This window comes from Chlorocebus sabaeus, chromosome 8, assembly GCF_047675955.1.
Source record: "Chlorocebus sabaeus isolate Y175 chromosome 8, mChlSab1.0.hap1, whole genome shotgun sequence".
In the NCBI taxonomy this organism is placed as follows: Eukaryota; Metazoa; Chordata; class Mammalia; order Primates; family Cercopithecidae; genus Chlorocebus; species Chlorocebus sabaeus.
In genome coordinates, this window is record NC_132911.1 from 52,467,991 (window position 1) to 52,540,079 (window position 72,089).

The 72,089-nt window shown below is 42.8% G+C and overlaps 1 pseudogene; it reads left to right on the plus strand.

Annotated features, from left to right (window-relative positions):
* The first annotated feature begins 41,311 nt into the window (after nucleotides 1–41,311).
* LOC103236763 (large ribosomal subunit protein eL29 pseudogene) lies at nucleotides 41,312–44,855 on the plus strand (annotated as a pseudogene).
* Nucleotides 44,856–72,089: the final 27,234 nt, after the last annotated feature.

The following is a 72,089-nucleotide window of genomic DNA, read 5'->3' on the forward strand; positions in this document are numbered from 1 at the left end:
CTTCCACCATGATTGTAAGGCCTCCCCAGTCATGTGGAACTATAAGTCCATTGAACCTCTTTTTCTTTGTAAATTACCCAGTGTTGGGTATGTCTTTATTGCAACATGAGAATGAACTAATACAGTAATCAATAAACTATGTATTGAAAAAACATACCTCAAAAGAGTAAGAGTCACCTATGATAAACTGATAGTCAACATCATACTGAATGCACAAAAACTGGAAGCATTCCCCTTGAAAACTGGCACAAGACAAGGATGCCCTCTCTCACCACTCCTATTCAATATAACATTGTAAGTTCTGGCCAGGGCAATCAGGCAAGGGAAAGAAATAAAGGGCATCCACTAGGGGAGCTGTCAGGCCTGAACTTTGCAGGGCAATCTTGCTTCTCAGATGGTGCTCATCTCACCTGATCACCTCTTGGTCTGCTGACCTCTCTTAGGGCCCCAGCCTGGCCACACCTGCTTGCAGGTGCCCTGGGGGCCTGCACCATAGCTTCTGTGCTGGTGGACTGTGCCTGACCAGTGGAGAGGTCTAATGGGGCAGCCACTATGGCCATACAGCAGCTTGCATGCTCCCTCTCCATAGTGCAGCTTCCCCCAAGCCCATGGCAACTCCCCATGTTGCTTTGCTGTTGCCCATCTGCATGGGTGGATTTTGCTTTCCTTGCTCCAACAGTGCATGGGAGTGCATTCTGGCCCTCCTCCCTCAACTGACTGCCATTGCAGATGAAGCCTTGGTGGGCAGAGAGTCAGCCAGTCCCATCCCCCACCCTTACCAACACCCCGCCCTTGCACTAACACTGTGTAGAGAACAGTGGATTCTCCCCTGCCCTTAGCAATTATTCCTGCTTGTGGGGCACAGATAAGGCACCTAGATCTGTGTCCACCAGCACCTTACCCCTGAGCCAACACCACCTTTAGCATGACTGTGCATATAGTCCCCAGCAAGGGCCCCCCCGACACCACCCCACCAGCTGTGTTGACTCTGCCACTGTAGTAAATGCCTGCAGGGAGACCGGCACCCTGGCACCTGCAAACACTCTGCCATAGCTACTGCACATCAGGCCCCCTACCCCGTCCCCCAGCACAGTGGATTCCTAACCTTGAGGAGCCTGAGAACAAAGCTGGGACCCAATACCAGTTCAGAGCACAGAGTCCACGAGTTGGGAGCTGAGCATTGTCCACCTAAAATCTTCCAGGAACAGAACCAGTCATCTGAATTCACATTACACCACAATCGAACCCTCAATGTCATCAGATAGGATAAAAGAAGAAGAAGAAAAAAAAAACTCAATCAAAGGTCAGAAGCCTCAAAGATTGAAGAGAGATAAGCCCACAAAGATGACAAAGAATCAGCGCAAGAACCCTGAAAGCTCTAAAAGCTGGAATGCCCTCTTTTCTTCAAATGACTGCATCACTTCTGCAGCAAGTATTCTGAACTGGGCTGAGATGACTGAAATGACAGAAATAGAATTCAGAATATGGATAGGAAGGAAGATCATTGAGCTAGAGGAGTACATTGAAACCCAATTCAAAAAAGCTAAAAATCATGATAAAACAAAACAGGAGCTGACAGACAAAATAGCCAGTATAGAAAAGAATTTAACCAACCTGATAGAGCTGAAAACCACATTACAAGAATTTCATAATGCAATCACAAGTATTAACAACAGAATAGTCCAAGAAAAGGGAAGAATTTAAGTACTTGATGATTGGCTTTCTGAAATAAGGCAGTCAGACAAGAACAGAGAAAAAAGAATGAAAAGGAGTTAAAACCTCCAAGAAATGTGAGATTATTTAAAGAGAGCAAATCTATGACTCGCTGGTGTCCCTGAAAGCGATGGGGGAGAACGAAACCAAGTTGGAAAACATATTTCAGGATATCATTCATAAGAACTTCCCCAACCTAGCTAGAGAGGCCAACATTCAAATTCAACAAATGCAGGGAACCCCACTAAGATACTTCACAAGAAGATCATCCCCAAGACACATACTCAGATTCTCCAACATCAAAATAAAAGAAAAAAATGTTAAAGGCAGCTAGTGAGAAAGGTCAGGTAACCTACAAAGGGAAGCCCATCAGACTAACAGTGGACCACTCAGAAGAAACCCTGCAAGCCAGAAGATATTTGGGGCCAATATTCAACCTTCTTAAAGAAAAGAAATTCCAACCTGGAATTTCATATCCAGCCAAACTAAGCTTCATAAGTGAAGGAGAAATAAGATCCTTTTCAGACAAGGAAGTGTTGAGGGAATTTTTTACCATCAGACCTGCATTACAAGAGCTCCTGAAGGAAGCACTAAATATGGAAAGAAAAGACCATTACCAGCCACTACAAAAACACACCAAAGTACACAGACCAGTGGCACTATAAAGCAACCACAAAAACAAGTCTGCAAAATAACCAGTTAAAATCATGATGACAGGATCAAATCCACACACATCAATACTAACTTTGCATGTAAATTGGCTAAATGTCCCAATTAAAAGGCACAGAGTGGCAAGCTGGATAAAGAACCAAGACCCAACGGTATGCTGTCTTCAAGAGCTCCATCTCACATGCAATGACACACATAGGCTCAAAATAAAGGGATGGAGAAAAATCTACCAAGCAAATAGAAAATAGAAAAATGCAGAGGTTGCAATCTTAGTTTCAGGCAAAATAGACTTTAAACCACAAAGATAAAAAAGGACAAAAAGGGCATTACATAATGATAAAAAACTCAGTTCAACTAGAAGATCGAATCGCCCTAAATATATATGCATTAAACACAGAAGCACCCAGGTTCATAAAGCAAGTTCTTAGAGACACTCAAAGAGTCTTATACTCCCACACAATAATAGTGGGAGATTTTAACACTGCACTAACATTATTAGACAGGTCATTGGGACGTAAAATTAACAAAGATATTCAGAATCTGAACTCAGCACTAGATTAAAAAGACCTGATGACATCTACAGAACCTTCTACTCCAAAACAACAGAATGTACATTCTTCTTATTGCCACATGGCACATACTTGAAATTTGAGCAGATAATTGGAAGCAAAACACTCCTCAGCAAATACAAGATAACTGAAATCATAACGAACAATGTCTCAGACCGCAGCATAAGCAAATTAGAAATTTAGACTAAGAAATTCACTCAAAGCCATACAATTACATGGAAATTGAAAACCTGCTCCTGAATGGCTTTTGAGTAAATAATGAAATTAAGGCAGATGTCAAGAAGTTCTTTGAAAGTAATGAGAACAAAGATACAACATACCAGAATTTCTGGGACACAGCTAAGGCAGTGTTAAGAGGGAAGCTTATAGCACTAAATGCTCACATCAAAAAGTTAGAAAGATCCCAAATTAACAACCTAATGTTACAACTAAAAGAACTAGAGAACCAAGAACAAACAAATACCAAAGCTAGCAGAAGATAAGAAATGATCAAAACCAGTTTGAACTGAAGGAGATTAAGACACAACAAAAACCATTGAAAAGATCAACGAATCCAGGAACTGTTTTTTTTTTTTTTTTAAATCAGTAAAATAGATAAAGAAGAAAAGAGAGAAGATTCAAAGATAAACAGTTAGAAATGATAAAGGCATATTACCACTGGCCCCACAGAAATGCAAATAACAGTCAAAGAATATAATGAACACCTCTATGAATATAAACTAGAAAACACAGAAGAAATAGATAAATTCTTGGACACATATACCCTCACAAGACTGAAACAGGAAGAAATTGAATCCCTGAATAGACCAATAATGAGCTCTGAAATTGAGTCAGCAACAAATAGCCTACCAATGAAAAAAAGCCCAGGACCAGATAGATTCACAGTTGGATTCTACCAAATGTACAAAGAAAAGCTGGTACCATTCCTTCTGAAACTATTCTTAAAAATTGAGGAGGAGGGACTCCTCCCTACATCATTCTATGAGGCTAGCATCATCCTGATACAAAAACTTGGCAGAAACACAACAAAAAAGAAAACTTCAGGCCAATGTCTTTGATGAACACTGATGCAAAAATCATCAATAAAATACTGACAAACTGACTTCAGAAGCACATAAAATAGCTTATCCACCATGATCAAGTAGGCTTCATCCCCAGGATACAAGTTTGCTTCAACCTATGCAAATCAATAAATGTGATTCATCAAGTAAATGGAACTAAAGACAAAGACCACATGATCTCTCAATAGATGCAGAAAAGGCTTTCAATAAAATTCAACATCCTTCATGTTAAAATCTCTCAATAAAGTAGGTATTGAAGGAACATTCTTCAAAATAACCAGAGCCATCTATGAGTAACCCCCGGCCAACATTATACTGAATGGGCAAAAGCTGGAAGCATTCCCCTTGAAAATCAGCACAAGAGATGGATGCCCTCTGTCACCACTCCTATTGTCACCACAATGGCATTCCCATTAGAAATCATGGGGCATTCCTCTTGAAAATCAGCACAAGAGAAAGATGTCCTCTGTCACCACTCCTCTGTCCTTCAACATAGTATTGGATTCAACATAGTAATGGAAGTCCTGGCCAGGGCATTCATGCAAGAGAAAGAAATAAACAGCAACCAAATAGGAAGAGAGGAAGTCGAACTATCCCTGTTTGCAGATGACATGATCCTATATCTAGAAAATATCATATTCTCAGTTCTAAAGCTCCTTAAGCTGATAAACAACTTTAGCAAAGTTTCAGGATACAAAATCAATATGAAAAGTCACTAATATTCATATACATCAACAACAGTCAAACCAAGAGCTAAATCAGGAACACAATCCCATTCACAATTGCCATAAAAATAATAAAATACCTATGAATACAGCTATCCAGGGAGGCAAAATATATTTACAAGGAAAGCTACAAAATGTTGCTCAAAGTAATCAGAGATGACACAAATAAATGGAAAAATATTCCATCCTCATGGATAGGAAGAATCAATATCATTATGATGGCCATACTGCCCAAAGCAATTTATACATTCAGTTATTCCTATTAAACTACCAATGACATTCTTCACAGAACTAGAAAAAACTATTTAAAAATTCATATGGAACCCAAAAAGAGCCCAAGAATCACTTGAACCTGGGATGTGGAGGTTGCGGTGAGCTGAGATCATGCCACTGCACTCCAGTCTGGGCGACAGAGCAAGACCTGATCTCAAAAAGAAAGAAAGAAAGAAAAAGACAGAGCACTCTATCCAACAACAGTAGAGTACACATTTTATTCATATACCCATGAAGGATTCATCAAACACAATATTCTGGGTCATAAAACAAACCTTAAAAAACTTAAAAGAATTGAAATTGTACAGAGTACATTGTCCACAATAAAATAAATCTGGATACAGAGGAAAGATAATAGAAAAATTTAAAATACATGTAAACTAAACAACACATGCTATATAATAACACATGGGTCGAAGAGGAAGTCTCAAGGGCAAATGATATATTGAACTAAATAAAATGAAAATACAAAATATCAAAGTTGGTAGTATGCGGTGATTCTATTCAAAGATGACCGAATAGGAACAGTTCTGGTCTGCAGCTCCCAACATGATCAACGCGGAAGACAGGTGATTTCTGCATTTCCAACTGAGGTGCCTGGTTCATTTCATTCTAAAAGCCAGAGCGCCTCTTCTCCTCCAAAGGATTGCAGCTCCTCGCCGACAACAGAACAAACCTGGATGGAGAATGACTTTGACGAGCTGACAGAAGTAGGCTTCAGAAGGTCAGTAATAACAAACTTCTACGAGCTAAAGGAGGATGTTCGAACCCATCGTAGGGAAGCTAAAAACCTTGAAAAAAGATTAGACAAATGGCTAACTAGAATAAACAGGGTAGACAAGAACTTAAATGACGTGATGGAACTGAAAACCATGGCATGAGAACTACGTGACACATGCACAAGCTTCAATAGCTGATTTGACCAAGTGGAAGAAAGGGTATCAGTGATTGAAGATCAAATTAATGAAATAAAGCAAGAAGAAAAGTTTAGACAAAAAGAGTAAAAAGAAACAAACAGAGCCTCCAAGAAATGCGGGACTGTGTGAAAAGACCAAATCTACATTGGATTTGTGTACCTGAAAGTGATGGGGAGAATGGAACCAAGTTGGAAAACACTTTTCAGGATTTTATCCGGGAGAACTTTCCCAATCTAGTAAGGCAGGCCAACATTCAAATTCAGGAAATACAGAGAGCACCACAAAGATACTCTTCTAGAAGAGCAACTCCAAGACACGTAATTGTCAGATTCACCAAGGTTGAAATGAAGGAAAAAATGTTAAGGGCAGGCAGAGAGAAAGGTCGGGTTACCCACAAAGGGAAGCCCATCAGACGAACAGTGGATCTCTCAGTAGAAACTCTACAAGCCAGAAGAGAGTAGGAGGCCAATATTCAACATTCTTAAAGAAAAGAGTTTTCAACTCAGAATTTCATATCCAGCCAAACTGAACTTCATAAGTGAAGGAGAAATAAAATCCTTTACAGATAAGCAAACACTGAGAGATTTTGTCACCTCCAGGCCTGCCTTCCAAGAGCTCCTGAAGGAAGGACTAAACGTGGAGAGGAACAACCAGTACCAGCCACAGCAAAAACATGCCAAATTGTAAAAACCATCGATGCTAGGAAGAAACTGCATCAACTAATGGCAAAATAACCAGCTAACATCATAATGACAGAATCAAATTCACACATAACAATATTAACCTTAAATGTAAATGGGCTAAATGCCCCAATTAAAAGACAGACTGGCAAATTGGATAAAGAGTCAAGACCCATCAGTGTGCTATATTCAGGAGACCCATCTCATGTGCAAAGACACATATAGTCTCAAAATAAAGGCATGGAGGAAGATCTACCAAGCAAATGGAAAACAAAAAAAAAGCAAGGGTTGCAATCTTAGTCTCTGATAAAACAGACTTTAAACCAACGAAGATTGAAAGGGACAAAGAAGGCCATTACATAACAGTGAAGGGATCAATTCAACAAGAAAAGCTAACTATCCTAAATATATATGCACCCAATACAGGAGCACCCAGATTCATAAAGCAAGTCCTCAGAGACCTACAAAGAGACTTAGACTCCCACACAATAATAATGGGAGATTTTTACACCCCACTGTCAGTATTAGACAGATCAATGAGACAGAAGGTTAACAAAGATATCCAGGACTTCAACTCAGCTCTGCACCAAGCAGACCTAATAGACATCTACAGAACTCTGCACCTCAAATCAACAGAATATACATTCTTCTCAGCACCACATCACACTTATTCCAAAACTGATCACATAGTTGGAAGTAAAGCCCTCCTCAGCAGATGTAAAAGAACAGAAATCACAACAAATTGTCTCTCAGTCCACAGTATAATCAAGTTAGAACTCAGGATTAAGAAACTCACTCAAAACCACACAACTACATGGAAACTGAACAACCTGCTCCCAAATGACTATGGGGTAAATAACGAAATGAAGGCAGAAATAAAGATGTTCTTTGAAGCCAATGAGAACAAAGACACAACGTTCCAGAATCTCTGGGACACATTTAAAGCAGTGTGTAGAGGAAAATTTCTAGGACTAAATGCCCACAAGAGAAAGCAGGAAAGATCTAAAATCGACACCCTAACACCACAATTAAAAGAACTAGAGAAGCAAGAGCAAACAAATTCAAAAGCTATCAGAAGGCAAGAAATAACTAAGATCAGAGCACAACTGAAGGAGATACACAAAAAACCTTAAAAACATCAATGAATCCAGGAGCTTGCTTTTTGAAAAGATCAACAAAATTGATAGACCGCTAGCAAGACTAATAAAGAAGAAAAGAGAGAAGAATCAAATAGACGCAATAAAAAATGATAAAGGGGATATCACCACCGATACCACAGAAATATAAACTACCATCAGAGAATATTATAAACACCTCTGTGCAAATAAACTAGAAAATCTAGAAGAAATGGAGAAATTCCTGGACACATACGCCCTCCCAAGACTAAACCAGGAAGAAGTTAAATCTCTGAATAGACCAATAACAGGCTCTGAAATTGAGGCAATAATTAATTGCTTACCAACCAAAAAAAGTCCAGGACCAGACAGATTCACAGCCGAATTCTACCAGAGGTACAAAGAGCAGCTGGTACCATTCCTACTGATACTATTCCAATCAATAGGAAAAGAGGGAATCCTCCCTAACTCATTTTATGAGGACAACATCATCCTCATACCAAAGCCTGGCAGACACACAACAACAACAAAAAAGAATTTTAGACCAATATCCCTGATGAACATTGATGCGAAAATCTTCAATAAAACACTAGCAAACCAAATCCAGCAGCACATCAAAAAGCTTATCCACCATGATCAAGGGGGCTTCATCCCTGGGATGCAAGGCTGGTTCAACATATGCAAATCAATAAACATAATCCATCACATAAACAGAACCAATGACAAAAACCACATGATTACCTCAATAGATGCAGAAAAGGCCTTTGACAAAATTCAACAGCACTTCATGCTAAAAACTCTCAATAAACTAGGTATTGATGGAACTTATCTCAAAATAATAAGAGCTATTTATGACAAACCCACAGCCAATATCATACTGAATGGGCAAAAGCTGGAAGCATTCCCTTTGAAAACTGGCACTAGACAGGGATGCCCTCTCTCACCACTCCTATTTAACATCGTGTTGGAAGTTCTGGCCAGGACAATCAGGCAAGAGAAAGAAAGAAAGGGTATTCAATTAGGAAAAGAGGAATTCAAATTGTCCCTGTTTGCAGATGACATGATTATATATTTAGAAAACCCCATCATCTCAGCCCAAAATCTCCTTACACTAATAAGCAACATCAGGAAAGTCTCAGGATATAAAATCAATGTGCAAAAATCACAAGCACTCCTATACACCAATAACAGACAGAGAGTCAAATCATGAGTGAACTCCCATTCACAATTGCTACAAAGAAAATAAAATACCTAGGAATACAACTTATAAGGGATGTGAAGGACCTCTTCAAGGAGAACTACAAACCACTGCTCAACTAAATAAAAGAGGACACAAACAAATGGAAGAACATTTCATGCTCATGGATAGGAAGAATCAATATCGTGAAAATGGCCACACTGCCCAAGGTAATTTATAGATTCAATGCCATCCCTATCAAGCTACCAATGACTTTCTTCACAGAATTGGAAAAAACTACTTTAAAGTTCATATTAAAAAAAGAACCAAAAAAGAGCCTGCATAGCCAAGACAATCCTAAGCAAAAAGAACAAAGCTGGAGGCATCATGCTACCTGAATTCTAACTAAATTACAAGGCTACAGTAACGCAAACGGCACGGTAATGGTACCAAAACAGAGATGTAGACCAATGGAACAGAACAGAGGCCTCAGAAATAACACCACACATTTACAACCATCTGATCTTTGACAAACTTGACAAAACAAGAAATGGGGAAAGGATTCCCTATTTAATTAATGCTGCTGGGAAAGCTGGCTATCCATATACAGAAAGCCAAAACTGGATCCCTTCCTTATAACTTATACAAAAATTAATTCAAGATGGATTAAAGACTTAAATGTTAGACCTAAAACCATGAAAACTCTACAAGAAAACTTAGGCAATACCATTCGGGACATAGGCATGGACAAGGACTTCATGACTAAAACACAAAAAACAATGGCAACAAAAGCCAAAATAGACAAACGGAATCTAATTAAATTAAAGAGTTTCTGCACAGCAAAAGAAACTACCATCAGAGTGAACAGGAAACCTACAGAAAGGGAAAAAATTTTTGCAATCTACCCATCTGACGAAGGGCTAATATCCAGAATCTACAAAGAACTTAAATAAATTTACAATAAAAAAAAACAAGCAACCCCATCAAATGTGGGCAAAGGATATGAACAGACACTTCTCAAAAGAAGACATCTATGCAGCCAACAGACAAAAGAGAAAATGTTAATCATCACTGGTCATGAGAGAAATGCAAATCAAAACCACAATGAGATACCATCTCACAGCAGTTAGAATGGCAATGGTTAAAAAGTCAGGAAACAATATATGCTGGAGAGGATGTGGAGAAATAGGAATGTTTTTACACTGTTGGTGGGAGTGTAAACTAGTTCAACCATTTTGGAAGACAGTGTGGTGTCTAGACAAGGATCTAGAACTAGAAATACCATTTGACCCAGCGATCCCATTATTGGGTGTATACCCAAAGGATTATAAATCATGCTACTGTAAAAACACATGCATATGTATGTTTATTGCGGCACTATTCACAATAGCAAAGGCTTGGAGCCAATCCAGATGTCCGTCAATGACAGACTAGATTAAGAAAATGTGGCACATACACACCATGGAATACTATGCAGCCGTAAAAAAAGGATGAGTTCATGTCCTTTGCAGGGACATGGATGAAGCAGGAAACCATCATTCTAAGCAAACTATCACAAGGACAGAAAACCAAACACCTCATGTTCTCACTCATAGGTGGGAATTGAACAATTTCCTGCCTTGGACACAGGGCAGGAAACATCACACCCCAGGGCTGTTGTAGGGTGGGGGACAGGAGGAGGGATAGCATTAGCAGAAATATCTAATGTAAAAGGCGAGTTAATGGGTGCAGCAAACCAACATGGCACATGTGTACCTATGTAGCAAATCTGCACGTTATGCACATGTACCCTAGAACTTAAAGTATAATAATAATAAAAGAGAAAACAAAAACAAAAAACAAAGTTGGTAGTATGCAGCCAATATAGTGCCGGGAGGGAAATTTACGGCAATAAATGCTTACAACAGAAAAAGAAGAAAATCCCAAATAAGTAATCTAGGCTTCTATCTCAAAAACCTAGGAGAATAAAAGCAAAATAATCCCAAAGCAGATAGAAATAAATAATAAAGACATGGGCAGAAGTCAATAAAGTTGAAAACAGAAAGACAATAGGGAAAATCCATGAGATAAAAAGCTGGTTTTCGGAAAAGATCAATAAAATTCATCTAGCAAGGCAAAGACACAAAGAGAGAAGACACAAATTACCAATATCAGAAACAAAACAAAGTATACCCACAAAACCCACAGCTAACATCACACTTAATGGTGAAAGAGTATTTGATTTCCCCTTAAGATCAGAAATAAGGCAAGATATTTACTCTAGCCACTGTTAGTAAGCATAATCCTGGAAGTTCTAGTCAAAGCAATAAGGCAAAAAAAAAAAAAAAAAAAAAAAAAAAGGTGTAAAAGACATAAAGATATGAAAAAAGATATAAAACTGCCTGAAATAAATCTGCTGACAGCATGGTTGTTTACATAGAATATGTATGATGACTTTACAAAAAAACTCCTACAAGTAACAAGTGGTTCAGCAAAGTCACAGGACACGAGATAAATCTACACCCAAAATAAAAAATACAATTTATTGATTTTCGAAAGAAAATGAAATATTTGTGTACACATTTAAGAAAACATTATATAGAACTTGTACATTGAAAACTACAAAATGGTGATGGAAAAAAATCAAAGAAGGCCTACAGAAACGGAAAAGCATGCCATGTTTGTGGATTGGAAAACTCAACATTGCCAGTTCTCCCTAAATTCAAACACAGGTTTAATGCAATTCTTATGAAAATTTTCGCAATCTTTTTGTAGATATAGCCATTATTATTCTAAAATTTATATCCAAACAGATATAATACCATAGACTAAATAGTTATTCCTAGAATAGCTAAAACAATTTTGAAAAAGAAGGATGTAGTAAGAGGTATCAGTCTACCTGGCTTCACAACTTATTATTTAGCTCCAGAAATCAATACTGAATGGTATGGGCAGAGGGCTAGACCAGAAAAACTGAAGAGAATGGAGAACCCAGAAAAACACATACACAAGTATGGCCAACTGATTTTTGACCAAGGTGAAAAGCAAGGATAGATGGAAGAAGGGTAAATGGTACTGGATTAATGGAATACCCACAGTCCAAAAACATATACTTTGATCTAAACCTCACAGACTATACAAAAAATAACTCAAAATGGAACATAGATTTGAAACTGTAGAACTGGCTGGGTGCAGTGCCTCACACCTGTAATCCCAGCACTTTGGGAGGCTGAGATGGGTGGATGGCTTGAGGCCAAAAGTTCAAGACCAGCCTGGGCAGCATGGCAAAACCCTGTCTCTACTAAAAATACAAAAAAAAAATTTAACCGGTATGGTGGCCTGCACCTGTAGTCTCAGCTATTCGGGAGGGTGAGTTGGGAGAATCATCTGAGACCAGGAATTTGAGGCTGCAGCGAGCTGTGATTGTGCCACTGCACTCCAGCCTGGGTTACAAAAGTGAGACCCTGTCTCCAAAAATAGATAAATAAATAAATAAACCTGTAGAATTTTTAGCAGATAATATAGCAGAAAATTTTTAGGTTGTGCGCTTGGTGAAGAAATCTTAGGCATGATATCAAAATTATGAATCATAAAAGAAAAAAATTGGTATTGATAAATTGGACTTCATCAAGATTAAAACCTTTTGCTCTGCAAAAGAACTTGTTAAGAATATGAAAAGATGAGCTGCAGGTTGAGGGAAAATATTTGAAAACTACATATGTGAGAAAGGTCTTACATCTAGAATATATGAAGTATTTTCAAAACTCAACAGTAAAAAAACCAAACAATCCAATTAGAATATGGACAAAAGATATGAAGAGATATTTCACCAAAGAGAACATATAGGTGTCAAATAAACACACAAAAAGATATCCAACATTATTAGATATTAGGGATATCAAAACTAAGGCTATTTTGAGATATCACGACACATCTGTTAGAACAACTAAAATCGAAAGCAAGTACTGACAATACTGAATGCTATCATGGATGCAGAGAAACTAGGTCCTGCATGTGGTGCTGGTGGGAATGTAAAATAGCACAGACAATCTGGGAAATAGGTGGTTTCTTAGAAAAACCTAAACATACAATTACCTTGTAACCCATCAGTGGTACTCCTACGCATTTATCTGAGACACGAAAACTTATGTCAACACAAAAACCTGTACACAACTCTTCACAGCATCTTTATCTGTAATAGCCCAAAGCCGAAAGCAACCAAAATGTCCCTAATAGGTGATGGTTGAATAAATGAATATATCCACACCAGAGAATACTCAGCCATAAAAAAGGAATGAATGAATGATCCATGCAGAATCCCGGATCAATCTCCAGAGGATTTTACAGAGTGAAAAAAGCCAGTATCAAAAGTTTACATGCTCTGTAATTCCTTTTATATAACATTTTCAAATGACAAAATTATAGAGATAGAGAAGAGATGATTGGTTGCCGGGGACTGGGGGTGGTAGCGGCGGGGGAGGCATGATTATAAAGGGGGTAACACAAAGGAAGCCTTGTGGTGATGGGATAGTTGTGATTTTTGATTTAGGTGGTGGTTACACAAATCCACACATTTAATAAAATGGCTCAAACCTAGCACACATTGTACCAATGTCACTTTTCTGGTTTTAATTTTGCATTGTAACCACTGTGGATAACTGGATGAAGGGAACAGGAGACTTCTCTGCTCCTCTGCTGTCTTGGTAACTTACTGTGAATGTGTAAGTATAAAAGTTATTTTTAAAGTGTAGTCTGCCGAGTTGATGGGTGCAGCACACCAACATGGCACAAGTATACATAAGTAACAAACCTGCACATTATGCATATGTACCCTAGAACTTAAAGTATAATAATAAAAAAAAATTTACATGCACTAAAAAAAAAAGAATAAAATAATTCTCACTTAAAAAAAAAAAAAGTGTAGTCTGCAGCCTTTAAGGTAGGTCTGATGAACTCTGTCTCCTGTTTTCATGCCCTGTGATGATCCCTTCCCCTTGCATATCAGCTGGATTTAGTGACCCACTTCTAATGGACAGAAGACAAAAGAAATAATGGGATGCTGCTCCTGACACCAGGTTTTAGAAAGACTGCAGCTTCCGTTCTGGGGGCATGCTTTCATTCTGTCTTTCTCTCTCTGGGGCCAGCAAGCTGCCCTGCTGTGAACAACCCTGTGGAGAGGCCCATGTGGCCAGGGAGTGAGGTCTCCAGCCAATAGCCAGGAAGGACCTATTCTAGGAGCCAGAGGATAACGGCCAGGTAACCCATGAGATGCACCTTACAGGAGAGGCAGAGCCCTAGCCCGAGGCATTCAGCGGTGCCTTGTTTCCTAACCCACAGAAACTATCAGCTGCATGTTTGTTTTTAGCTGCCAAAACAAACCAACAAATAAAAACAAAACAACAATAAAAAAAGGTCGTGAGGTGGAAATACTTGGAAAAGTGGATAGGCCATCTGATTGCACTGATTTTATTGGACATGATGAAAGAGATCTTTTTAAAAAATCCTGGCTTAAGTCTGTAATCCAGCACTTTGGGGGACTGATATGGGGGAATCTCTTGAGGCCAGGAGTTTGAGATCAGCCTGGGAAATGTGGTGGGACCCAGTCTCAACAACAACAGCAACAACGACAATGTAGCCAGCTGAGGCTACTCAGAAGCTGAGGTGGGAGGATCACCTGAGCCCAGGAGTTGGAGGCTGCAGCCAGCTCTGAGGGCTCCATTGCACTCCAGCTTGGGCAACAGAATGAGACTCTCTGGAGAAAAAAAATAGAACATCTTAACCTGAAGGGGGCTGTCATATAATGAAGGGAGAAGCCTTGGCTCAGGTATCTCAGAGACGAGGCTTTCTTAACGGCCTGGGGATGAGGCTACAGAGCCCTTGCCCGGGTTGGTAGCTTTGGGGAAGGAGCTGCTGGGTGTGAAAAGATATTGCAGAGGAGACTCTCCAGCTCCTAGTGCTGTGCTAGATAAGGAATCTGTGTGAGGAGGTCAAAAACAGTTGAGCTTGCGACTTGGCCAATATTAATACTCTTGAAGTTATTTGTAGAGCAAGAGGCACCTCATGTCGTTTTTCAAACCAACAGGGCTGCCCATCCTGGAAAAGAAGACTTTCTAATTTACTTTCCCACTTCTTCCTGAGGATACTTTGTTGGCTGGTCTGACATCTTGTGCCAAGAGTCTAACCGACAGAGTGGGGCTCGGGAGACCCCACATTTGCCTGCCCAAGCACTTTCCCTTGCTGCGAATGGGCGGCCCTGCTCTTCTGCATGCCGAGTTGTGTTACTGATGACACAGAACAGTTAAGGGCATGCACTGTGAAGTCAGACGGACTCGTTTCTCATCCTGGCCTGGGCTCTGTGACTATAACCAAGTGACTCCTGAGGTTGGCTTTCTCAACCATCTGATCATGTAATAGCCTTTCTTAACCATCTGGTCATGTAATAGCACTGCCTCTCACGGGGTCCTGTGAGGACTGAGGGAGGTAAGGTGCATAGTGCATCGGGTGTGAGCACACCGTCAACAAATTGGAGCTGTTCTAATGAAGCTCAGGATGCTATGTGTTATTTCCTAAGAAAAAGATTGCATGGATGGCAAGTGAGGATAGTGTCAGACCCAGGTAGATCTCAAGAAGAGTCTGAAAAATGGGACAATGTTCTGTTCCTGATTAGATGTGGGCCACGGCCTCAGGTAAAGACATGTTCTCTGTCCCTTCTTGGAGAATAGTGTATGATGATTTGCCAGAATCTGATAACAGGGATACTTTGGAAGTTCTTGGAGCATTATGTTTTAGTGTATGGGGTTTCAGTATCACTCTTTAAACAATGTCAAGTTAAAGGACCAAAGCTCATTTCTGTTCTGGAAAGAGGAAAAGGAACAAGAAACCACTGATTCATCAGTTATTGAATGATAGGCCTAAGTGTGTTTATACTCTGAATCTTGAAGCAAAATGTTGAAAGAAATCTCATATCATTCATTATTTACAAACAGAAAAGTTCTTTGGCCCTGAAGGATCCCTCTTTGTAGATTTCCTCTGTCTCTAGAAACTGCAGGGGAAGCAGAGTGAAATCCACACTCGCATGGGCTGGCCTGTGTGCTCTACTCCTTGGCTCAGTTTAGGGTCAGAATGAGTACTCAGAATTTTTGAGATTCCAAACATTGATCATTTGGGCATATTCAAATTGGTCAGTTCGTTTCAGTCTACTTATCATGAATAAATAATGAGAAAATATTTAAACAAAATGTGAGATTCTTTTGTCAGATATTTACTGAGTGCTACTGAGTGAAAATTAAAGGCACTAATTAGACATTGTTTGGACTTCAAGAACTGCACAGTCACCGTAAGGGTGAGGTGCATGAGTTGAAGACATTTTAAGAAATACACACATGAAGACATTTAAGAAATGTACACAGGAAAGTGTATATTTCAATTCAGTGTAGTAGAGAAAGAACACAAACACATGCATGACATTTCAGGGGCAGAGGGATGGCATTTTCAGGATGGGAGCAAAGAACATTTCACAGAGCGCGCATTGGATTTGAGCTTGCCCTTGAGGATCTGGACAAGAGAAAAAGGTAAGTTGCATGGCAGCAACGGGGAGGGATGTGGCACAGTCTGGGAGTGAAGAGCTGCCCATTTGGCTGGAGGGCAGGCAGGAAAAGTGAGTGAGAGAGGGTTTTGCTGGCAATAGTGAGTTTGGCTTTCAGGCTAAGGAATTTAGAGTCTATTTGTCAAACCATGAGGAACAACACCAACTTTTTGCATGTGAAAGTGTTAGGCCTGGAAATATTCCAGGTAACTGTTACAGCAGTGGTGCTCCATGAATGGAAGGGACCTGTGTTGGTCTGCTCAGGCTGCCTAACAAAATACAGCAGGCTGGGTGCTTAAAGGCAGACATGTATTTTGTCACAGTTCTAGAGCCTGGATGTCCAAGAGCAAGGTGCTAGCAGGTTGGTGTCTGGTGAGAGCTCCCTTTGTGTCCTTTCTCGCTGTATGTCACCTGACCTTTCCTCCATACAGAGAGCAGAGAGGGAGTGAGCCCTCAGGCATCTTTTCCTATAGGACACTACTCCTATGAGATTAGGACCCCACTCTTATTACCTCTTTTTACCTTAACTACTTCGTGAGTGGCCCCACTCCAAATGCAGCCACACTGGGGTTAGGACCTTAGCATATGAATTCTGGGGGATACAACATGCAGTCCCTAACAGGGTCTAAGGTCTAAGGCTGAAAACAGGGAAATCACTCAGTGAGGGGCTGTGATGGTCCGAGAAGAATGAATGAGATTGGATGGGGGCATGGCAGGGAGGTGAGGGTAAGTCTGGAGGGACAACTCTGTGCAGGGCCATCTACTCCTGCACTTGCAGTGGGCATCTCTTTCTGGTCTTCTTCACACTTCTAACGTCCTGTGCCACTTCAGGTCTCTTAATCTGGGGGGCCAGCTATGTGGTGTGTGCAGGAGAGGAGAGAACTAGAAGAGTGTTCCAGTTCTCATGCTGTATTGAGAGTGGCAGAGGATGGAGACAGGGCTGAGCAGTTTATTTCTAAAGTTTTGTTTTGCTTTGCTTTGGACATAGGACCTCTCTACCTGCGGAGAGCTGTCTAGAGCTGCTACATCATCACACATGCAAGCCATCCTTACAACAGGGGCAGCAAACTGTTTCTGTAAAAGGTCAGATGGTAAATATTTCAGGCTTTGTGAGCCAAGAGGCAATATTGAAGACATAATGTAGGTAGGTACTTAGGTACAAGAGAGAAAACAAATCCCTACAAATTTTTTGTTGACAAAATTCAAAACATAATAATTGTGTACAGTGTTTTGTAATATAGGTCTCCTAATGAGAAGAATGGAATTCTTTATGGGAGAAATAATATTTCACTTAGAGTTCAAAGTTTGTGTTCTCTGTCATCAAAATCAAAGACAAATGTTCATCTGTTAATGCTGATCTGGAAGGAGATATTACATATTTCACCTTTGAAAATGCTGTTTCACACAACTAGCTGCTGCCAAATACTGACATTAACTCATGAGCATGTGATTTTAACTGAGGATATCATCACTTGGAAGGCACATCTAGAATTTGATGAGATTCTTCTCTTGATAGGTGCTTTTAGTATGTCATGATACTCCAGATTTAATAGTTCCTATTGAAGGTTAAGTGGAGGCTCTTCAACTGCACAGTTTAATTGATTTTTCAAAAAGAAAATTATTGAATGAATATTTTCAACATCATACAAAAAAATTAATAGTCTAATAATCCACATGTAGCTACATTCTAAAATTATCTAGATTTTGTCATGTTCACTTCACCTGTCATTTCTTCTTCTATTTCTTTTTCCTTTTCTCTTAAAAACATTTGGGAGGCTGAGTGTGGTGGTTCACGCCTGTAATCCCAGCACTTTGGGAGGCTGAGGTGGGAGGATCACTTGAGGTCAGGAGTTCGAGACCAGCCTGGCCAACATGGCGAAACTCTCTCTCTACTAAAAATACAAAAATTAGCTGGTCGTGGTGGCAGGTGCCTGTAATCTCAGCTATTTGGGAGGGTGAGACAGGAAAGAACTGCTTGAACCTGGGAGGTGGAGGTTGCAGTGAGCCGAGATCATGCCACAGAATTCCAGTCTGGGTGACAGAGGGAGGCTCTGTCTCAAAACAAACAAACAAACAAAACAAACAAAAAAGCGTTTTGGAGCAAATCTCAGATATTAAATCGCTTTAATTTCTACATAATTCAGTGTTCATCTCTAAAAAATATGGACTTTGTATGACTATTCTTATAAACCAGAAAAAATCTAAATACTTTATTTAGAAAATTTAATGTTTCTCTCTTGATGTCCAGCAGTGTAGGACTTGAGAGCAAGATCAAATCAGTTACAAAAAAAAAAAAAAAAAAAAAAAAAAAAAAAAAAGTGGCACTCTTTTCTTTGCACATCTGAATGTGGAAATGATCCATCCCATTACCTTTATATGTCTTTTTAAAACATAGCTTTTTATTATGAAATAATTATAGGCTCACAGGAAGTTGCATGGAAGTGTACAGGGAGGTCCAGAGTACCCTTCACCCAGCTTCCCCCCGTGTTATTATTTTGTGTAAATATGCTACAATGTCAGCCAGGAAATTGATGTTGGTTCCATCCATGGAACTTATTGAGATTTCACTAGCTATAGTATTGGTGGATATGTGTGTGTAGTTCTATGCAATTTTATCACATGTGTAACTTCATGTAACCATGACTGCAATCAAGATACCATCACTACAAGGTTCTCTCATGTTACCTGTTTATAGCCACACCTATGCTTCCATCTCTATCCATAACCAATAACCTATTCCCCATCTCTATAATTGGATTATTTCACAAACATTATATAAAGGGAATCATGCAGTATTTATACTTTTGAGATCGGCTTTCCTTGAGGTTCATAAAAATTGTTGTGAGAATCAATAGTTTTTTCAAATTGTTGAGTAGTAGTATTCCACTGTCTGGATGTCCCAGAGCTTATTGAACTATTCACCCATTGAAGGATATTTGGTAGTTGTGAGTTTTGCACTTTTATGAATAAAGCTGCTATGAATATTCATGCTCAAATTTCTGTGAGAAAATAAATTTTCATTGTTCTGAAATGCCCAAGAGTACAATTCTCAGTCATAAGGTAAGTTCACTTTTATGTTTAAAAGAAATTGCCAAAGTATTTCCCAGAGGGCTATACCATTTTACATTCCCACAAACATTCCAGTTTCTCCATATGTTTTCTTGCACATTTGATATTGCATCATTTGAATTTTAGCTATTCTGATAGATGTGTAGTGATAGCTCCTTGTGGTTTTCATGTACATTTCCATAGTGGGCAATGAAGATGACATTTTTTTCATGTGCTTCTTTGTCATCTCTATGTCCTTTTCAGAGAGATATCTCTTAGTGTCTTTTGCTCCTTTACTAATATAGATACATTTTTTTTAAGTTGAGATTTGAGAGTTCTTTAGATAGCCTAGCTACAAGTCCCTTGTGGGATATACGGTTTATAAAAATTTTATCCTATCTTGTAGCTTGTCTTTACATCCTTCTTAACATGGTCTTTTGCAGAGCAAAAAATGAAATTTTGCTATGAACACGCAAGTGCATGATTTCAGAAGTGTTTCCTTCTCTTCTATTTTCTGAAAGAGTTTGTGTAAAATTGTTGTTAAGTTTTCTTAATAATCTGGGCCCAGAGATGTCTCTTTGGGAAACTTTTAAATTATACATTCAATGTAATAATTTTGCTGAGGTCCAATTTATTATATTTTTCTTTTATGGATTTTACCGTGTGTAAGTCTAAGATATCTTTGCCTAGTGCCTGGTCCCAAAGACTTCCTCTTAGAAGTTTCATGGTTTTACAGTTTACATTTAAGTCTATGATCCATATTGAGTTGATTTTTTTGTAAAGTATTCTGTTTAGGTTGAGGTTCACATTTTGTTTGCCTGTGGATGTCAAATTCCTCCAGCACTATTTTTGAAAAGGCTTTCCCTCCTCTGTTGAACTATTTTGCTCCTTTGTCAGAAGTTAGTTGGGCATATATGTATGTAAATCTCCTTTTGGATTTTTTATTCTGTTGTACTGATCTATCTGCCTATCTATCCTCCACCAATATCATGTAGTCTTGATTACTTTAGCTATATAGTAAGCCTAGTAATTTCTCCCACTTTATCCTACTTTTTCAACATTGATTTGGCTCTTTTTGTACCTCTCTGTCCATATACATTTTTCTATGTTGACAACAAATCTTTTCAAGGTTTTGATAGGAATTTCATTAGCTCAGCCTATAAATTTAGGGAGAATTGATATGTTTGCTGTGTTGTCTTCTAATCCATGCCCATGGCATGTCTATCCAAAAAATTTATGACTTTGATTTCCTTCATTAGCATTTTGTAATTTTTATCATATGGCTTATACATGTTTTGTTAGAGTTATAGCCAAGAATTTAATTTTCTTTAAAGAGATTAAATTTTGTTTTCCATTTGTTTTCAGTAGATAGAAGTGCAGTTGATTTTTGTGTGTTGATTTTGTATCCTGCAATCTTTTTTGTTTCTTTTCCTTAATTGTACTTTAAGTTCTAGGGTACCTGTGCACAACGTGCAGGTTTGTTACATATGTATACACGTGCCATGTTGGTGTGCTGCACCATTAACTCATCATTTACGTTAGGTATATCTCCTAATGTTATCCCTCCCCCCTTCCCCTCCCCACAATAGGACCCGGTGTGTGATGTTCCCCTTCCTGTGTCCAAGTGATGTCATTGTTCAGTTCCCACCTATGAGTGAGAACATGCGGTATTTGGTTTTCTGTTCTTGCAATAGTTTGCTGAAAATGATGGTTTCCAGCTGCATCCATGTCCCTACAAAGGACACGAACTCATCCTTTTTTATGGCTGCATAGTATTCCATGGTGTATATGTGCCACATTTTCTTAATCCAGTGTATCACTGATGGACATTTGCGTTGATTCCAAGTCTTTGCTATTGTGAATAGTGTCGCAATAAACATACGTGTGCATGTGTCTTTATAGCAGCATGACTTACAATCCTTTGGGTATATCCCCAGTAATGGGATGGCTGGGTCAGATGGTATTTCTAGTTCTAGATCCTTGAGGAATCGCCACACTGTCTTCCACAATGGTTGAACTAGTTTACAGTCCCACCAACAGTGTAAAAGTGTTCCTATTTCTCCACATCCTCTCCAGCATCTGTTGTTTCCTGATTTTTTAATGATTGCCATTCTAACTGGCGTCAGATGGTATCTCATTGTGGTTTTGATTTGCATTTCTCTGATGGCGAGTGATGATGAGCATTTTTTCATGTGTCTGTTGGCTGTATGAATGTCTTCTTTTGAGAAGTGTCTGTTCATATCCTTTGCCCACTTTTTGATGGGGTTGTTTGTTTTTTTTTTCTTGTAAATTTGATTGAGTTCTTTATAAGTTCTGGATATTAGCCCTTTGTCAGATGAGCAGATTGCAAAAATTTTCTCCCATTCTGTAGGTTGCCTGTTCACTCTGATGGTAGTTTCTTTTGCTGTGCAGAAGCTCTTTAGTTTAATTAGATCCCATTTGTTAATTATGACTTTTGTTGCCGTTGCTTTTGGTGTTTTAGACATGAAGTCCTTGCCCATGCCTATGTCCTGAATGGTATTACCTAGGTTTTCTTCTAGGGTTTTTATGGTTTTAGGTCTAACATTTAAGTCTCTAATCCATCTTGAATTACTTTTCGTATAAGGAGTAAGGAAAGGATCCAATTTCAGCTTTCTACTTATGGCTAGCCAGTTTTCCCAGCACCATTTATTAAATAGGGAATCCTTTCCCCATTTCTTGTTTCTCTCAGGTTGGTCAAAGATCAGATGGCTGTAGATGTGTGGTATTATTTCTGAGGGCTCTGTTCTGTTCCATTGGTCTATATCTCTGTTTTGGTACCAGTACCATGCTGTTTTGGTTACTGTAGCCTTGCAGTATAGTTTGAAGTCAAGTAGCGTGATGCCTCTAGCTTTGTTCTTTTGGTTTAGGATTGTCTTGGCAATGCGGGCTCTTTTTTGGTTCCATACGAACTTTAAAGTAGTTTTTTCCAATTCTGTGAAGAAAGTCATTGGCAGCTTAATGGCGATGGCATTGAATCTATAAATTACCTTGGACAGTATGGCCATTTTCACAATATTGATTCTTCCTATCTATGAGCATGGTATGTTCTTCCATTTGTTTGTGTCCTCTTTTATTTCACTGAGCAGTGGTTTGTAGTTCTCCTTGAAGAGGTCCTTCACATCCCTTGTAAGTTGGATTCCTAGGTATTTTATTCTCTTTGACGCTATTGTGAATGGGAGTTCATTCATGATTTGGCTCTCTGTTTGTCTGTTACTGGTGTATAAGAATGCTTGTGATTTTTGTGCGTTGATTTTGTATCCTGAGACTTTGCTGAAGTTGTTTATCAGCTTAAGGAGATTATGGACTGAGACAATGGGGTTTTCTAAATATACAATCATGTCATCTGCAAAGAGGGACAATTTGACTTCTTCTTTTCCTAACTGAATACCCTTTCTTTCTTTCTCTTGCCTGATTGTCCTGGCCAGAACTTCCAACACTATGTTGAATAGGAGTGGTGAGAGAGGGCATCCCTGTCTTGTGCCAGGTTTTAAAGAGAATGCTTCCAGTTTTTGCCCATTCAGTATGATATTGGCTGTGGGTTTGTCATAAATTGCTCTTATTATTTTGAGATACATTCCATCAATACCGAATTTATTGAGAGTTTTTAGCATGAAGTGCTGTTGAATTTTGTCAAAGGCCTTTTCTGCATCTATTGAGATAATCATGTGGTTTTTGTCTTTGGTTCTGTTTATAAGCTGGATTACATTTATTGATTTGCATATGTTGAACCAGCCTTGCATCCCAGGGATGAAGCCCACTTGATCATGGTGGATAAGCTTTTTGATGTGCTGCTGGATTCGATTTGCCAGTATTTTATTGAGGATTTTTGCATCGATGTTCATCAGGGATATTGGTCTTTTTTTGTTGTATCTCTGTCAGGCTTTGGTATCAGGCTTTGGTATCATGATGTTGATCTCATAAAATGAGTTAGGGAGGATTCCCTCTTTTTCTATTGATTGGAATAGTTTCAGAAGGATTGATACCAAGTCCTCCTTGTACCTCTGGTAGAATTTGGCTGTGAATCTGTCTGGTCCTGGACTTTTTTTGGTTGGTAGGCTATTAATTATTGCCTCAATTTCAGAGCCTGCTATTGGTCTATTCAGGGATTCAACTTCTTCCTGGTTTAGTCTTGGGAGAGTGTAAGTGTCCAGGAAGTTATGCATTTCTTCTAGGTTTTCTAGTTTATTTGCGTAGAGGTCTTCATAGTATTCTCTGATGGTAGTTTGTATTTCTGTGGAGTCGGTGGTGATATCCCCTTTATCATTTTTTATTGTGTCTATTTAATTCTTCTCTCTTTTCTTCTTTATTAGTCTTGCTAGTGGTCTATCAGTTTTGTTGATCTTTTCAAAAAACCAGCTCCTGGATTCATTGATATTTGGAGGGCTTTTTGTGTCTCTATCTCCTTCAGTTCTGCTCTGATCTTAGTTATTTCTTACCTTCTGCTAGCTTTTGAATGTGTTTGCTCTTGCTTCTCTAGTTCTTTTAATTGTGATGTTAGGGTGTCAATTTTAGATCTTTCCTGCTTTCTCTTGTGGGCATATCCTGCAATCTTAATGAACTCATTTTTTGGTTCTATGAGTTTTTAAAAACACATCTTAAGATATCTACATAGACAATCATGTCATCTGCAAGTAGAGACAGTTTTATTTCTTTCTAGTCTGTGCATCTTTTTTTTTTTTTCCCCCTTTTGGCTCACCTTATTGCACCTGCTTAGTACTTCTAGAACTATGTTAAACAAGAATGCTGAGACATCCTTGCATTGCTCCCAATCTTAGAGGAAAAACATTCAGTTTCCACTATTAAAAATAATGTTAGCCATAGTATTTTTGTAGATGCTCTTTAAGAGATTGAGGAATTTCCCTTCTTTTCCTAATGTACTAAAAGTTTTAAAAATTATGAATTGGTGTTGAGTTTTGTCGTTCTGCATCAACTGATATGAGCATATAATTTTTTTCATGTTAATATGGTAGATTACATTGATTGGTTTTTGAATAATGAACCAGTCTTGCATTCCTGGGATAAACCTCACTTAGTCGTTGTGCACGTATTTTGTATTTATTATTGAATTTTATTTACTAATATTTGATTAAGAATGCTTCCATCTATATTCATGAGTGATATTGGTCAATGTTTTCTTTTTTGTACTGTGTCTGGTTTTAGTATCAGCACAATATTATTGTTATAAGTGAGTTGGGAAGTACTCCTTCTTATTTTCTGGAGGGGATTATGCATACTGGTGTTCTTTGAACATTTGATAGAACTGTTGAGGGAAACTATCTACTGAGAAATGCCTATTTCTGGAGAGTTTTAAAAATTACAAATTCAAGTTCCTAAATATAGAGGTAATAAAATTATCTGTTTCTTACTGGGTGAACTGCAGTTAGTTTGTACTGTTTAAGAAAATTGTACATTGCATCTCTGTTGTTAAATTTATATGTGTAGAGTTGTTCATAGTCTGATTTCAGAAGTGTTTCCTTCTCTTCTATTCTCTGGAAGAGTTTGCATAAAATTGTTGTTAAATTTTCTTAATAATCTGGTCCCAGAGATGTCTGTCTGGGAAACTTTTAAATTACACATTCAATTTAATAATTTTAGGACTATTTAAGCTATCTGTTTCATCTTGGCTGAGTTTTGGTAGTTAGAGTTTCCCAGGAATTGGTGATTTCTTCTAAGCTGTTTAATTTATAAGTATAAAGTTGTTAGCAGTATTTCCTTGTTATACTGGAATAATTTTGTATAACAATATACTCGTTATACAGAATCATTTGTAATTTCGTTTGTTTTATTCCTGATATTAGTGATTTGTGTCTTCTCTTTTTATCTTTGTCAAATTGCTTAGAGGTTTGTCATTTTCACTAATTTTTCCCTGAAGAATCATTCTTCTCCATTAATTTCCTCTATTGTTTTTCTGCTTTCAATTTCATTGACTTCTGTTTTATCTTTATTTTTTATTTACTTTTGCTTGCTTTTGATATATTTTGCCTTGCTTTTTCCTATTTCATGAGATTTCAATTTAAGTTCAACTTAGATTTTTGATTTGAGATCTTTCCATTTCATTACAAGGACTTGGGGCTATAAGTTTCCCTCTCAATACTACTTAAGCTCAATCTCCAACATTTTGATACGTTGTCTTTTAATTTTCATTCAGTTGTAATTGCTTTTAAAAATTTCTTATGGCCCCCTTCTTTGATTCATGGATTATATAAAAATGTGTTATTTAATTTCCAAGTGTTTGGGAATTTTCCTTTTATCTTTCCATTATTTGTTTCTAGTCTTATTTTATCATGGTAACAGAATGCACTCTGTATGACTCAATTATTTTACATTTGGTAAGATTTGTTTTATGACCCAACATTCTTAATAACATTATATGGGCACTTTAAAAGAATGTGCATTTTGGCTGGGAATGGTGGTTTACACCTGTAGTCCCAGCACTTTGAGAGGCCGAGGCAGATCTTTTGAGGTCAGGAGTTCAAGACCAGCCTGGCCAACATGGTGAAACCCATTTCTATTAAAAATACAAAAATTAGCCGGGTGTGGTGCACTGCACGAGATCGCACCACTGCATTCCAGCCTGGGTGATGGAGTGAGAGACTGTCTCAAAAACAAACAAACAAAACCAAAATAAACAAACAAAAAGAACGTGCATTTTGCTGTTCCTAGATGATGTCCTATAAATGTCAATTAAATCCTTTCAGTTGATGGTGATGTTGAGTTCCTGAGAGGGAGGTGTTTAGGCTCTCAACTACAATTCGTTTATTTCTCCTTTCAGCTCTATTAGTTGAAGCTCTGGCATTTGATGCATGTAGATTTAGAATTGCTATATATTCTTGGTAGATTGATGTAATGTCCATCTTTTTAACGTTCTTTTCTCTGACATCTACTTTAATGTAGCCACTTTTGCTTTCAAAAAATGTATGTCTGTATGATATATCTTTTTCATCTTTTTCACTATGAACCGACCTATGGTGTTTGCATTAAGGGAGTTTATATGTAGACAGCATATATTTGGGTTATGTCTTTTTAAAGTCTGTGTGCCAACTTGTTTGCTTTTCTTGGTGTATTTAGGGCATTCGAATTTAAAGTAATTATTGATATGGTAGGGCTTAGGTCTGACTTTTTATTATTTCTCTTCTGTTTGTTCTCTTTTTTTTTTTCATTTTCTCTTTTTTATTTCTTGCTTTTCTGTGTGGTACTTGAACCTTTTGTTAGAATTCCATTTTAATTTCTTCATAATGTTTTTGAGTATATTACTTTGTATAGCTTTTTGCTTGTTCTATATTACCATGTACATATATAACTTATCGCAGCTTACTGGTGTTGATGTTTGATCACTTTGAATAATGTGTAGATCTTACTTCCACACAGGTCCTTTACCCTCCCTAGTTTTAAAATATAAATTGTCGCTGGGCACAGTGGCTCACGCCTGTAATCCCAGCACTTTGGGAGGCTGAGGTGGGTGGATCATGAGGTCAAGAGATTGAGACCATCCTGGCCAACATGGTGAAACCCTGTCTCTACTAAAAATACAAAAATTAACTGGGTGTGGTGCCATGTGCCTGTAATCCCAGCTACTTGGGAGGCTGAGGCAGGAGAATTGCTTAAACTTGGGAGGCAGAGGTTGCACTGAGCGGAGATGGTGCCAGTGCCCACCAGCCTGGTAACAGAGTGAGACTTTGTCTCAAAAATAATAATAAATAAATAAATATTTAAAAAATAAATATAATTGTCTTAAGTATTCCCTGCACATATAATGAACACCACATCAGATGGTGTTATAAGTTTCGCTTCAGCCATAAAATATTACTAAAGTAACTCACTAAATGATAGTCTACTATATTTCTATTTTTTACCCTTTCCTTTGTTCTTTTTCTTTCTAAAATTTTCAGCCCTCTTTTGTTATCATTTTCTTTCTGTTTGGGGAGTTTCATTTAATCAGTAACAAATTTTCTTAGTTTTTCTCTGTGTGAGAGTTTCCTGTTCATTCATCAAGGATAGTTTGTCCACATATAGAATTGACAGTTGAGAGGTTTTTTCTTTCAGCATGTGAAGACTGTTGTATTACTTCTTTCTGGCCTCCGTAGTTTCAGATGAGAAATCTGATATCATATGAATTGCTGTTCTAAGTTATGTATTATTTCTCTTTGATTGTTTTTAACTCTTTGGTTTTTAGAAATTGATTATGATGTGTCTTTGTATAGTTTTGGTTTATCATATTTAGGTTTTTCTCAGCTTTTAAAATCTTTAGGCTTCTGTATTTTATTAAACTTGGGAAGTTTTTTGTCTCATACTCCTTGGTCCTATCCTTGGGGAGTTCAATAATATGGATGGTAGACCTTGGTTTTTTTTCGTTTGTTTGTTTGTTTGTTTGTTTTTTTGAGATGGAGACTCACTCTGTCGCCCGGGCTGGAGTGCAGTGGCTGGATCTCAGCTCACTGCAAGCTCTGCCTCCCGGGTTTACGCTGCCTCAGCCTCCTGAGTAGCTGGGACTACAGGCGCCCGCCTAGTTTTTTGTATTTTTTTTAGTAGAGACGGAGTTTCACCGTAAACCGTGTTAGCCAGGATGGTCTCGATCTCCTGACCTGTGATCCGCCCGTCTTGGCCTCCCAAAGTGCTGGGATTACAGGCTTGAGCCATCGCGCCCGGCCGACCTTGGTTTTAAAGTCTGTTTTCTCTCTGCTGTTCATACTGAATAAATTCTATTGGTTTGTCTTCAAGTTCACTGAGTGTGTCATCCATCATCACTACTCTACTAATAAATTCTAGTACTTTAAAAACATTTTGGTTTTTATATTTTTCAGTTTGTAATTTTTATTTGGTTCTTTTTTATAACTTCTTTGCTGAAATTTCATATTTGTTTTGAGATAATTTATAACTGATTGTTAAAACATTTTTATGATGGCTGGTTTAAAATCCTTGTCCGGTAATTCCAACTTCTAATTCATCTCTGTGTTTGTATCAGTTAATTGTCTTTTCTCATTGAAGTTGTGTTCTATTGGTTTTTGGTATGATATGTGATTTTTGATTGCATCCTGGACATTTTGTTTATTATGTTAGGAGACCGTCATCTGATTGAAATCTTCTGTTTTAGCAGGCAGTCACCCTGTTTAAGTTTGGTATGTACATTGTGACCTGCTATTGGCTCTAGTTTCATATCAGTTTAGTTTTCAAAATGCTTGCAATGCTTTTCTGGTCTGACTCATTCTTCTGGCACTTCTGGGGGCCCCTTTCAATCTCTGTTGGTGCTGCCCTGGAGAGATGGAAGGTGCCTCTCTGGGTTGCCTTGTATTGCTGGCTCACCTTCTGTTACTGGGGTACAGAAGCTCAGGAGCTGCTGGTCCTTGGCCTCCTTATGCAACTGGGCAGAGGGCAGGGCAATGTAGGGTGCTACTGATGCTGGCCTTGCAGGTGAAGTGGCCTACTGGTTCCCTGGTTTCGAGCAGAAGTTGGGGGTTCCCATCAGGACTCTCTTAGGCTTCCCCTTTCCCAGGTGTTTTGTTTTGTTTTGTTTTTGCTAGTAAGAGCAGGCTATAAATGCTTTTTAATCTATGCCTGTTGGGGGTCAGAATTGCAGGCCTGTCATGGCTGACCCCTTAGGACACCTAGGGAACCTTGACTCTTAAAATCCCTAGTTAGTTCACTTTCTCCTTTTCAGGCTTTAGAGTTCTTCTTCTTCCTTTTAATATCATTGTCTGTTTTATAATTTGCGGGGTTATTTAGTTGCATTTAGAGAAGATAGGAGAGAAAAGTATCTTGTTCCAGATCCCAAAAGCTTAAATGGATTTTGAAATTAGATCAGTTTTTCACACTTGGTGATGAAGTGCAAATATTGCTGCAACAACTACACTTTGAGCTAAATATATATATATATGTGTGTGTGTATATATATATATATATTTTTCCACTGTGTATTTGTGTGGAAATGGAGAGCTAATTTCTTATGTTAAATTATAACAATACAGGAAGTATGTAAAATATATTGACATTACTTGTGATTCAACAACATTAGTTGTTGACAAAATGAGTTTATCACACTGTAAGTGTTAAGTGCTGTTTTATCTTTTAAGTTGAATTTATTAAGAAACATGATCAAATCTGTAGCAAAAGCTAATTTCCAAAACCATTCAGTGTTTGATGATAGTGGTCAAGGGTGTTTCTACCAATGACTGAAAACACAAAAACCATTCCTAGCTTGGGCCATACTCCAACAGGCAGAGGCCTTCGTCTGCCTATTTCTGCTCTGCAACAACTTTTTCCAGTGCTATGCTGGTAAATGTTTAACAGTGAGGTCTCTGGGGAAGAGAAGCCCTGGTTGGTAGGGCTTACTGGTTTCTGTGGTGGAAATACTCCCCAGGGCTGATCTCAAGCTGCCGACACAACGTCACTGACTGAGGGGTTGTGAGAGGTTGTGCACCATTGGCTCTCTCAAGCAGCTGCAGGCAGGCTTCAGCACACCATGGCCTGTGAAGACCTTAGGAGACTCTGTAAGGAAACTTCACCTTCTATGCCACACACATTGAATTGCTGCAGTGGGCATCATATTTGGATAATTGTTCATCTGGAGCTCCCCCACCTTTTAAAAACATGCATACATACGGAAACGTTGCTTTCTGCACGATTTCATTCTAATGGAACAGAACAGGGGAAAAAATAAAACAGATTTTTACTTTTCTGCACTGGCCCGAAAAACTGGTTCAATCAATCTCACTCTTTTCTTTATAAGCAAATGTTTACTTTTGGAATGACAAGCCCTGCACCCTGTGTAGTAGTTAATACCATTCATTAAATGATGTTTTTTTACATTATTTGCAAAGGCATTAGCCTGGCTTGGGTTTCTGATTCCTGTTTTAAATATCTTTGTGGTGGCATTTGTTAATATATCAGTGATAAAGCAATCCGCTCCTTTCCAAGTTAAAGCTGTGGAGTCAGCTGTTTGCTTCCTTGCCTGTGAATAGACACTGTACCACCACATGGCCAGCTGGGGCATTCTCTCGTGGAAGATGTTTTTATAACTGGCTCTCTGCAAATACTTCCCCATTCCTGAACTTTCCTGCCTCTGCCCTGTGGCCCATCACCTGCACCCCTCTCTGGTACTGGCCACTGTATCCAATACCCCAGAGGATAGGCCAAGTGGGGTATTGGACGCTTCCTGTGCCTTCCTGCCCAAATCAAACTTACCTTTCTGGTGTCTCAGACCACTGAGGCCTCCATGGCAGAGAAAGTATCCAGGACCAAGGGCCAAGGACAAAGGGCTCTCTGCCTCCAAAGTAACTGTATGATTTAAAAGAGAACCTCTGATCTTGGTGGTTTATCTTGGAGTGGCAGAATGTCTGGGACTTGACAGGTTAGTGACACAGCTCCTTCCATCAGAGTTCTCAAAGCAACTGGGACTTCAGTTGCCCACGAGGCTGATCTGAAGCTTGGCACAAACAATTCAATAAAGTGAAGGTGTCTTCCTTCGCCTCGCTGAAAACTGCCTGCCTCATGGGACCAAAACAGAGCTTGGTCCTAGAAACAAGGAGGTTGCCTCTTACCCCCAGGCTGCCGCTCACCCAGGATGCTGCCAGCTGTTCCATGTCATCTTTTTATTTTGGGGAATGGAGCAGAGCCCCACCTATGGGACAAGGATTTACAAGCTGTCTACTCAACCCCTTTGTTATCCTCTCCAAAATGCTGAGAGGCTCTCTTTGGTGTAGGTGGGGAGAGGGTGGTGGGCATGGCAGGGAGGCCTGGGAGTCCTCACATGGGTGGCTGCCAGTGATGCACCATCCCACCCTTAGCTATGGCTACCTCCCTGGGGGGCTGGTGATTGACATGTATAATTGAACGGTCCTTTATTGTTCTTGAAGGTGTATCGCCCAGAGGGAATCTTCCAGAGAGAAGTGCCACACTCCTTGGGAAGGATCAGTGATTTAGTTCCTAATGATGTTAGTTCATCCTGTTCTTTTCAGAAGAACATGGGCCAGAGGGAAGGGGAAGAGGGGCACACAGGGGATGGGATGCCTCAGTCAAGTGCTGCTCAGAGCTGGCAGAGGACAGACAGAAAAGCTCTGGTTGGCTCATCGCATGGCTTCTGGCAAGCCTCTGGAGGAGCAAAAAGCCATTTCAGCAGTAACTTCACTAGAGGACTACTGGATGGAGAGCACATTCACTAGGAGGATGGTAGCTGGACCTCCACTCAGCGGACCCTTGTTTCAAAGGATACAGCTTTCGTTTAATTGAAACAGATCCTTGACTCAATAGAATCACAGTTTCTTTCTCTAGCATTTACTACACTGAAGCTTCAAATAGCAGAAAGGTAGAATGAGATTTAATGGAAAAAGAGAGAAATTTGCTTTCTGAGAGGCGTGCAATCACCAGTATTTTCAGCACCTTCTATGGTTTCTTTCATATAGCTGTGTGTGGAGATTTCTTATTCAGAACAATGATTCTGAGGCATTGCAGGATCCTAATTTATCAAGGGAAAGCTGAATCATACTCAGAGTACTGTGCTTAGGAAAGAGAGCTGACTTTTATGAGAGCCTCCTTTGAGGTGGGAGCTTTGCCTGAAGTTCTCATTTAATCTTCACTATCTCAGTCAGCTCAGGCTGCCATAGCAAAATACCATGAACTGCGTGACTTACACAACAGACATTTATTTCTCAGAGTTTTCGAGTCTCAGAAGTCCAACCAAGATCAAGATGCCGACAGATGTGGTGTCTGGCAGGGGGCCCTTCCTGCCTCGTGGCCACCTTCTTGCTGGGTCCTCCTATGGCAGAAAGCAAGCGAGCTCTGGTCTCTCTTGGTATGAGGCCACCAGCCTCTCCCTATCAGGACTCCACCCCGATGACCTCATTTAACTTTCATGACTTCCTAAAAGCCCTGTCTCCAAATATAGTTGCAGAGAGGGGGGCAAGGCTTCAATATTCGAATTTTGGGGATACAATTCAGTCCTTAGCACTCACCTTGGAGGTAAACTGTATTTTTAAAAAAAAAGTTGCAGAAGAGGAAACCAGGGCCGAGAGAGATGAAGCAGTGTGCTCAGCCTCCCATCACAAAGCGGCGGCTGGGTTGGCTCTGGCCAGAGCGCATTCTCTCAGGGCACCCTGCTCTACCCCGAGATGGGGCCGCTTCCTGAGGATGGGCAGAGTGAGGGCTGCTTTCAGGATGTCACTCACTTTGCTCTAACAAAAGCTGGAACTAGCCTGAAAGCATGAATGCCCCTACGCTTAATAGAGGGCAGGCACAATTTTCTTCTCCTCAATGGAGTTTGGTGAGTTGAAAGGCAAAATTCTGAAAACACTAGTGGTTCTCTTTGAAAAAGCAATGCTCAATTGTGGGTTCCATCCATTACTAAGGTAGGTCCTTAGAAGGAGAGGTGCTAAGATGCTCACCACATATCCCATGTCTTAGTCCCTTTGTGCGGCTATTATAGAGTACCCGAGACTGGGTAACATATAAAGAAGAGAAATTTATTTCACACCCTAGTTCTAGAGGCTGGGAAGTCCATGAGCAAAGTATGAGCTTTGGTGTTTGGCGAGAGCAGCTCTCTGCTTCCAGGATGGCCCCTTGCTGCTGTGTCCTCACAGCATGGAAAGGGTGGAAGAGCAGGAGGCGACTTCTCTTTGAAGCCTCTTTTATAAGGATACTAGTCCCGTTCATGACAATGCAGCCCTTATAACTGAATTACCTCCCCAAAGCCCCTACCTCCTAATACTACCATCGTGGGGGATAAGTTTCAACATGAATTTCTGAGGGGACACACATTCAAACCCTAGCACTGCGCAATAAGAAATTTCCACTTAAATGGATGTAAATGGTCTGAAAGGAAAGCATGCAGTTTCTTTGGCATTAGCATTTATGGAGTTGTTTTATCTATAGTTTTAATTTTTGAGACGGGGTTTTGCTCTGTAGCCCAGGTTTAACTGCAGTGGTATATCACTGCTCACGGCAGCCACAAACTCCTGGGCTCAAGTGATCCTTCCAAGTATCTGGGACCACAAGTTGTACCACTACACTCGGCTAATTAAAAAATTTTTTTTATAGAGGTATAGTCTTACCATGTTGCCCAGGCTTATCTAGAACTCCTGGCCTCAAGTGATCCTCCTGCCTCGGCCTCCCAAAGTGCTGAGATTAACAGGTGTGAGCCACCACACCCAGCCTGGAGTTATTTTCTAAAAACATATAATCCTCTCATGAATTCTGAGAGGTGATTAATATCTCCATTTTCCTGAGAGAAAGCAGAGGCTCCCCCAGGTGAATGACGTGACCAGTTGTAGGAACTAGGGATGGAGCCAGGGTGTCAACTCAGGTCGCCAACTGGAAGGTGCTTACCTGTGCTGTGTTATTCTCCAGCCTCTCGGGGTGTCAGGGGTGTCAGAGTGCAGCTGTCAAAACATCACCCATGCTGATGCTGCCTTTACTTTTAGTCATTTGTTTACTTCCCTCATTAAGCGTGTATGAAGCACCTCTGGTGTGTAGTGCTGTTCTGGGCGCCGGAGATAAGGGAGTGAATAGAATGGCACTGTTGCTTGATCTCAGGTGTGATTTCCTTCCAGGAGGCAGGCATGGCAGGGGCCTGGTCACGTGAGCCTTCGGAGCAGGCCCAGTGTGGCTATTTTCCCTATTTTATTTAATTTTATCTTATTCATTTCATACATTTTAGGACAAATGCCCAAAACCAGGCTGCTTGAGTAGATAGTGCCGCAGAAGGAAATTATAAAGACTGAGTGGCCATACATTTGCAGGATTTGCTGCTGTAATCAAAAAAATCTAGGTAATCGGACACACATTTCAGGATGTACCTAGTCATTACTGGGCGGCATGGTAATCAGGCCTGAGTGATCAGCAGTTAACCAGAATCACTATAATCAGTGGCTTTTACAATCATCTTCCAAATGTTTTTCCTTATCTCATTAGGTCTCTAGCACTCAGATCTGGTGTCACCCTAGCTTTGCTGGTACCATGTGTGGCTCACACATGGACATGCGGTATAAAAAGGCCCAGCCCTTCATCTCTGCTCTTTCAGCTGGGTCTTCCTGGGCCCGGTGAACCTGCTCTGGCCCCTGCTCCACCTCCCCCTGTACCCCATGATTCCCCACGTTCTTCCCCCCGACCATCAAGACCGCCTTCAAGGCCTCATCCCAAGGTCGATGCTGCAGGAAGGAGAGGCATCCGGGACTGTGGACCTAGTACCACCCTCTCCATCTTTGGGAGAGTCCTGGGCAGGGACTGGGGTGAGAGGAGTGCCACTCCAGCTTCCTTGGCTCTCACATTCAGGCACACAGAAATCTTGAAGTGATTTTAGGTGTAAGGAGGATTTTCCAAAAATCCTCCCCTCAAACCAGACATTCCTTTAACAAGACACAAAGCTTCCATTTAATGATTAGAGATAAAAATCTGAAGACGCAAATGCCTGGAGAATTACCACACTGGCTGGAAAGGGGTCGAGTTCCAGGATAAATATATTGCTTTGATTTAGAGAGGAGGAGGAGTTAGGAAGCAGAAGGCCCCGGGAGACAGGAGAGGGCAGGGGACGTGCCTCTGAGGAGGGCAGGAGGAGGATGCAACTTGGAGGCCCTGAGATGAATGTCCCGGCTCTGCCTCAGGTGCCTGCCTTTCTGGATCTGTTCTAGGATGATGAGAGTTTTTGGGGAAATGTCTGTTCTTTGGGTCCTGTGATGGCGGTCACCTCCATCCTGAGACCACTGTGACAAGGGATTCTTCAGGGAAAAAGATGACGTGCATCATTAAAGTGAGGCTAGCTTGGTCAGGCATTGCATTTCAGGGCAATTCTTGGATGCTGGGGGTGGAGTCAGAGGCATAAGGCTAAAGGTTGAATCACTTTAAACCACCCACATAGAACAATCCTTGCCAGAGGTAGACCCGTCCAGCCCTCCAACCTGCTGGATGGGTGTGGCTTGGGGCAGCTTCTCTGGTGGTGGCTCTGCAAGCCCAGGACACCAGGGCACCAGCCTGGGCCATCCACATCCCTGTGGAGCCTGAGGGAAGCCGGCACCCAGACCACAGCCACCCTGGGCAACCCTCCCTTGGATTTGCTAGGAATGTGGGAGTGATGAGAACCAAACTGTAAGTTTCTAAGGAACCTGGAGAAGCAAACCCAGAGGACCCCGGTTCGCTTTCCTCTAATCAGGGCCCTATCTGTGTAACAGAGTTACTGACTTCAGGATTAGGCTGATTACTGCGGGTGGCTACACACCCAAAAAGAAACGAAAGACAGATGGCTCACTGGGAGTCAGAGTTCTTTCTCACACAATATTTAATGTCAAAGAAAGTAAAGACAAAAAAAAAAAAAAAAGTAGGATCCACATTCATCTGGCATTGCACATTCTCTTGTCATGATTGTTTTGGTTTCCTGGATTTCACTGGGAGGCTGTTCTTATTTGGGACAGGACGCTAAATGCTGTCATTGAAGACACATTTCACTACAAAGTGCTGTTCCTGAGCACAAAGAAAAACACTGGTCTCTCTAACAAGCTGAAGTTCTCAGAGCCGTTGAACCCAGCTTCTCCCACCGTGTAGAACAGCATGTGCTTCTTATAAAATTGTGCCCATTATCAAGTTTATAAATTAACAAATAAATATCACATTCATTTATGTATCATGTGAATACATACATCAAATATTTTATATCTGAGAAGGAGCTTTTCTCCATTAGAAAAAGGGTGGAGGCTGGTCTACATGCCAGGGCTTTCAGTCTGTAGTCGAGAATTCCATTCGTGGCCCAGATCCTGACTGCAGGCTACTGGCTGGCCTCTTCCAGGCCTCTTTCTCCATCGGTGGAGGGAGCAGCAGTCACTTGTGCAGTGGTAGGGGCCTGCCAATCATCTTGTGCATGTTCCTTCATGCTGCTCTTGAGTTAGGGCATATGTAGATTTAGGATCTGTAGGGGGAGTGGGCCTGTGTGGTCTGAGAAAGCCCCATCTCATCTCAACTGTACACACTCAGTTACTTACCGGTTCTCAGAGTCAGGCCTATTGGTAAGGATAACAACTTTGCTTGACGTGAATTTGATTAGCAGGGCCTGTGGACGATTCATAAATGAACATGTCTCTACACTTTCCATCAGCTTGCACATCTCCCCATCAGTCCCACCTGCAAACCGTTGCCATGGTGTTTCTTCCCAGCCTTGTCACCACAAGTGGGACCCTCTCTCCCATTGCTGCAGGCTTCCTCAGCCCTCCACCAGTCTACACCATCAACTCACATCTCAAGGGAAATGGCAACGCTTCTATTTAGCACTCACAACTTAAACCACTTACTGTTCCAAACGCTTCTCAAATATTCACACATTCCATGTGCACACAAACTCTGCAATGAAGATGCCATTATCGTCCTCTTTTTGCAGATAAGAGGAACCCTGAGAGCTCCACCGTTTTCCGCAGGTCCCACTACTCATCAGAGTCACAGAGCAAAGCTGCATACCTGAGTGCCAGATGCCAGCCCCTCTCCACCGGCACTGCATTGAGGGTGAGCTTCTTAACAGGTGGTGCAAACATGAATGCTGTCCGCCTGCGGGTCCCAGCTATACCTCAGAGCAATCTGGGAGCCTTTATAAATAAGAATGTCTCAAGTCCACACTCGATTTGGTAGATCAGGGAGTCTCTTCAAAATGCCTTCAGTGCTTTGAAGGTGAAGCCAAGTTTGGGGACCCTATCTCATGCAGCATAATCCTGCCTGCACCCAAGGCAAGTGGTGAATGTTCACTGAGAGAAATGCACAGTGTGTGTGTACATGTGCGTGTGTACACAGGTGGTTTGTGTGCATGTGTGCCCTCTGTGTATGCATGTGCTGTGCGTATACACGTGTGCTATGTATATGTGTGCCGTGTGTGTATGTGTGTGGTGTGTGTATGCATGCCATTTGTGTATGCATGTGCTGTGTATACACACGGGTGCTGTATGCGTGCAGTGTGTGTACAGGTGCAGTGTGTGTATACATACATGCCTGTGGGCCTGTGACTCACTCAGCAGAGGAAGCCTGACCACCAGTGGCCTCAGATGGATATGAGTTTGTGGGTATGGAAGACAAGCCACAGAGGTGTGACAGCTGTCACTGGCTGGTCTTAACAGATATGGAAAAGTTGACATGTAACTCCTGAATTTTAGAAAAACTTAATTTAAATCAAAACTAACTAATCAAAACATCTAAGTGGAAGACAAATTTCTTCCAAAGCTCATGCTTCCAATCTTGTGGCTTTCTTAGTTAGGGCACTCCACCTGCAGGTGAGAATGTGACAGGCTGAGGGGGACTCCTACCCCCACGACCACGGTGACATCCACAACCCAGAGGCACCAGGCCGGCGGAGCCCCAGAGGGAGGCCTCAGAACCAGCAGGTCAGCTGCGTCACTGCTGTGTCAAATCAGGATTCAAACACTTTTAATCCGTGCACTGCTTTGCTGGTGGCCCCGGTACGTGCTCTGTCTGGCCTCTTAGCAGGACTGGCCCTCCCCAGGGAGAGAGGGACTCCACTGCTCGCCCACATCCACACCCCCTGCCAGAACCGAGGAAGGGCATTTTAATATAAATTCCTGCTCCCTGAAAGCTTCCAAAGCTCACATCGTTTTCTCTCACATCAGAGCAAAAAAACTGCAAGTAAAAAATCCCAGGGTAGCAACTGTAAGGGATTAATTTCCCCTCTCTTTTGGCCTTCCCACCTCCTCTAAGGGTTAAGAATGTGGAGGAAGAATCTCTAGACTTGGTGTCTGTGCTTGGTGGGAACTATTAAATTACGGCGGGATGTTTCTGATTAGAGCGAAAGCCGTGCCTGTGCGCGGCCCCGAGAGCCACATGTGCCCGGCCGGCTGCCCCAGCCCCACACTTGCTCGTGGGGCCCCTCCGTGGCACCGACGCCGTGTGGGTTTTTTATGTTGAGCGCAAGGATGGGAACTCGTGCTGGCAAGGGAGAAGGAAACAGGCAATAAAACGGAGAGCTGAGCGGCTTACTGGAGCCAGGACGCTGGGGTCGGCTTAATTGCTCTGAAATGAAAAAGATTCGGGGGTTTTTGTGAAATCCCATAGGCACACTTGCCAAGCCTCAAATATTAGGTTGAATTACAGTTTCTAATCCCTCCCCTCCCCTAGTCCTGTGCCTTATTTCTCCTGGAGGTTTTGTCCCCAGCTTCTGGGCCTGAGAGGGGAAAGGTTGACAGGAGCGGGTCTGGGCTCCACTGTGAGCACAGAAACACCGGCGCCAAGGCACTCTCGGGACCCCCCGGGGCTGCGGGGCCCTGCGGGGACAGCCCCAGGCCCGGAGCTGCAGAAACACCTAGACCCCGTACCTCCTGGAACCACGCGTCCATGTGCACAGACATTCCTGGGGGCAGGCTCCTGTCCTTAACAGAGTCTCAAAGGAGTCTTCAAAAACAAAAAGTTTACAAGCACTGATAGGGAAAACAGAAGGATGATAACACAGAGAGGGACTTTCCCGGGAGAGGACGGCTTCCAGGGACACAGAAAGTATGGGCAGGTGGGCGGGGCGGGGCGCAGTCCCGGCAGGGCTGGCGCGGGGAGTCCCCAGACCCCCCAGCCGTGGGAAGCACCTCCCCCATTCACGCCGGGCAGGACACCGGTCAGGCTGGGGAGGCAGCTCAAGGGCCGGCCGGGGAGTACGGGACTCGACTCGGGGGCCTGCGGCAGGAGCCAAGCATCGCCGCAGGGCAACCAGCAGAACTGAGGGGGAGGCGCGGGGGCGAAGGCTGGAGGGAGCCGCGTTGAGGGCAGGAGCCCAGAGCCCCCTAGGGCAGCGCCGATCTGCCCGCCGCGTCCAGACGAGCTGGGGCTCCCTCCGTGGCCTGCGCAGTCAGGGTCGCCAAGCCGCCCGGAATGGCTCAGGCTTCCAAAAGGAGCAGGCGCCAAAAAGAACTTTGCCCGCCGGGTGATGCAGATGATGAAACTTTCCAAAATGACGCTGAGAGCTGAGTATGTTCCTTTCTACTTAGGATGGGAAAAATTCAGTAAGTTACAGTTTTCAATAAATCTCTCAGAAGAGTGATAGGAAGATGGTGAGAATATGGACGACATGGTGTGAAGTCAAGGAAATTTTGGAGGCCGTCCATTTTAATATGTAACCAAAATGAAGCAGGTCCGTGTTTAAGCTGTCACGTTATCCTCAGCACCAATGAAGAGGTGCTGGGTGGGTCTTTTCTTTCTCTTTCTTCCTTCCTTCCCTTCCTTCCTTCCTTCCTTCCTTCCTTCCTTCCTTCCTTCCTTCCTTCCTTCCTTCCTTCCTTCCTTCCTTCCTTCCTTTTTCTTTCTTTCTTTCTTTTTGCTTTCTTTCTTTCTTTCTTTCTTTCTTTCTTTCTTTCTTTCTTTCTTTCTTTCTTTCTTTCTTTCTTTCTTTCTTTCTTTTCTTTCTTTTTCTCTCTTTCTTTCTTTCTTTCTTTCTTTTTTGTCTTTCTTTCTTTCTTTCTTTCTCTCTCTTTCTTTCTTTCTTTCTTTCTTTCTTTCTTTCTTTCTTTCTTTCTTTCTTTCTTTCTTTCTTTCTTTCTTTCTTCTTTCTCATCTTTCTTCCTTTCCTTCTTTCTCCCTCCTCCTCCTCCTCCTCCTCCTCCTCCTCCTCCTCCTTCCTGAGCTAGGCTCTCACTCTGTGGTTCAGACTGGAGTGCAGTGGCATGAACAGGGCTCTCACTGGGCCCTTGAACTCCCAGGATCAAGTGATCCTCTGTCCTCCCCTTCCCCAGTAGCTGGGCCTACAGGCACATGCCACCAAGCCCTGCTAATTTGTAAATTTTTGTTGCCATGTTGCCCAGGCTGGTCTCAAACACCTGAACTCAAGTGGCCCTCCCACGCTGGCCTCTGAAAGTGCTGGGATTAGAGGTGTGAAGCACCTCTCCTTGGCCAGTGCTGGATTTTCTGGTTCTTGGTTTACAGAGCAGGTGACTGAGGGTGAGCTGAATTCGGAGACTTGCTCATCCCTCATACTCACACCTGTGACGGAGCTCACGGTGTCTTCCCTGACAGGACATTTATTTGCATTGCTTTTAGGTGGTGCTCTGTGACCCTGTCTCAGGCACACCTGCCTGAGCCAGGGTCGTGATTCCAGTCTCCTCACCTCCTGATTCTTCTTGCCTTCCTGACGGCCTGCCTGGCTTCCTGTCTGTCTGTGTGCAATTGTATGTACAGGTCCTCTCTAATGACCCTGTGTGGGCTTTCTGTGGCTCAGGTGGTGGGTGTAGGGTGTGCTGTTGTGAGAGTAGGCTGCTTTAGAAGTAACAGTGCCAGGCATTCAGGATGCCCTGTCCCCCGAGGAATAGCAAGGGCCCACCTACCCCATCGGGAAGCACCTCTGTGGCTGACAGACGGAAGCTGGGATCTTGAGGCACACGGTCTTCATGGTTGTGTAGGGGCCATCAGTTTCCAAGTACCCGGTGGTCTACCATGAGAACAGCAGTGGGTCCTCAGGGCAAGAAGAAGCCAATGGGACATAGAGAAGCAGGGAAGGCAAGTGGGACGGTGGGCTGCAGAAGGAATTCGGTTTCCTGAGCCCTTGGAGGAGTGAACCATCTACCCCAATGGCCTCTGCCCAGACCATTGTGTGGCATGAGGAAGCAACTTTCCACACAGCTTCCTCTGGGAGAAGCAGGTTTGTAGGCTGCTCTTCAGAAGAACAGCATCCATTGGGGGGCTCTGTGGGCCTCAACCTCATCACTGTCCACCTGGTGACAAGGGCTTACTGCTCCTCCCTCTGCAGCTGGGTGGAGGGAAGAAACAGAGAAATCAAACCCACTCTTGCAGACACACCTGGGCTGATCCACAAGTGTCATTTGATTGCAGCCTCATAAAAACGTTCCCAGATGCTAATTATTACTCTCATGTTTTTTTTTTTTTTTTTGAGACAGAGTTTCACTTTTGTTGCCCAAGGTGGAATGCAATGGCGCCATCTCAGCTCACTGCAACCTCTGCCTCCCAGGTTCAAGCAATTCTCTTGCCTCAGCCTCCTGAGTAGCTGGGATTACAGGCACACGCCACCACGCCCGGCTAACTTTTTGTATTTGTAGTACAAACGGGGTTTCACCATGTTAGCCAGGCTGGTCTTGAACTCCTGACCTCAGGTGATCCGCCTTCGTCAGCCTCCTAAAGTGCTGGGATTACACGCGTGAGCCACCGCGTCCGGCCTCTCATTCTTTTAAATGAGGAAATGGAAGTCCAGTAATACATTAGTTAACAGTAGCTGTTGTAAAAAATAAACCACCAAATGTATAAAGATTTAAAAATGACAGGCAGGGCACAGTGGCTCATGCCTGTAATCCCAGCACTTTGGGAGGCTGAGGCAGGTGGATCACGAGGTCAAGAGATTGGAGACCATCCTGGCCAACATGGTGAAACTCCGTCTCTACTAAAAATACAAAAAATAGCTGGGCATGGTGGTGCATGCCTATAGTCCCAGCTACTCTGGAAGCTGAGAATTGCTTGAACCCGGGAGATGGAGGTTGCAGCGAGCTGAGATCGCGCCACTGCACTCCAGCCTGGTGACAGAGAGAGACTGTCTCAAAAAAAAAAAAAATACATATATATATATGTATATATGTGTATACATACACACACACACACACACACATATAAAACAAATGTTTATTTCTCATTCATTTAAATTTCAATGGAAATCTCAATGAGTGTTCATTCTCAACTCTCTTCCAGGGCACAGCTCAGGGATATGGTTCTATGCTCAGGACTTGTCATTTTCCATAAATTTGCCGTGCTTTGTCCCCCTGGTGAAGTTGATTTAAATTTGGTGAGAATGGCATTTTAGAATTAGAGCGAACCATAGCAACAAATGGTCCAAGTCACGTATTTTATTGAATAAGAAACTGAGACTTAAAGAGATTGGGAGGTTAACCAAAATCTCAAAATTAGGTAATATAAAAAGTAGGTCATGCATTTGGTTTTACAGACACATACAGATAAGGCTTTTTTCCTCCTCAATAAATTTAAAAACAAAGTACAGATTAAACTCAGCTCCCAAGTGCAGACATAAAGTGTGGGGTTCAAAGTTCTTCTACAAACCTTGGTTTGAATATTTTGGCAAGGAAAAAAGAAATGCATGTGGTTCTGGTAGCAATGTCTTTTGAGGAGTAACATTAGGCTTCTTTTGCAGCCCCCCACTTAAATTTCCATCTTTCTTTCAAAATATTTGTTCCTCTTTATTGGCTTACAGTGTGTTCCCAATAGGTGGCAAGTGAGGTTTCCTGATTAACCATCAAAGGGGTGAGCTTGATTATATCTTATTTTTGGTATTTCCCATATTCCCAATAAACATGTAGTGTGAGGTTAGGACAGGAAGCAAGGACACAGACGGTCTGCAGACCCTCATAGGCTCTTGAGTGTGGCAGGTGGGACCCTGCTTGTAGGATTAGGATGCAAAGGGCTGGTTATAAGAGAAGAGGAAAGGAGAACAATGGAGAAAGGTGAGTCGAGATAGTTGTAATGCAGATAGCACATGTAGGGAGGGGAGGAAGGCGTGATGGCTATATTTCATCTTTTGATTCACTTCTCTCTGAAGCTGAAGAATGATATCAACTCTCTCCTTAGGAGATGAAAATCCAGCTTCACCATCTCCATTGCAGAATGTCTGCTTGTCTCACTAAGTGGACTTCCATATGTGGTGTGGATGACATGAACTGCACAGGGCTAGGGGCTGACCAGAACAAAGGTCAGATTCTAATCTTCAAGCATCATATTTATCTTTTCACCACACCCTTATCTTCCACTTCCTTCCACCAAGTAAAGGGTAAAAGAAAGAACAACAACAAGAAAAACTGTCAACAGCAATGGGGTGTGATCTGCAATAAAGCCCTGAAAACCTTCATTTGCTGATATCAATGCATTCAGGACAAAAACCATCACTGCTCCTTCCTGATTGGCCTTGAGATCAGGCAGGCAGCCCTGACGAAACCCGAACTAGTGGGGTCAGGAGACACACACAACATGTTGAGAAGATTGTTATCAAAATGCAACGTATGGGTGGCCCCTTTCTCTTTTGGTTCTAGGCACTTCAGGAGCCGTGGCTTAAGGTGCAGACATGGCCAAGTCCAAGACCCACACCACACACAACCAGTTCTAAAAATGGCACAGAAGTGATATCTAGAAACCCTGATCACAAAGATACAAATCTCTTAAGGGGGTTGACCCCAAGTTCCTGAGGAACATACGCTTTGCCAAGCACAAGAAGGGCCTAAAGAAGATGCAGGCCAACAGTGCCAATGCCGCGAGTGTAGGTGCCGAGGCTATCAAGGCCCTTGTAAAGCCCAAGGAGGTTAAGCCTGAGATCCCAATGGGTGTCAGTCGCAAGCTCGATCAACTTGCCTACATTGCCCACTCCAAGCTTGGGAAGCGTGGTTATGCCCGCATGGCCAAGGGGCTCAGGCTGTGCTGGCCAAAGACCAAGACCAAGGATCAAACCAAGGCCCAGGCTGCAGCTCCAGCTTCAGTTCCAGCTCAGGCTCTCAAAGGTGCCCAGGCCCCTACAAAGGCTTCAGAGTAGATATCTCTGTCTGCCAACGTGAGGACAGGACTGGTGCTACCCCCGCCCACACCCGGGCTGCCATCTGCATGGGGCTGGGGTCCTCTTGTGCTATTTGTGCAAATAAACCTGAGCCAGGAAAAAAAAAAGACAACATGTGTTGTATGCTTATTTTATTTGTACATAGAATAAGTCGAGGTTTGCATAATGATTGTTTAAAGTGAGATAAATAATGTAAAAAAAAATAAGTCATTGGTTTTGGACAATATGTTTCATTCCTGTTTAGTTGTTTGTAGTTGCCAAATCTACAAAAGTGCAAAACTTTAAAAAACCCTGGTTAAAATCTCCTGGAAAACATACAATCTTCCAGAAATTCCTCTGAGTTTTCCTTTAAGTTCGACAACAAATGGAAAGAAGTTGATCTGTTGTCCTTCAACCCACGGTAACAAAGGTGGAGGTGTAAGTTTGTAGTTTGAAGAATTTCATTCTTATCAATTGTGTCAAGCAAAGTTGAAATAAATTACATTAATTTTATGTAAATTAGTTTCCTGAGCTCTTTTAAAGTCTTGAGTGATTTTTTTTTTTTTTTGTATTTTGTACTTTTTTTCCTTTTGTTTCTCTCATTTTCTCAGTTTTCTTTTCTTTTTTTTTTAAATTATACTTTAAGTTCTGGGATACAGGCTGGGCGTGGTGGCTCACGCCTGTAATCCCAGCACTTTGGGAGGCCAAGGCGGGTGGATCACGAGGTCAGGAGATCGAGAGCATCCTGGCTAACACGGTGAAACTCTGTCTCTACTAAAAATACAAAAAATTAGCCGGGCATGGTGGCGGGCGCCTGTAGTCCCAGCTACTCGGGAGGCTGAGGCAGGAGAATGGTGTGAACCTGGGAGGTGGAGCTTGCAGTGAGCTGAGATCGTGCCACTGCACTCCAGTCTGGGAGACACAGTGAGACTCCGTCTCAAAAAAAAAAAAAAAAGTCTGGGATACATTTACAGAACATGCATGTTTGTTACATAGGTATACATGTGCCATGGTGGTTTCCTACACCCATCAACCCATCATCTACATTGGGTATTTCCCCAGTGCTATCCCTACTTTAGCCCTCCACCTGCTGACAGGCCCCAGTGTGTGATGTTCCCCTCCTTTTGTCCATGTGTTCTCATTGTTCAACTCCCACTTATGAATGATAACATGCAGTGTTTGGTTTTCTGTTCCTGTGTTAGTTTGCTGAGAATGATGGTTTCCAGCTTCATCTATGTCCCTGAAAAGGTTATGATCTCATTCCTTTTTATGGCTGCTTAGTATTCCATCATGTATATGTGCCACATTTTCTTTATCCAGTCTATCACTGATGGGCATTTGGGTTGGTTCTAAATCCTTGCTATTGTGAATAGTGCCGCAATAAATATATGTGTGCATGTGTCTTTATAGTAGAATGATTTATACCCCTTTAGACATATACCCAGTAATGGTACTGCTGGGTCAAATGGTATTTTGGTTCTAGATCTTTAAGTAATTGTCACACTGTCTTTCACAATGGTTGAACTAATTTACACTCCCACCAGCAGTGTAAAAGCTTTCCTATTTCACCACATCCTCTCCAGCATCTGTTGTTTCCTGATGTTGTTTCCTGTTGTTTTTAATGATCACCATTCTAACTGGCATGAGATGGTATCTCACTGTGGTTTTGATTTACATTTCTCTAGTGACTAGTGATGATGAGCTTTTTTTCATATGTTTATTGGCTGCATAAATGTCTTCTTTTGAGAAGCGTCTGTTCATATCCTTCGCTCACTTTTTGATGGGATTGTTCATTTTTCTTTTGGAAATGTGTTTAAGTTCCTTGTACTTTCTGGATTTTAGCTCTTTGTCAGATGGATAGATTGCAGAAATTTTCTCCCATTCTGTAGGTTGTAGATGTGTGGTGTTATTTCTGAGGCCTCTGTTCTGTTCGATTGGTTTATATATCTGTTTTGGTACCAGTACCATGCTGTTTTGGTTACTGTAGCCTTGTAGTATAGTTTGAAGTCAGGTAGCATGATGCCTCCGGCTTTGTTCTTTTTGCTTAGGATTATCTTGGCTATATGGGCTCTTTTTAGGTTCCATATGAAATTTAAAATAGTTTTTTCTAATTCTGCAAAGAAAGTCAATGGTAGCTTGATAGGAATAGCATTGAATCTATAAATTATTTTGGGCAGTATGGCCATTTTCACAATATTGATTCTTCTTATCCATGAGCATGGAATGTTTTTTCCATTTGTTTGTGACCTCTCTTATTTCCTTCAGCAGTGGTTTGTAGTTCTCTTTGAAAAGGTCCTTCAGATCCCTTGTAAGTTGTATTCCTAGGTATTTTATTCTCTTTGTAGCAATTGCAAATGAGAGTTCACTTATGACGTGGCTCTCTATTATTGGCATATAGAAATGTTTGTGATTTTTGCATATTGATTTTGTATCCTGAGACTTTGCTGAAGTTGCTTATCAGCTTAAGGAGATTTTGGGCTGAGATGATGGGGTTTTCTAAATATACAATCATGTCATCTGCAAACAGAGACAATTTGACTTCCTCTCTTCCTATTTTAATACTCTTTATTTTTTTCTCTTCCCTGATTGCCCTGGCCAGAACTTCCCATACTATGTTGAATAGGAGTGGTGAGAGAGGGCATCCTTGTCTTGTGCCGTTTTTCAAAGGAAATGCTTCCAGTTTTTGCCCATTCAGTATGATATTGGCTGTGGATTTGTCATAAATGGCCCTTATTATTTTGAGATTCGTTCCATCAATACCTAGTTTATTGAGAGTTTTTAGTACGAAGGGGTGTTGAATTTTATCGAAGGCCTTTTCTGCATCTATTGAGATAATCATGGTTTTTGTCATTGGTTCTGTTTATGTGATGGATTATGTTTATTGATTTGCATACGTTGAACTAGCCTTGCATCCCAGGGATGAAGCCGACTTGATCGTGGTGGATAAGATTTTTAATGTGCTGCTGGATTCAGTTTGCCAGTATTTTATTGAGGATTTTCACATCGATGTTCATCAGGGATATTGACCTGAAATTTTCTTTTTTTGTTGTGTCTCTGCCAGGTTTTGGTATCAGGATCATGTTGGCCTCATAAAATAAGTTAGGGAGGAGTCCCTCTTTTTCTACTGTTTGGAATAGTTTCAGAAGGAATGGTACCAGCTCCTTTTTGAACCTCTGGTAAAATTTGGCTGTGAATCCTTCTGGTCCTTGACATTTTTTGGTTGGTAGGCTATTAATTACTGCTTCAATTTCAGAACTTGTTATTGGTTTATTCAGGGATTTGACTTCTTTCTGGTTTAGTCTTGGGAGGGTGTATGTGTCCTGGAATTTATCCATTTCTTCTAGATTTTCTAGTTTCTTTGTGTAGGGGTGTGTATTGTATTCTTTGATGGTAGTTTGTGTTTCTGTGGGATCAGTGGTGATATCCCCTTTATCATTTTTAATTGTGTCTATTTAATTATTCTTTCTTTTCTTCTTCATTAGTCTGGCTAGTGTTCTGTCTATTTTATTAATCTTTTCAAAAATCCAGTTCCTGGATTCATTGATTTTTTTGAAGGGTTTTTATGTCTCTATCTCCTTCAGTTCTGCTCTGATCTTAGTTGTTTCTTATCTTCTGCTAGTTTTTTAGTTGTTTGTTCTTGCTTCTCTAGTTCTTTTTTTTTTTTTTTTTTTTTTTTTTGAGATGGAGTCTCACCCTGTCACCCGGGCTGGAGTGCTGTGGTGTGATCTGGGCTCACTGCAACCTCCACCTCCTGGGTTCAAGCGATTCTCCTGCCTCAGCCTCCCGAATAGCTGGGACTACAGGCACATGCCACCACGCCCAGCTAATTTTTTGTATTTTTAGTAGACATGGGGTTTCACTATGTTAGCCAGAAAGGTCTTGATCTCCTGACCTCAGGATCCACCCTCCCAAACTTCAGCCTCCCAAAGTTCTGGGATTACAGGCCTGAACCACCGTGCCCAGCCTCTTCTCTAGTTCTTTAATTGTGATGTTAGGGTGTTGACTTTAGATCTTTCCCGCTTTCTGATGTAAGCATTTAGTGCTATAAATTTCCCTCTAAACACTGCTTCAGCTGTGTCCCAGAGATTCTGGTACATTGTGTCTTTGTTTTCACTGGTTTCAAAGAACTTATTTATTTTTGCCTGAATTTCATTATTTACCCAGTAGTCATTCAGGAGCAGATTGTTCAGTTTCCATGTAGTTGTGTGGTTTTGAGTGATTTTCTGAATTTTGAGTTCTAATTTGATTGCACTGTGGTCTGAGAGACTGTTACGATTTCCATTCTTTTGCATTTGCTAAGGAGTGTTTTACTTCTAATTATGTGGTCAATTTTAGAATAAGTGCTATACAGTGCTGAGAAGAATGTATATTCTGTTCATTTGGGTTGGAGAGTTCTGTAGATGTCTATTAGGTCTGCTTGGTCCAGAGCTGAGTTCAAGTGCTGAATATCCTTGTTAACTTTCTGTCTCATTGATCTGTCTAATATTGACAGTGGGGTGCTAAAGTCTCCCAGTATTATTGTGTGGGATTCTAAATCTCTTTGTATGTCTCTAAGAATTTGCTTTATGGATCTGGGTGCTCCTGTATTGGGTGCATATATATTTAAGATAGTTAGCTCTTCTTGTTGCATTGATCCTTTTACCATCATGTAGTGCCCTTCCTTTTTTTTTTTTTTCTTTTTAATCTTTTTTGGTTTAAAAAGTTTGTTTTATCAGAGACTAGGATTCATCATTTTATCAGAGACTAGGATTTATCAGAGACTAGGATATCAGAGACGTGAGATGTGTCTCCTGAATACAGCACACCAATGGATCCTGACTCTTTATCCAATTTGCCAGTCTGTGTCTTTTAATTGGGGCATTTAGCCTGTTTACATTTAAGGTTAATATTGTTATGCGTGAATTTGATCCTGTCATTATGATGCTAGCTGGTTATTTTGCCTGTTAGTTGATGCAGTTTCTTCTTAGAGTTGATGGTCTTTACAATTTGGTATGTTTTTGCAGTGGCTGGTACCAGTTCTTCCTTTCCATATTTAGTGTTTCCTTCAGGAGTTCTTGTAAGGCAGGTCTGGGTTGAGTGATTTTAGTAGTGGAATTCTGGCAAAAAATGCGCAAAGTGTGGCTAATTTGGAGCAATCTCAAGTACAATGGAATTTTTAGACATCTCTTTTTAAAACAGTACTGGCCTGGAATATCTGAGGGGTTTCATTATAATGTTCAGAACAGCTTCCTGGTAAAGGCAATGGCTCTGCTGCCCATGAAGTTGGAGAGAAAAATATTAGAGCAGATAAGGTAAAAGGCATCTTTCTTCTCAATTGCAAAAGTTTAGTGACCAACTGCCTTATTTTACTTTTTAAAATTTCATTTTATTTTCCAATTTTATTTGGTTTATAATACCATTTTCCTTGGGCTTGTTATGGTAAATGTGCAATACTTCTGGTTTTTGGAAAATAAAATAGAAAACCCTCAGTTTCTAGACAGGAAAGAAGGACCAGCAGCATAACACTGCAGTGCTGTTGGCTCGTAGTCGTGACTACAGCCTGCGGGAACCCTGGCCGCAGGTTGCAGCAGGGTACATCCTCTTGCTTCACACTCTTCCCTTCTCCATCACCTTCTCCTGTCTCCCCACACTTCCCCAAACTGCACAAGCTTCAAAGGAATCTCCTTGTAGCTGAGTGATTAAGTCTTGGAAGCTTGACACTGGGATTAAATTTGAATATTCTGGAGAAGACTTTTGGATACATTTAGAAAAGAGCAGGCAGCAAACCCCAACTGCATCTAGAACAGCTGCGTTGGGTGAGGGTTCCTGGGATGTTCTCTAATTGGTCTGTTCTACATGTTGTCACAGACTTGGAATCAGTAAAACATCCCCTTCAAAACAGATAGTCTTCTAGCTGCTATGCTGGTTCTTATATTAAAACTTTTTTGTATTGAAAAACTCCTCTCTTTAAACAAGTAAAAGACTATTTTCTCAAGTGCTGCAAGCAAATAGCTAGGGTGTTGGGAATATAAAGCACAAAGAAATCTTGTTTATTATAAGAACTTTAAAAATAGCATGAGATGCTCTGAGGGCTGGTGTTTTACCTTCCACTTCCCACCACTTCTCTCTTTCTCTTATAAAAAGGCTGCTATGGCGACCGACCTCCTGAGTATGGTTAAAAAAAAAAAAAAAAACAAAGCAAAACATCCTTTTGCCTTATGTTCCAGTAGTTTTTGAACCTTTGGAATCTCACAAGAAGTGTCAAATTTAGCTGACTCAAACTCTTCATCTGAATAGAAATAGAAGCCTTCGGGAGGCTGAGGCAGGAGGATCACTTGAGCCCAGGAGTTAGAATCCAGCCTGGCCAACATAGCAAGGCTCCATCTATACAAAAGAGAAATAAAAAAAAACTAGCTAGATACAATGGTGTGTACCTGTAGTCCCAGCTAGTTAAAAGGCTGAAGTGGGATAATCGCTTGAGCCTGGAAAGTTGAGGCTGCAGGGAGCCATGATGGCACCACTGCACTCCAGCCTGGGCGACAGAGAGATCACCTTATCTCAAAAACCCCCCAAAACCAAAACCCTAGAAATAGAAGCCTAGAGGGGAACCAAGGTGCCGTATGCTGGGGGTCCTCTGCCACAGGAAGGACCACAGCAGGACAGCTTCAAGGATCTGCTGCAAAGCCCTGTGCTCCTCAGAGTCACGCTTTGCCTCTTAAGAGTGGAGTAGAAAGAGCTTTGTGTAGATGTGCTTGTCTCATTTCGCAATAATAATACAACCTGAAATGAACTTTTTATTTATTGACTGAATGCTTTAACCTGTATTATCTTTTCCTTTTCCTCATCCCCTCTGTTATCAGCTGTCATTCATCCATTCGGTTCTTAATGTGTTCCTATCATGTGACTACTGGGATTAAGAAGGTCAATAAGACACAATTCCTCTCTTCAAGGAATTTATCCTTAATTTAGTCACTTGAAAGTTCAGGTGTTATGTTTCTGAGTTCTAATTCCAATGAGGTGATGAGACATTATTTATATGCTATCTCTGGACCCATTCTGCACATGCAGATTGCTATTGTGTGGTAAATATAAACTGCTTTTGGCAGGGGCTTTCGCTATGTACAGTTTTGTTCACTGCACTCTTGCTGGTCTTAAGAGTTTGCTCAGGAAGGCCCTTTGCTATTTCCACTACTGGGCCTGGCATTTCTTGGTGTCACCAGAGCCATAGAAGGCATGCTGCTTTTCCTCAGAGTCTACCTTGTGGGCTGGGAGCCTGCACGTAAATGCAGGAAACCATTGTCCACGCCACAAAAGTTCTGACACACTGGAGGAGCTGGTGCACAAACCTACCAGAGGCTATGCATTCACGAGGAAGCCACCTGACCTCAGAGGCAGTTAGTGAGGCTCTGGGTCCTAGGTGGGCTGGGGAAGCGCAGTGCCAGAGACAGTGCAGAACACATGGCTGTTCCATGCCAGCAGGTCTTCGCAGAGGCCCAGAGGAGAGGAGTGCGAGTTCGTGCAGGACCCAGGAGGGAAGCGCTTTGTGATGGGTGGGTGCAGCCAGGAAAGCAGCAGCTTTCTGGGGCTCTGGGCTAGGGTTCCATCCTCTGTGCCAGAGCTGCCTCTGGAGCCGCCCTAAAGTCAGTCTTAAAGAATGGCTGTGGCCGTGAGATGGTCTAAGTGAGTCTAATAGTGGGAAGACAGCCATTCCCTTCTGAGACACTAGGAAAACTGCCCTTGGAATCTGACACATGCCCCTGTGCTCAGGAAGAAGAAACAACTCTTGCTTTTGTGTTTAAGAGCATCTCCCTGCTGACTTGAGCATACTTCACTGCATCTGCACAAAGGCCAAGAAAGCCGCTGTAGCTGTGCTAGCCTGGGGAGTCAGGCACTGGGTTGGGCTCAGCCTTGCCTGCTGTAGGCAGCTTATCAGCTCGCAGCCAGAACTTGGGACTCTTCATCCATTGCCCTACCCAGGTCTGATTTTAGTAGAAATTTGCTCTTTAAGACAGGGGCATTCTTTTGATTATGCAGAATATAAAACTGCCTTTCGGGCAGCAGATAGGACCTTTTGCTTCTCCTGGCATCGGAAATCCCATCTCTAGAGATTTTTTTCTCTTATGAATAGAGTGAACACAGAAAACTCTCTGCAAGTCTTGTCAGAAGACAGAGAGTCAGAGGCTGATGTCAGAGAATGGCTGTGACTGGGAAGAGCTGTGAGGGTGGGGAGGAGAGGCACTGGGTGCCCAGGACTCACTGTGCCCATCACATGCTCCTATGGGTGACACACATCAACCACTGCTCAGAACGATCCAAGAGTTGCTGGAACTCACATCGTCAGCATGGCAGCACCAATGAGTGAGGGCTTCCTGATCTCCTCACTGTGGCCTGGGCCTCAGGCTGTGAGTATTTCGGATGATTTCAGTGGGCTCCTCCTTATCGCCCAGCATGAGAACTGGCTGTGAACTGGAAGGCACCCTGAGTAAGACAGGCGCACCCTTCCTGCACAAGCGGGCCAGCTCTCGAATCCTGTAACATGGCTCAGGGTGCCCTGAGAAGTGGGCACGGTGGGGGTACTGAGGAGCCTGGCCCTGTTTCTGCTGCCCCTGCGAGTCTCTGGGCAGCCGTAGAGGGGTTGTGTTGGGCTTCCCGTGTGCCCAGAGCCAGCCTGCACAATGACCAGGGCACAGTTCCAGATAATTCTGCCCCTTTCCAACCAATTTGGATGTTCCATTATGAGTCTTTAGATTTGGACCAGGCTACACCAAGTATCATTTTGTTTTCCTGAGCTAGCTTAATGGTTTTTTTTTTCTTTTCTTTTAATTAGGAACTGAATTTGTAGCTCTTTTCACTCTGAAATGATTGCACATTCAGTTGAGCTGGAAGAGAGACTTCTGGTTTTTTTTTTTGAGGCAGGGTCTCACTCTGTTGCCCAGGTTGGAGTGCAGCAGTGCGATTAGAGTGGCTCACTGCAGCCCTGATCACCCTGGACTCAAATGATCCTCCTACCTCAGCCTCCCGAGTAGCTGGAACAATGGGTGTGCACCATTACACCTAGCTAATTTTTCTTATTTTTTGTAGAGGTGGGGTTTTGCTATGTTACCAGGCTGGTCTTAAACTCCTGGGCTCAAGCTGTCCTCCTGCCTCGGCCTCCCAACATGCTGGGATTATGGGGGGAGCCACTGTGCCTGACCACTTCTAGTTCTTACTTGTTTCATTTTGCAGAAGAGCTCTGTGCTGCCATGGCCAAAGCACAGGCTTTGGAGGCCTGGAGTCCTGGGGTTCTAATTCTCAGCTCTTAACTGTGCAAGGGATGCAAGCTTTCAAAGTCTGAGTTTCTTCCTTTCTAGAAAGGGAAGCACCGCCCTTACTCCACGTTGCTGGAAGGATGCTGTGAAGTGGCAGTGTGGGGGCATGGTGCTGTTCTCTATCATCTGTTGCCTGCCTCAGCTAACGCCTGTCTATTCGGGGAGTGATAGGAGTGAGCCCAGGTTGAGCGTGGGCCTGCCACACCCTGCACCGGGTGAGCAGCCAGCCCTCCAACTCTGGGCTGTGTGCCCTGGGCTGTGTGCTGCACTCACGCATCACACCACTGTGGTCATGCTCCCAGCTACCAACGCCACAGTCACAAAATCAACCAAGGACGCATCCTCTCCTCTTTTCAATATACAGAAGAAGAAAACAAGCTTTGAAAAACTACAAAACCTGACATGGTTTGAAGCTTGGCTGTGCCATTCCTGTGAGACCTGGGGAATGCCCTCAATCCCTCTCAGTTTTGTTTGCCTCACCTGTGGAATGGGGATGACCATAGAGGCTGGCCCATGAGATGCCCGGTGGGAGGAAACCAATGCCCAGCCGGCACTCCCAACCAGCAGGCCCTGAGGATTCTGGCCGGGTCCTTGTCACAAGAGGGATGGTGCAGTGAGAATTCGAGGTCACTGTCTTTTTCTATCTGAGTGCTGGGACTCCACAAACAGGCATGGCCTATAATAGACGGTCACTTTGGAGGTGCCTTGCTCCATGTCCCTCTCCCTGCTCCTCAGGGAGGGCTACGGGGCTCTGTGAGGCAGGAATCTCATTTGCTTACTCTTCTGTCTTGGTTCCTGGTTCTTGATGCAGGTACATCGCAGGAGCTAAATACTTGTTGAAAAAATCAATACAGAGGCATAATGCATTCTTGTGACCTTTCTGGATCATCTCCTCCTGGGAGGGTTGAAAGAGCATCAGCTCCAGATGTGCCCTTGGGTTTAAATCACATGGGCTCCCTGGCCATCCTTGATGGCTCAGAACTGGCCACTGACCCCTTGGGCCTGGTGTCCTCAGGTGTGAGTGTAGGATTCATGACCACACCTGTCTCACAAGGTGGTTTTGACCATCCAGGGAAGAAGTGGAGGATGCATTTCAGCAAACTTCCTTTCTTATAAAGACACCCATTGGGAATCTAGCATTTTGCACTTTTCTTATTCATTTTATTATGATTTTAATACCTTTGGAATTCCAAAGAGAGGAATTCTTGTTTTTCATTGGCCGCATCTGTGTAAACATATGTGTTTAACATAAATGCACTAAAATTAAAGTTAAATCCAGTTTCTAAAAACTTACAAAAACTAAATTATGCCAGTTCCCAATCTGCCTTTCTATTTCAGTCTTCAGAAACTGATACTTTGGCTCAGTAAAGCCAAGATTGTGTGTTCACTAAGGTGTCTTTAGGGCGGCTATCTCACAGAGCCCGAGGTTCCCCTGCACTGCTGCTGGCTGGCTTCTCTCTCTTCATTTTTTTTCTTTGCCACTTATTTGCTAGACTAATTCTAATTGCACCTTGCTTTGAATCTTAGAGACAAAGAATGGGGCCAGGCTCAGTGTCTCACACCTGCAATCCCAGCACTTTGGGAAGCCGAGGGAGTCGGATCACCTGAGGCCAGAAGTTCCAGACCAGCCTGGCCAACATGGTGAAACTCCGTCTCTACTAAAAATACAAAAATTAGCCGGGTGTGGTGGTGGGCTCCTGTAGTCCCAGCTACTCAGGAGGTCTGAGGCAGGAGAATTTCTTAAACCTGGGAGGCGGAGGTTTCAATGAGCTGAGATTGCACCACTGCACTCCAGCCTGGGCAACAAAGTGAGACTCTTTCTCAAAAAACAAACAAACAAACAAACTGGATGAGAATCCCTTACCCAATAATAGGTATCAGTCAATGCTTAAGAATTTTCTCGAAAGACAGTTGTCTCCAGGAAGTACCTTCTCTTAATTCCAGGACCCCAAGAAGATCGCCCCAGAACACCTGCCATTACTGGGGCTTCCTCTTCCACCTTGTTTGTTAGAAACGGGTTTTTTCCATCCTACTTCATGGCAAAGCGGATATCACCAGTGCTGAGAAGGAATGCTGCAAGCTGCATGGGGCAGTTTTGAAGTCAGTCATGTCCATCCTCTTATTTTCTCTATCTACAAACTGAAGCTGATGGCCCCTGGTACACAGCTCTGAGGCCAAGGCTAACAAAAAAGTTTGTGAAAAAATATTCCAACCTTGCTGCTTGTGGAAGCAAGGAGTGTATACCCAAGAAGCAGGTTCCCCATGGCGTTCCTCAACGGGACTCTCCCTGGGAGCCTCGACCAGGAGGTCAGGGCGCCCTAGTCAGTGGGAGGTCTGCCAAGCCACCTGGCCTGCCCGCAACAGGGCTCCGACGGTCCGGCCTCGGATTTGACCTGTTTTGCTCCGTCAGTTACACTGCCTGCCTCATCGCCAGTAAGGCCCCCTGCCACCATCACGGCCTGATGGCGGCGAGGAGCTTCAGAGAGCAACTGAGAGCCTTATGCACACCTGTGCAGAAGGAAGGACCTTAGCCCACTGCAGCGCCACGCCGGGGACGGCCACCCCGGCCTTCCCTTCAATCCCATCAGGGCTCCTCCACCCGCCCTTCCCCTGCCTTGCGTCCGGGAGCACGTCCCCAGCCCTGCCTTTCCCGGCCACGGGTCAGGTCTGCGGACAATACACGTCCTGTCCCCCTCCCCTTCACGCACTGCTCTGCCTTCCCCTGCCCGGGTGTAACCCCTCTCCCCCTCCCGGTCCACTACTCAGAGTCCCAGGACAGGTCTGCCACTCCCACCTCTCCCTGCCTGAGTTCCAGGGCGCGTCCCCGGCACACCATCCCCTCTCTTGGGTCGGAGTCTCCGGGTGACTCCCCGCAGCACCCCCTGACCCCACCCCCACCGACCTCCCCTGCACCGGCCCCGGTCCCGCGGTGCGCCTTCCCCAAGTCCCTTCCTCCCACTGTCCTGGGTCCCAGAGCATATCCGCCGGCGGCCCCCACCTCCCACTGCCCGGAGTCCCGGTTCCCGCGCGTCCCCGTCCCTGCCCCGCCTTCACCTGCCGCCTGCCGCCCGGCAGCCCCGTTGACTGCCGCCCCCGCGCTTCCCTGGCGCCAGCCTCTCGATGGGTCTTGCACTTTGATTATTTGTGTTAACAGCTAATTTAGTACCGCGGCCACGTGTGCCAAAGTTGCCTCCACTTCCTCCCGGCTCCCAACAAATGGCACTTTTATGAGATCCTTTCAAAGCGGCTCCCAGGCTGTCTCCTGCCTCCTGGCCCTTGCCTCTAGGTGCAGACTCCATTTCTCTGCCCTCCCTCCACCCGGGCGCCCCCTCTGTACAGGCCCTATCGCAGCTGCGATCTTTCCTGCCTTTGCAGGAAAGGAGCTATTTCTGGCAACTCGATCCCTCCACCCACGGCACTCAGCCTGATCTAATGGAGATTTACTGAGCAGGTCCCTGCACTCCCGGCAGCACTCTCCTGCGTGCAGGGGCCTTGTGCGCCCTGGATCAGAAAAGTTCTGTGCTAACACTGCGTGGGTGTCTCCAAGCCTGTGTTTTGGTCTAAATCCCTTCATACCCAGTGCTTCTTCCTAGCTGAGATGAGGTATTCTGCACCTCGGATAACTAGATGGCTTCTCCAAAGAATTCCAAAGAGGAGGTCTTTGACATTCATCTGAGTTTTCTAAACTCAGGCTCTTTTTCTCTTTCAGATAACTTGATTTCCCCTCTGCTTAGATTTCTAATATGAGTGATATTCCAGAATACTAATACTCTGTAGTCTTTTACTGATGAAGAGAACTCTAGTCATGTTTGCAATAAACACCCCTATGCTCTTGGAGCTAGCGTGGGGAGGGACTTTGCAAGCCCAACGCTGCTTGGGAGGGCTCAGGAAGGGCTTCCTAAGTGCTCAAGCAGAGGGCTCTGGTGCTAGCTGGTAAGAACACGGTGGACAGCTGGTCTTTTCTGGCCTAAAGGGTCACAGTGAGCCTGAGCCGATTTTAGCATAAGCTGGGGGCTCCAATCTGCTTCACTATCAGCTCAGAGCGTCTCAGCCCTGGATGAGGCCCAAATCCCTACACATTTGGAACCTCATCTCCTTCTTGCATGGCTGGAGGTTGGGCCCCTCCCATTGTCAGGGAAGATCTGCCTGCACTATGACAGCCCCTCAGTGGTGGACTGTGTTCTGTGTTGGGCCTGGCTGTGCACAGAACCCAGCTGACACGCTTTCTCTCTATTCCACAGGTACACTCAAATGGAATGCCTCACCATAGGATTCATACACAGTCATCTACCCTTTGGCAAAAAGTCCTCATTCCCTCAAAATGAATGTGTTTTGGCTGACCCCAACCCTTGAAGAGAGACAGGGGAATGTGTTTGTGTATGGAAATGTACATGTGTGATATCTGACTAGGGATAATGAACGTGATCTTCAGTATCCACAATTCTAAAACTACTTCTGTGAAGGTCACAGTGACCTCCAATCTGCCAAATTCAGTGTCCAAGTCCTCATCATCTCTGTAAGTTCTCTGGACTATTGGACACAGTTGCTCAGTTAGGCTCTCTCTGAAACTCTTTGACCTCAGCAGTTGTGAAGCCCCTCCTTTCCCCACCCACACCTCCCAGCTGTGGAGGGGTGCAGGCCTGCACTCCCACAACTGCCTTTTGTGCAGATGACTCTTAAAGCTAAACTTTCAGCGCTAAGCACCAGGCTCGTATTTCTAACTAAATCAGACATTTATGAGGGCTCGAAATGTCATCTTAAGGCAACATGTTCACTTATTTGTTTGTTCAAAAAGCGTTGAGTGCCTAGAAGTCTGTGTTCTTGGTGATGGGGATACAGCAGCGAAAAAAGCAGAATGGTGAAGTTCCTGGTCTGATAGGGCCAGAGTCCTGTGGAGGCAGGGTTCCAGCTGACCCCCAGCAAACCAGGCTTCTTGATGCCTGGGAGCAAACGCTTGCAGTCACCTTAATTTCCCTCTTATTTTTATTTCTCATGTCTGATCGAGGCCTATTGGTACTTCCTGTACAGTTTCTTTCCAATCCATCTTCGCTTCTCATCCTCCTTCAACATGCACCGCCGCAATCGGGCTTCTGAATTCCTAGCTCTAGTTCCTTCAGACCTTCCCTCTCCCCCACAACTTTCTTCCATTTTCCCCTGGCTATGAGATTACTTTTCAAAAAGTAAAGCTCTGATCTGTTCATTTATTCATTGTGCACACATGGGTGGGAACATCCTATGTGCAGGGCAGTGGGCTAAGCGCTGAGGTGACAGAGAAGCAAAGAGACCCTGACAGACATCCCAGTCTACTTGACAGGAACTGCGCCAAAAGCAAAATAAAATAAAATACAGTAGGTAAAATAAAAGTAAAATACAGTAGGAGCTCTGCTAAGGTAGAAATAGGATTCCCTGCCATGTATGAGATTAAACATTCTTTAAAACCTGATACCCAAGGCTCCCCACCACCTGGGCCCAACTTAGCTTGCTAGCAGGTCTTCCTTTACCCGGCTTCCTGTCCACCAGCCACGCCACCTCTTCCCGAGCATGCCCCACCTTTCCTGCCATTCTCTTATTGCCTCTGCCCTTCTCTTTGTCTATAATGCCCTCCCCTTACCCTCGCTACCAATTAAAATCCTACGTAGCCTCTGAAGGCAAGCTTATGTTCCATGTTTTCCAAGCAACTTTTACTCAGCTTTCCCCAACTGAAAATCTTATCTCTTTCCCAAACTCTTGTAGCATTTCATTTGGATCTCTTCCATGATACAGCTAGAGACTAATATTAAAGTTATGTGCATTCTGTGCTACACGATAAGGTCCCTAAATGCAGAGCCTTTCTTCTTTATCTTGTTATTCTCTGCTGTGACTACATAGCACATCAGCCCACAGAAGCAAGCAGTGAATGCTTTCAAGCGAATGGCGAAATGAGGGGCTCATGGAGGAAGTCAGCTTTGTTGAGGCCTTATCAGGGAGAGTTATATCCAGGGTTGTTGATGTGATGGCAAAGGACCTTTTTTCAAAAGAGAGAGAGATTATAAAGGTATAACCTAGGAGTCCCCAACTCCCAGGCCATAGATCAGTTCATGGCTTGTTAGGAATCCGGCCGCACAGCAGGAGGTGAGCAGCTGGCCAGTGAGCCTCACCACTTGAGCTCTGCCTCCTGTCAGATCAGCAGTGGCATTAGATTCTTATAAGAGCGTGAACCCTATTGTGAACTGTGCATGCGAGGGATCTAGGTTGCACACTTCTTACGAGAATGATGATCTGAGGTGGAACAGTTTCATCGTGAAACTATCCCACCCACTGTCCGTGGAAAAATTGTCAAATTGTTTTCCATGAAAATGGTCCCTGGTGCCAAAAAGGTTGGGGACTGTTGGTATAATCCGCTGAGAAAGGAGACAGCAACATTATGGTCAGTATCGAGGGCCCCTGAGTTGGAGAGGCTGGGATCTTCAGCTGAGTGTAAGATTTCAAATATGATTGTATCTGGGACACCCAGAAAGAAAAATAGTTTATTTGAGGTGAGTTTATTTGAGAAATGGTTTCACCCGTGTATCACAGCGAAACTGGAATGAGCTAGCCCACAAGAACAGTAACCCCAGGGACTAAAGGGAAGTAATTACTAGAAGCTTCTAGAAGTTAGCTTGATTATTTTAACCAGTTCATTGAATAATGTAACTTCTTCTTTTACAATCTCTGCTGTATGTGATTTGTACCCTGAATTTTCCTCATGTTAGTGGAGAGAGAATTAGGTGGTGAAAGGCGGGGACCCAGGGGTGCAGTTTTTGGTGGAAGAGTCGTGTAGCCTGACTTTTCAAAGGGTGCAGATCACGGCTCCTGCAGCAGCAGAGCTGGCCTCACACTGTGGATGAGGAAAGCAAGTCCTCAGCAGCTCGGCAGCGGAACAGCTAGTTCTCATTGCTCATTATACGAAACGAGGAGCATCAGTTGCCAGGTGGACCTTTCAGGATGCTCTGGTTGGAAGTAGCTGGAAGCCTACCTCCGACTGGCTTAAGTGGTAGAGGTAGGTGTTAATCTCTGAAACTCCAAAGGAAAGGCAGGCTCCAGGATGGTGGCAGCCTCTACAGGCAGCAGACCCAGGGACAGCAGCCAGTGGAGCCTGGTCTACTGCCTGGTCCAGGCCCATCCTTGGACTGGTCACAGTCCTTAGGGGATGTTGAAGCCAATGGCTGCAGGCAGAGATCCAGAACCATTACTGACAAGAGAGACAAAGATGCCACACTTGACTTAGACAAATAGGGCTCACTCTTGGATTTCCTTAAGGTATGAGGGCTGCCTAGGGGGCTCCTAGGAGGAAGGAGGAGGGATTCCTGGGAGGCCCCAGAGAATGGACTGGAAAGTGGAATGTGGTTCCTCATGGGTCCTCAACCAGCTCACACTTGGGAGTCACAGGCATTCAACAATTTACCGAGTAAGTTGGTCAAGTTTTAGGAACTTTAAATACAGATATTTTACTTTCTAAGCACCGCCTATGGAGTTTTAGGCTGTCCTCATGGCCTGGGTGGGCCTGGCTGGTCATTTCTGCTGCCCACCCCCTCCATTTCCCGCCCCTGGCCTCAGTACCTGCTTGCTCAGTCAGGATGTTCTGTTTGCCTTTCTCTTTTTCCCTCAACCTTTTCTCTTGCACAGACACACGTACCTGGCACACGAAAGTAGCATTTAGTTCTGAGTTGAAGCAGATAGAAAAATTGGAGAGGTGCATGAAAACCTTTTCCATTCTGATTTTTTTTTTAGTACCAGCTGCCCTTTCCTGAGTAACCATTGATGCTGGACACCATACATAACATCATCCAGCAGCTGGCAATAGCTCCACCAAGGGCCCATTGAGTGACCGGCCTAAAATCCTGTGGCTCGTAAGCTGTCAGGGTTCTGACTTCAAACCTCATGCTTTTATCTTTTATAACCCTCTGCCAAAGTCTGTCTCATCAAAGGAAATTTAATATCACATAGCTTTTCATCAGCAGCATAGGTGGCTGAATAAAGAAAGTCAGTGTTTATAATCTACCCAAGAGGCCGTGGTGTTTCCTCATTGAGCCACATCGTACATTTACTGCAGTTTCTCCTGGAACAGTGCACTCTGTACAGTGGGAAGATTTGGCTACATTCCTCACTGGCACAGACTTGGATAGACCAGGGGTCAACTGTCCCTCGAACACATTTCTATACATGGTTAGACATATGATAACCTGGTTACATGCCAGCTTCTCCAGGACGGGGCACCCTGTGTCCTGATGCCACCATCATGGAGGGCTCATAGTGGGAAGGCCTTCATGTCTAATGAGTAAAGCAGGAAAGAGACAGACAAGGACTGCCTGGGGCAGTGGCTATACCTTTTCAGGGCCTGTGATTTATAACCAAGACTGTACGCATGCTGACGTTGCGTACGCTGTGCATGGACACTGCCCGGCAGAGAGCTTTGCCTTTGAAAAGATGGCATGTCCGGGTGTGTGAGGAAGGATCTAGTGTCTGTGACTGGTCATGAAGGTATATCCCAGGGAAAGCTTTCACTCCACTTCCTGACTTGGGTAACAATGAGTAACTTAGTTTTATTCACCAAGAAGCATCGAGATTGAGCTCTGTTCTTCATGTTCTCCCAGATTCTATGAAGTACTCTGTATCTTTTCAGTAACTTGCTATTTACTTTATATTGGCCACAGTAGATTTTGGTTATTTGCAATCAAAGAGAATGAATACCGTGATGAAATGATAGGTAGATGATGGTTCAGAAAGCACAGAAATATGATGTTGCACCACTTGGTTGTCATAAACAACACCAACTTGACATCCTAGCCTGTGTCTATGAAGAAGTCACCTGGGAGATCTGGCCTAGCAAGCCATTTCAGGCATACATTGTTTAAATCATTCACCCTGAGAGAAAGGCCCAGTGGAAACAGCTTGCAATAACACATCCAGAATGACCTATTGGGCCATTTCTTCCTTACCAGGATTTGTGCCTTCAGGAACCATCTGGCTCTATGAAACCTGCTTGCCTACCTGCTGTAAACTACCTCAGAGACTGAACTACCTGAGTAAAGCTGTATTTATGAATACAGGCAAAGAAAGAAAAAGGTAATAGTTCTTGAATGAGGGTCAGGGATGGGATTCATAAAAAATGTGTTTGTGTCTCAAGAGCATATCTGCAGATATTGGAATTCCCTTCCTCCTCTATTCCTTTCCTTCTTTCTTTCTTTCTTTCTTTCTTTTTTTTTTTTTTTTTCCAAGATGAAGTCTAGGTCTGTCACCCAGGCTGAAGTGCAGTGGTGCGATTTTGGCTCACTGCAAGCTCTGCCTCCCTGGTTCAAGTGATTCTCCTGCCTCAGCCTCCCAAGTAGCTGGGACTACAGGCACGCCTCACCACACCCGGATAATTTTTGTATTTTTAGTGGAGATGGGGTTTCACCATATTGGCCAGGCTGATCTCAAACTCCTGACCTCAGGTGATTCACCCGCCTCGACCTCCCAAAGTGCCAGGATTACAGGCATGAGCCACTGCGCCTGGCCTTTTCTTTACATTAGGACAACCAGAGGGTTTATGCTAAGACCTTAGGTCACCAAGCTGGCCAAGGGAAGACCTCCAGGCATGGTGGCTCTGCTTATAAAGTGGGACAGGGTTTTTTTCAGAGCTGTCAGGGTCTTTAGAGATTGTGCAGCACCCACTCTGTACCCAGTAGGTGGAGACCCTGAAGCCCAGAAAGATGAGGCAGTCCCCGCGGCTGGCTCCCTCTGCCTTCCAGGCCTGTAGCAGCACCTCCTGCTGTGTTGGCCTCATGGTGGTCATGGCCCAGAGGTGTATCCTTGTGATAGGGTACTCTGCTCAATGTCACTGAGCAAGTAGATAGACATACATGACACACCCTGAAATATAGAGAGTTGAGAAAAGGCCATGTTGGTCAAAAAGAGAGGTGCACCTACTGATGGCTGTCTTTCCTGTTCCCATGACATTAGCTAGACCCTACCAGGCACAGCTCCTGGAGGCACCTGTCATCAATCTGCCCGGAAATTTAAAAAATAATGGTCTGAGGCTTTGGTCAGTTCAGAGTATGTCATTGCACTTATCTGAACACAAACAGACTGAAGGAAGTCATAGAGAAAGAAATGTAACTTGAGTGTGCATTGAACTGGATTTATAGGTGTGAGGTTAGAAGTAGAATTGTAAGAAGTTTGGTGGTTAGAGTTAATGGAATGTTTCACTGAGCTGATTTCCCCCCTGTAGTTGCAGGCTTTGCATTGCTGGATATCATTTTACACCTTCTTGGTTTGAATGAAAGTTTCTTCTAATTTTGTCTACATTCAAATGCCAGAGTTGAGTTTCTGGTGAGGAAATGATGGTTGAGATTGGTAGTCATTGATGAAGCTGTCATTAGAAAGGAAAACCAAGCCCAGAGCCACTCCAGCAAGACCTGTCTTTTATGGATTTGTTTATTATTTTTAAAATTTATTCTAAAAGAAAGGGATATATGTGCAGAACATGCAGGTTTGTTACATAGGTATATGTGTGCCATGGTGGTTTGCTGCACCTATTACCCATCCTCTAAGTTCCCTTCCTTCCCCCCTCATCCCTCAATAGGCCCTGGTGTGTGTTGTTCCCCTCCCTGTGTCCATGTATTCTCAATGTTCAACTCCCACTTATGAGTGATAAAATGTGGTGATTTGTTTTCTGTTCCTGTGTTAGTTTGCTGAGGATAATGGCTTCCAGTTCCATCCATGTCCCTGCAAAGGACATGATCTCATCAGTTTTCATGGCTGTGTAGTATTCCATGGTGTATATGTACTACATTTTCTTTATCAGTTTATCATTGATGAGCATTTGGGTTGGTTTCATGTCTTTGCTATTGTAAATAGTGCTGCAATAAACATACATGTGCATGTGTCTTTATAGTAGAATGATTTCTATTCCTTTGGGTATATACCCAGTAATGGGGTTGCTGAGTCAAATGGTTCTAGATCCTTGAGGAATCACTGTACCGTCTTCCACGATGGTTGAACTAATTTACACTCCCACCAGCAGTGTAAAAGTGTTCCTATTTCTCTACGACCTCGCCAGCATCTATTGTTTCCTGACTTTTTAATAGTTGCCATTCTGACTGATGTTAGATGGTATCTCATTGTGGTTTTGATTTGCATTTCTCTGAGGATCAGTGATCAGTGCTTTTTTTCCACGTTTGTTGACCATGTAAATGTCTTCTTGTGAGAAGTGTCTATTCATATCCTTTGTCCACTTTTTGATGGGGTTGTTTGTTTTTTTTTTCTTGTAAATATGTTTAAGTTCCTTGTAAATTCTGGATATTAGACTTTTGTCAGATGTATAGATTGCAAAAATTTTCTCCCATTCTGTAGGTTGCGTGTTCACTCTGATGATAGTTTCTTTTGCTGTGCAGAAACTCTTTAGTTTAATTAGATCCCATTTGTCAATTTTGGCTTTTGTTGCAATTGCTTTTGGCATTTTTGTCATGAAGTCTTTGCCCATGCCTATGTCCTGAATGGTATTGCCTAGGTTTTCTTCAAGGATTTTTATGGTTTTGGGTTTTACATTTAAGTCTTTAACCCATCTTGAATTAATTTTTGTATAAGATGTAAGGAAGTGGTCCAGTTTCAGTTTTCTGACTATGGCTAGCTGGTTTTCCCAGCATCATTTATTAAACAGGAGATCCTTTCTCCATTGCTTGCTTTTGTCAGATCAGATGGTTGTAGATGTGTGGTGTTATTTCCGAAGACCTATCTTATTGTATATTGATACTAAGGCAAAAATACAGTGTGTGCTACAGCTGTGGTTAAAAAAGAGGAAAACCAGTCACTCCTCTGGGTGTTCCCAAATCGTCATGCTCACAGGCCTCAGTGAGATGTATCCTTCTTCCCCAGTGTCTCCGCTGTGACTCCCGGCCTGCCTTTGTGGGTACCCGGCTGCTCCCAGGAAAAGCTGGGTGAGTCCTTCTGTCTGCATTCACACCTGGGACCACTTCCTATGCCCTGCCGTGGCTGTAGGTCTTATTTCCTAGTGAGTCGCTGTTGTAAGGAAATGTTCAGAGGATTTTTATGTGCTACTATTTGTGTTTTTACCTGGTCTGTGAAAGATATTGCTTAAATCATTTCTATATTAGCTTCAAACACTGTTAGAATCACAGTCCATGAGGAGTTGTGTCTGATCTGGTTGCAGTATATAAAGAATTAGTAAAAAGTCCATTCCCAGATACTATGTTGAGTTCCACAGAAAAGGGCTTCCTCACATAGATCTGCATGAGGTGTTATGTTCCTATCAAGAGATTTCAGATGCTTTGACTTCTAAAAGAATAGCAGGCTTTTTTTTTTTTTTTTAACCTCTCTGGGGGAATTTTCTCATCTTTTCTACTCCCTGCTTAGGTTAAAAACCACTATGAAGAGTTCTGAAGTTTATAAAGGTTTTGACTCTTAAAATCTGCTAGTCTTGATGTCAAAAGTGCTAAATGGTATGGAATGAAACTGCTGGCTGTGCCTGGTGTTGCAGCCAGGCATTTTATTGTTCATTCAAGGAGACAGCTGTGCGGTCTGAGGTCAGCGAGGGAAGATGGGCTGGGTCCGTGAGGGTGCTGCGGGCTGCTGGCTTCTGAACATGCTTGGCCATGATCTAGGGTCCAGCATTCTCAGAGGGAATGGAGCCTACAGGGTCACATTTAAATACCACAATGGAATTGAAGCCTTTCCTTTAGGTTATTTGATTTGTATGTAATAAAAGCTATATTGCTTCTTGTTAAACCTGCATGAAAACAAGTTAAATTTCCCAGAAAACCTCATAAGAGATGGACATAGTGAAAAGACCTTGGAGATGGATGAGCAGATGTGAGCACATGGTATACTCATGCTCCTGTTGGGACCCTGAGGGCTCCTCTCATGGGCACCCCACTTCCAGTGTGGATACTGGATCTTCCTCCTGCCACCTGAGAAGCCCGCACGGTCACATGTAAATCACCGGACAATTTCCCTTGGGTGCCTTGAGATTTCCCTACTGTGGATAAAGTATTCTCCTGTTTCTTGGGTGGGAGGAGCTCCACTCACTCTCTGGGGCAGCCAGGCTGCTGGTGCAGCTGCCCCCAGTGCTTCCTGCCCACTGCAGATGTTAGGTGAATCAAGAGAATTAAAACCTGAATTACATGATGCTTGTTCTCAGCTCAGACCAGGACCTTTATTCAGGTTTCATTTACTGAGACACCTCTTGTGCCCCAGACATTGCCCTAGTGCAGCTACATTCCATCCTCAGTAAGCTCGGCAAGGTAGATGCGGTTATCTCCACTATACAGGCAACACAAAGGAGGCAGAGAGGCTAGGCAGGCTGACCATGTGTCTCGCCTAAGAAGTTGTGAAGACAAGGACTTAAATGCCAGTCTCCTCAGCTAAACTTTATACTCTTCCTCCCAAAGGGCACTGCCTCTCACAGACGGTGGAGGAGGGTGCAGAAGGGGCTCATGTGGCCAAATGGCCATGGCCATAGGAGGTCTGTGTGTTCCCAAACCTCCACACCAATCCTGTCCCCCATTATTTAAAGTGATGATCATGATACCAACATTCTTAGTGGGCAGTAGTGCAAAGTCAGAGAAATAAGAAATAAGATGACTAATGTGAGAAAAGCCGGGGTGGTGTCTGGACAGGGGATGAGTCATTTGTGCTCCGCATCAGGTGGCTTGGAAACCATCACCCGCACACACTGCTGCTTCTTTGTGTTGGTGTGTACAGCTGGCGTCTGAAGCCTTCCTGCAGGTAATCCTCCTGCAGCGGCTGCCCACCTGGCCCTGCTGTGCACCCTGTGCCTGTGTGAAGCTTGGAGTCTAGCCTCACACAGCCCGAGACTCCCAGGATGCTTCATCTGGCATCTGCTGGAGAACCTGTTGCAGCCACAGAAATCTGAATCACTTGAGAAGCTTGTGTAACGGGTCTGGTTGCCTCACAGCTGCCTTTTTCCGTGCTTCTCTCATCTGGGATGGATCAGCCCTTGAGTCTTCTCATGGCAAAGGTGAATGAAGCCTGGTTTTTCTCAGTTATCCTCTGGCTTTATCATCCCCAAGGAAATGATCTAGGAAGGAGTGAGTACTTAACAATAAGAAAACTCACCATATTATGATAGAGAAAAGCCCAGACCACTTTTCAAAGTTGAATTTGCTACAGAAAAGGCATAGAAGGAAGAATAAATAAGGTACACACAAACCTTGCCTGCTTTGCCCCGGAACTACAGGCCCTGGTGGGGGCTGCTCCCTGTCACCAGCAAAGTTGCTGAGAGAGCACACGCCAGCCACGGTGGTGAAGTCATACAAATGCTATGCCCCCACAGGCCACAGGAATTGTGGAAAGATTTGTGTAAATATCTCATGCATTCTTGTGATCTAAGCTTTATGGAAATAAAAACCACAATCAAAAGGCCAGTGCCACATTCATTCCTCCGCCTTCCTTTTCTTCTCTAGAATAAATTCATAGAACATCTTATGGAGCAGCCAAGAAAATACATTATTTCAATTTTATTACCAGGAAGACATAAACCTAAGTGTTCAGCGAGACTAACCTAAACAGGGTCCATTTGGGAAGAAGATGAGCAGATGCTGCTGGGCATCCCCTTAGTTATGAAGACAAGAGTGGCTCCCACAGAGGCCACCCCACAGTCCCTGTGTCCAGATGGGATTGGTAGCTACTAGTACTCAGAGAACTTCCAGCTTCCTTTCCTCTTCTCTCCTTTCTTAATTTTGTGGTGGATATTGGAGTTGGGATGTCTCACATACTCAGAGCACCGCTTGGATGTTCAACTTGCTGAAGCTTCCCTGGCACCAAGTTTAAAGAAACCACTGAGGAGCACATGGTTTCTCACACAGGCTCCTGGTGGGGCATGCCTTTGCTGGGATTCCAGCAGCAGACCCCCAGGAGTCCTGGCCTGAGAGTGAGGAGGGGCTGTCTCTGGAGAGGAGCTGTGGACCCATGCTCACATCCATCCTTCTCACTTACCATAACACAGCAGGGAAGTCAGTGTCATGAGAACCCATTTCCATGCTAAGTTTTTAAATGCACCTGTATAACATGCTAAAATTTTCATTGAATTCTTGCCCCAATTTTTCTGATTTGTAATGTGAAGCAACAGATTACTTCCTGCTTCTCTCTGCCCTCCCTTTTTCCCACTCACATTCCAGTTATGTGTGTCACCCATATATTGAATGGACTTAGGAAAGTGCAAAGCAGGAAACAATCCAATTTTAATTAATCAATTGATGTTTTCTTCATTGCTCTTGAGGAGCTCTCAGGCAGAAATCATAGTTTTCCTATTTACCTTTAACTATTCGAAGTCACGCCCGAATTAAATCCTAACTTTGATCTCTCATCTAATTGAAAGTGTCTCCCCTCCCTGACCCCATCTCAGTCCTAATCTAGCCTGGGGACCTGGCACTGGAAAAGAGAACATTTCTTCACCCTTTCCTTCTATGCTGGAGTTAGGGGCTGGGAATGAGGAGAGTAGGGGGCAGGAAGGTCTCATTTGTCTAGCGCAGTTATTATTTGGCATTGTTACCTCTCTAGGGGCTCAGAAGCTGCCTTTTCATTACCCATTGCAGAAGGTGACACTTGCATGGTCTACCTGACCACTTTGACCAACTCTCAGCTTTTGCTCTGATAGCAGCACTGTGGAATGTTGCTCATGGAGATATGAGCTATTACTGGCCCTGTCGGTAGATGTGCAGCTCCTGCTCTAGACTGTTCTTCTTGCTCTGCCATCAGGGCAGCTTAGGTAACCGATCCTGGTTAGACTTTTTTCAACAAGAGGTAGTCACTACTGTCCAATTCCCCAAGACCTCTCTGACAGGCCTTTCATGGTGCCACAGGGCCTGTGAAGTGCCCTCATTTGGCTTGAGGTATGTGTGTCTTGAGGAGCACAAATATCATAGAACCCCTTTCTCCCCATTAAAACAAAAACTCTTCTGAAAAATCCCCTCTCAGTAGGGTAGGTTAGCAAAATGGCAGAGGAAGCATAGGCAGCTCCTGCCCCACCACAGAAATGTCAAAAACAAGCAGAAACTGTGAGAACTCTGGAAAACAGTCAAAGGTTTACAGTAACCAAAAGAATGCTGAATCAAGGAAAAAACAACTTTAAAAAAATGGGAGGAAAACTTTGTGGCATTTTTGTTTGCTCTTACCCCACCCCATTTCCAGCTTGGCAGCAGTTTTGAGGAAGTCAGCTTGTATTTCCAGGGTGGAATTCTGGTCTCTGACTCTAGGATCTTATTTGCAAACTTTTGTATTTGCCTATTCTCACCCGTCTAGGGGCTACCTGAAGGACTGACACAAGATGTTTGTCTCTGTTTTTGTTCACTCAGAAATGATTTAGGGTAGAAAAGCAGTGGCCATTGCCCAAAAGCACTGAATGGCAAACAAATAATCCATAATATCCTGGGCAAAAGATTATAGTTGAGACATGCAATTGAACATTTAAGTTTCCCTGAGAGGGAAAGATAGAGTTTCTTCATGAAATTAAGAGCATTCAGAAGTACCCATGTACACTGGGGAATTTAGAAAGCAATATGTACACCCAGGGCAGGAAACATGCACTGAAAAGACTCAAGTTTTAAAGATTTAAAGGTCTCACTTTTGGCTGATCTGTAGGTTCAGTTCCAGCAGAAAATGAAGGCTAAGGCAGAGTTGTAAACAGATCAGTTAAATGTTGAAAGAGTGACCCAGCACAGTCAGTTTGCAAAGATGAGGAGAGATCTTTTGTTTGTTTTAAATTTTTCAGTTATGAGCATTCAAGGAAATCTCTATCAAAATACTGGATGAAAATAAGCTAAAGAAACAGAGCCTTCATTGACCACACATGACAAGAAATACAGTCTTTGAAACAAGATAGTTTGACAAACTCAATGCACAAATAGATTACAGATTATTGCAGCCTTCAATCAATAAAGAGCAAACCCTAAAGGAGAAGAATAATTTGACTTCTAGAGTTGCCACATAATTAAATAAAATTTCCAGTTTCTAACCAAAAGGTTGCACATAAACAGCAAGAGTTAAATGTGGCCCATTCAAATGAATAAAATAAATGGACAGAAACCATCTCTGAGGAAGTCAAGCCACTGGAGTTATTAGAAAGACATTTAAGTCATCTGTCTTAAATATGGTGAAAGAGCTAAAGGGGACCATAAACAAAGAACTAATGGAAACCAGAACAATGCTGTATGAACAAAATGAGAATATCAATAAAGGCATAGGAATTACAAAAGGGAACTAAATAGAAATTATGGAGGTGAAAAGGATAATAATTGAAATGAAAAATTTACTGGGTCAGTCCTGGTGGCTCAAGCCTGTAATCCCAGCATTTTGGGAGACCAAGGTGGGCAGATCACCTGAGGTCAGGAGTTCGAGACCAACCTGGCCAATATGGTGAAACCTTGTCTCACTAAAAATACAAAATTAGCCAGGCATGGTGGCATGCAACTACATAGGCAAATATAAAAACCAGTATAGTCCAAGCTACTCGGGAGACTGGGGCAGGAGAATCGCTTGAACCAGGGGGGCAGAGGTTGCAGTGGGCCAAGATCATGCTATTGCACTCTAGCCTGGGCATTGCAATGAGACTGCATCTCAAAAAAAGAAAATTTACTGGAGGATCTCTACAGTATATTTGACCAGACATAAGGACGTCAACGAACTTGAAGAAGGGACAATTTAGATTGTGTAAATTATAAATGGAATAGAAAGAAAAAGAATGAAGAAAAGTGAATAGAACCTAAGGGACTTGTAGAACACCATTAAGCAAACCAACATATGCATTATGGGCATCCAAGAAGAAGAAAAGATCAGGAAACAAGAGGGCAGCAAGAATATTTGAAGAAAGAAGGGCTGTCCCAAATTGGATAAAAGATATGAATCTACAAATCCAAGAAGCACAACACATTCCAAATAAGATATATTTGAAGAGATCCACATTAGACATGGTATATAATTGTTGAAAGCCAAAAAAAAAAAAAAAAATCTTGAAAATAGAAGGAGGGAGTGATTTGTCAAATAGAAGAGATCCCCAGTAAGACTACTAGTAGACGTCTAGTTGCTAACCAGAAACCATGAAGGGCAAAAGGCAGGGGGATTACATTTAAAGTCAAATGAAAGAAAAAGACTGTCAACCAAGAATTCTATATTTGGCAAAATTATCTTTCAAAAATGAGGGAGAGATTAAGACATTCCCAGATAAACAAAAGCTGAGGGAGTTTGCCACCAATAGACCTGTCTTATAGGAAATACTAAAGGGAGTGAAATGATAAAACAGTAGTCAGTGACTTGAAACCATATGAAGAAATAAATATCTCCAGGAAAGGTAACTACATAGGCAAATATAAAAACCAGTATAATTATATTTTAGGTTTTCAATTCCACTTTTAATTCCTTACATGATTTAACAGACAAGTGCATAAAATAATTATAAATATGTACTACTGGGCATACAATGTATACAAATGTAATTTGTGACAGCAACAACATAAATGGGCAGCAGTTGAGCTGTACATGAGCAGAATTTTTACATGCTATTGAAGTTAAGTTGCTATAAATTAAATTAAAACTAAATTATATTTCATTTAGATGTTAATTATATTTTCTATTGTAACAAAAAAATCTAAAGAATATACATAAAAGAAAATGAGAAGGGTATCAAAATGGTTTACCACAGAAAATTACATATAAAAGAAGATAATAATGGGGGAAATGAGAGACAAAAAAGGCATAGAGAAAACAATAGCAAAATGTCAGGAGCAAGTACTTCCTCATTAGTAAGTCCTTCCTTCT